The following is a 72089-nucleotide window of genomic DNA, read 5'->3' as shown; positions in this document are numbered from 1 at the left end:
AAAAGATGATTAATGGGGCTTTGTGTTAAAAATTGAAACCTGGATTTTATTGGATGCTCAACAAAATGATCTTTACTTGCAATATTGATGGTCATAGATGGAGCATTCCTCTAATTTGATGGCCAAGAGAGATGATTTTCTTCTTTGATTTAATTTATTTTCATTGATTAAGAAAGCTTCTATTCTTCTAATTGTTTTCCAGTTGTTTGCATTCTTGAGGGTTTCCCTTCTACTTGTTGGGTGCTTTACTATTTCTGGATAACATGAGAATTAAAGAACTGCAATTATGTGCGTGCCTGTGTTTGTACGTCTGTGCATATAGGCATTATCAGAGATGGCATTATCAGAGAAATATCATCTAATGCCAAGAAAGGGTTATCTATTTTTGCTTCTTTTAACTTTCATCATTTTCAAAACCTGGTTTTTAAACCATTCATGTATGTCATATGTTAGATTGTTATCTGGTTTCAGTACTACTGGTTAATAGCAAGTTCAATTTATAATGTACATCTGGATCATATGTATTTGAGCACATCCTTCGTATTTCAACTTTGCCTGCTTGTAGTCCTTACTGTTTGTTTTTTATTTATTGGTATATTTTCTTTTCTTTATGTATAGCAGATGGAGTCACTTCAGCTGGATCATGATGGTAACTGCTTCGAAGAAGCATCAGATAAGCAGTTACTTCCTCCAGGATCTCCAGAGGAAAGGGATATATTTGGAGATCCACAGGTGAATACCAGAGTTGGCGATGATTATCAAGTGGAAATACCTTCCTTAATGACAAATTTGAGCATGCTCAGCTTCTAATGAACCCTATTGATTCGGAGTTACAGTTGATGTTTCCCACTCCTTTTTGATGGGTTTACCCATCCCAATCATGTGGGTTCAGGAAGTGAATAAAATTGAAGATGGAACGTGGGAATTTGTTAGTAATCATGATGAGTCAGGTAACCCAAATGTGCAAGTCAAAGCAAGAAACAGAAAAAAGATTCATCTTAAGTTGAAGAAGAGATGTACTGTAAATAGTCTGAACCCTCAAATGTTCTTGGATTGGACCATGACAAGGAATCAAGAACTGCAGGTGTTGGAAACATGGTGGCAGGGAAAACAAGCTTGGTTGGAGTGCATAAAAGCAAAAGATATTACCCAGTTCCAGGTTCAAAATCTGACCCCTGGAGTGAGCTGAAGTAATGGTTTCCTCCTTGGTTTATATATATTTGGGAAGAATTTTATATCGATCAAGAGATTTATACAGAACAAAGAGATGGGGGAAATGCTTTCATTCTACTATGGGGAATTTTATAGGTCTGATCGCTACCGTAGATGGTCAGACTCCCGGAAGGTTAGAAATAGGAAATGTATAACCGGACGGAAAATATTTACAGGATGGAGGCTACAGGAATTGTTATCTCGCTTGCTTCCTCAAGTCCCAGAGGAATTTCAAAGTACTTTGGTGGAGGTACTTCAAGTTCTCTTCTATGTTTGTCATAAATCCTTTATGTTTTGAGTCATAATGACATACAATTTAAAATATGGTTAGTAACTTAGTAATCTTATTGGAACTGAACTCACATCCTTTTTTTTTTGCATTGGGCAATGAGTTTAAAAGCATCACTCCCTCTGCAATATATGAAGAAAAAAAAAAGTCTTTGTTTTCATTTAGTACTAAGTGTGCATAATACCATCTTGTACTCATCTGTTTCACTTTCATTCAATAGATTTACATACTGGTTTCTTTATTTATTCTTCTGCAAATGACAATGCTGTGGATAACTTAGTGCAATTGTTTTTCATTGGAAGTTTGTTTCACCAGTCCAATTACTTTTAATACATAATTGAACAAGGCGAAATAAATAAGAGCAATGCAAAAGTATGACAAGTTCAAAATTTTAAAATAAATAAGATAAAAGCAAATATAGATGAATACATATACTAATTAGCAATTAGTTTCTCTTCTTCTAATCTTTGGCTATAACTTTTATGTTTCACCAGTCCAAAAATTATAAGCTTTCTGCATAAAATCTTATTTTCTTATAATTAGATATAGAAGTTGTGTAAGAAAGTTTTGGGTCACTATTTTAGGGATCCAGATTGCAATGTGCCACAAAAGAGTCTCATGACTTGAATTGCCTTTCAAAAGAGGTCTAGATTAAGATAATAGTTACCCTTAAGTCAAAATATCTTCTTGCTATGGGACTAAAGGAAGGCTTACATACTCAACCTTTGCACAGAAATATCATCTTGCTATGGGAGGAACAAGAAGATGGGTGTACTCACTGACAGCTGAACAATTGTACTAAACCAGTTCCATCTAAATCTAGTAAATTAATGAGGATAAAATGCTGCCAGCATTTATCATTATTTGATGAATTACTAAGGAAAGAGTTCTATAAGTTGGAATTAAGAATAGAAGACAAGTCAACCATCAAGAGTTGGTGAGCCAATGATGGTTTATAAACTAATGAATTAAGTTTGAGAATTAAAGGAAGATTGTTATGGCTAGAATCAAGATTTTAAGAATAGAGTTTTCAGAATGAGGTAAAATACTTAAAGGAAGCCTTGGTTCTTTAAAAATTGTTCTTGCTTTGATAGCTTAGTCTTAGATTTGGAAAGTGTTCTGTAATATTTTTAAATATAGTGAGGGTTTCAAATATATCAGTTGATATAGGACAGCATTGATTTTAGACTCTTCAACAATTGTTTAAGAATTAAGGGGTGTCTAAAATCCACAACTTGTGGGACAACCTTTATGTAGAAGGATTATTGCCCTTTAGAATTCTATATATGTGAAGTTAGGGAAGGATTCCACGAAACGATGATATAGCATTCTCATGATATGTGTCAGATATTAATCACATCTTAATAATCCGTGGTTTGGGTCTGAAGTGGTGATTCACCTTTTCTGTACCTAATGGTTCCTAGAAAATAAAAGCTCCCCTAAATGTTCATTTAGGAATCCTCTTCTATAACCATTATAGGCTGCTTATGTCCACTTCTTTAAATATTATGAGGCCATCTTAATCATCTGTGGTTTGGGTCTGAAGTGGTGATTCACCTTTTCTGTAACTAATGGTTCCTAGAAAATAAAAGCTCCCCCTAAATGTTCATTTAGGAATCCTCTTCTATAACCATTATAGACTGCTTATGTCCGCTTCTTTAAATATTATGAGGCCATCTTAATCATCCGTGGTTTGGGTCCGAAGTGGTGATTCACCTTTTCTGTACCTAATGGTTCCTAGAAAATAAAAGCTCCCCCTAAATGTTCATTTAGGAATCCTCTTCTATAACCATTATAGGCTGTTTATGTCCACTTCTATTAATATTATGAGCCATCCATTATATCTGTATCTGATCGGCTTTCATGAAAAGAATATTGTATCTTGTTGCAAAAGAATAATCCATTATGCTTGTGATCTGTAGGGCTCTAAGTCATTTGCAGAGGGAAGAACTTCCCTAGAAGAATTTGTCTGCTCTTTGAAGTCAACTGTTGGCATTCACATTCTTGTGGAAGCTATAGGCATTGGTAAGGGGAAGGAAGATCTCACGGGCCTTGCCATGGAGCCTGGAAAGACCAATCACATATTTCAAGTTTGTCCTAACCTACCAACTGGCAAAGCTTGCTCCTCTCTTTCATCCAGTGAAATACTGAAGTTCCTGACTGGAGGTTTCCGGTTGAGCAAAGCCCGGTGTAATGATATTTTCTGGGAAGCTGTTTGGCCCCGTTTGCTGGCTAAAGGATGGCATTCTGAGCAACCTAAGGATCAGGGTTATGTAACACTCAGACATTACCTGGTTTTTCTTATGCCTGGTGTGAAGAAGTTCTCGAGGAGGAAACTTGTGAAGGGAGACCACTACTTTGATTCTGTTAGTGATGTTTTGAGCAAAGTGGCATCTGAACCAAAACTTCTTGACTTTGAAGCTGAAGAAGCTACAGTCAGGAGCAGCACTGAGGATGGATGGGTTCCAGAAGTGACATCAGACCCAGATGATCCATCCAATTATCAGCGCCATTGTTACCTTAAACCCCGAGTTTCTATTTGCAATCAGAATGGTATGAAGTTCACTGTTGTTGATACCAGTTCAGTCCATGGAGGAAAATCATCCAATGTGAGAGAACTGAGATATTTACCAGTTGAATCCAAAAGGACTTCCAAGCTCTTCAATCATTTGAATGATAATGAAGGGAAATTCTTTGAGAATTCTATTGATGGATATGAGGTTTCTGCTACAGATATGCCATTGAACATTGAAATGAATATAAATAAGCCCAACCACACTGAGGGTACAATTGGTGAAAAACGTCCAAATGGCATGAAGTTCACTGTTGTTGATACTAGTTTGCTCCATGGAAAAAAATCATCCAAGGTGAGAGAACTTAGATATTCACCATTTGAACTCAAAAGTAATTCTGAGCTGACCACTTTTTTGAGAGAAACTGAAGGGACCTCAGAAGATTCACTGGATGGGCATGCGCTTGATGCTGCTAACATTCTGTTGAGCAGTGATAAGAATATTATATCCGATAGTGATAACACAAACCAAAAGGCAATCATTAATAACTCAGATACTACTGCAAACAAAATTATGGAGAGCCACCAGGATGAGAAGACCACTACATCCGATGACAGGCAACTGAAGAGGACTATCAAGCATCAATTTAGTCGGCGTGTAAAATCTGGCCATTCAAATTTTGTAGCACCTGTGATTAAAAGGCGGAAGTTAACTTCTTGTGCTAATGCCAAGAAAAACTGCATTGTTGAGGACTTATCAGAAGACTTGGGTTCAAAGAAAACAGGACTCTCTGTGGCATTGAACCCACCAGATGCAGGTAAGAATGTCAGTTCTCAAGTTGGTTCTCAAGAGAAAGTTCCCTCAATTATTTGTGCAGCTAAAAGCAGTCCAGAAGAGGAGAGTGGTGGAGGCATCCTTAGTGGAAATTTTACTGGCATGAAACCATCCTATCTGAAAAATGAGACACATCAATCCCTGCCATCATTTGACCTGAATCTACCCAGGGTTTACAAGAGTCTGAAAATGGCGAAGCAGTAGTAATGGAGGTCAAAGACAGGCAGCGTGTAAATGAAGATGTTTCATGCTTTCCATCTAAGAAAATTGAGCCAGTTCCTGACACATTGAAAACCTCTATTGATATGGGTACTGCAGAACAGCAGCCTGATATGAACACTAGGAGGCAAGGCACAAGAAACCGACCACCGACCATTAGAGTATTAGAAGCTCTTGCACATGGTTACTTAAATACCCCCAGGAAGCAAAAGAGTGGAGAAGTTCAGACACGAGAAAATCCATTCTCTAATCATACCCGCAAGGCCCGAAGCAGAGTCAAAGTAACTTCAACTCGTGGTAACACTAGTACGAAGACCATGCAAATGGAAGAAAAGGAGGTGAAAGAAGCCTGTAATATTAACAATGATGTGGTTAGCCAACCTCTTGATCAAATTGAGAGAAGTGGCTCACTAGCTACTAGGGATTTGACTGCCCGTTGTCCTGAAGTTTTGAGGACAATCAGGTGAGGTGGCGTGTTTCCTATTTTTACTTGAAAATGAGTTCTCAATTGCACTTAATTTCTTAAAGGAGCATTGGAGCAGTCAACCGTCTTTTGTGGAAGGACTTTTGCTAACAGGAGACTGGCACAATCTGGAGAAATTGGAGTCTATTGAATGCTGTGCCAACCATGCTAACAGGAGGGTGCATCTTCAACTGTTTAGTTGCCTCATTACATTCATATAAAACTAATCAGTCACTAATCATGGTGCACCAGATCACAGTGCAGACCACAATTTAATAAAAAATTCTGAGGGCTCTTATAGCTATTTGCTATGGCGACTATGAAGGTTAATATGTTATGCAGTGTATATGAAAATGTTTGGTAGGCTACCAATTGGTAGATATATTATTGGTGGTATTTTTTGGAATTCAAATAAGTTGTCTAAAGTTTAATGATAATTAGGGTGCTCTGGGGCAGGCTATTTAGATAAGATCAAGTTGCTTAGAAGTGTAATAATTGTAGTGGTACCCAAGGCAGCGGTTTAATGGCACCCTTCACAGTTGCTGTTAGTAGATACCTTTGCCAAAACAGAGAGTTACTGGGAAAAGCTGCTGAATCATCAAAATATCAATTTCTAATGTGCTATAGAAGGTTGTTTTAAGGGATCATCTTCCAATCTTAGTTCTTTTTGTCTGCTAAATTGAGCAAATTCCTGTGCACTAGAGTTTAGTGTTTCTTAAGATGTTCACTTTGTAATGAATCAAATTTTCTTTGCCATTTAGCTGTTTTTCCTGGACACATGCTGTCCGGTCTCATGCTATCTCGAAAGCAATGATTCAAGATATGTACTAAGAGTGCATGTGAATCTGCTCTATACTTCCTCATTTAGCAATGTTTTATACCATTAGTGAACTTTCAATATGTTTATACTAAGTTGAATAAGGTTTCCATGTTTAGAAAGAAGAAGAAAGAAAAAGGCCAACTGAAAGAATTTCTCTTTAGCACCATTCTTATGCTGCATCTGCACCAGTCCCCAGTCCTATAGCACTCATATGTTCACAACAATTTTTTTTTTTGCATAATATTACGGATCCCTTTCATGGAAAAACGTTGTTGTCCCACTTAGCCTTCTTCTCCTCTAGGGGTATTTTAGTTCTAGTCATGGACATGCGCACCTACATGATGTGAGATTCAATAATATGACAATTCCTGAAAAATGAAGACGCAATACAGTGGGGATGCATCAATTAACATATTAAGTTATAATTTACTTGTTTTGAGGCATATTTTATACTTCTTTTTAAGTTTTCAAAATAAATAATAACTATCAAAATCTATAAAAAAAAAAAAAAAAAAAAAAAAAGACTTAAAATTAAAGAATTTTACAAATGAAAATTTTCGTTTATTTTTTTCTACACAACATGTCAAAGGTTTGGGGATGTTCCTACTTTTTAGGTGTAATTAACTTCATTAGTATGCTTGCAAGTCTATTGGAAGTTTTATCCTTTGTATGTAATATAACATTATGTATTTTCTTAATGGCATAGCATGAAAAGCATGAATAAAATTTTAAGTAAATTATGTTTTACCCCCTCATGGTTTTGCCTATTACAATTTAGTCTACAAACTTTTAAGTATTATATTTGACTCACTAACAACTGGATTGAAATGAAACTATTAAAAATTTCATCCAAATTAACAGATTTTGCCTTTTTTTTATAGACAAATTACTTCATTGTTACATTTTAATTTCTTAAGTTTTGGATGAAAATGAAATTGTTAGATGTATTGTGAATGGAACTCTAAAATCTTATTAAGGGGGTCAAATAAAATCCTAGGGGGAGTCAAATATAACAATCGAAGATTTATATAGATTAAATTGTGATAATTTCTAAGCACAAGAAAGTAAATCATTACTTTCACTAAAAAAATATACCTTAGGAAAGCTGTTGCATGAGGCCTTTAAAAAAACATGGCATTGAGGAATATAAATTCTCTGTCCCATTTTTTTTTTTTTTTTTTTGTATCCCACTTCATACTCCACTAATCATGATATATCATGTAATTGATTTCTTTTTTTTTTTTCTTTTTTTTTTTTTCATTTTAAACTTTGGTTATATTATCAAATTATGATTAGTATAGTATAAAATAGAACACAACAAGTATGACAAGAAATTTGTATTCACGTATAAGGATGTTGGATTGCAAAAACCCATACCAATAATCATTCAGTTATTTCTTCATTTTTTTAATATGGAATTATCAATGTTCTTTTTTCACAAGCATCATTCAGTTTTTTTTTTTTTTTCAATGACACTTTTTCTTTCACGAGCTTTAGCAGCCTTTTTTGAATTTCCAGCTTTCATGGGCTGGAAAGCCAATTCAGGTTAGGCTACATCCACTTGTACCCACTATCTATACAATTCGGGTCAGACTTACTAACGTGGCCTTTCCTGGTTTTGCAATCCAATTGCGGTTGGCCCACTTACTAATGTGGCTTTGCCTACTTTTGCAGTCCTATTTGAGTTAGCCTACAAAGTCTACTTATATGCTCTCTCTACTTTGCTACATGAGAAAATATCTCTGTTAAAAATTACGCCAAATCATCCATATAACCTTTTCCTCAAAAAAAAAAAAATCAATCCATATAATCCTATTTTTTTTTTTTTTTTTGTAAAATGAAGTCACATATATATATATATATAGAGAGAGAGAGAGAGAGAGAGAGAGAGAGGGGTTTAAGTTTCATCTGATGTAATTCTAAACAATATTACACTATTCAATAACTTGTTATTTAATTCGTATTTTAAAAATCTTACTATTGGGTTATATATTTGTAGGGTCGCGATTTTCGGACTAGGCCCAAATGCGAACGGCATTTTGGCCTAATGGACCCATTACAATGAATTTTGTAGAGAGTGGGTCAAAGAGCTTGACTTTAGTGCATGGATAACAGTTCAAACGGATTTTTATGTTGATAAAACAGGAACGAGTTGAGTTCATCGAAGAAAGCTTGTCTTCGACCCAACCTGAGGAGCTCTCTCCCCCCTCCCGCCTGTACATATTGGATGACCATCCTTTTATATAGTCCTCTTTAAACAATCTTGATCATCCAAGCTTATACTTGAGTGTCTATCCCATCAGACACCCTCTCTAGCGTTCTATTATAGGATCGCGGTAACCGAGGTAGCACTGTTAAGAGTCATTTCCTCATTAATGCGCCCAGAGCATTAGTTGTGGGTATTTAATGTGGAGGTGATAGTTTCTCCTTGAATTGCTCCTCCATCATGCTTCTAGGGCTAACCCGTTATACTTGTTTTTTTCTTGGAATGCTTAGGAAGGCTGCCCTTGGTGGCGCGCTGCTCTTCTCCTTTATGATCTCGGCTGGCTGAGGACAGGATCGTCCTTGGCGATGTTCCCTAGCAACTTGAGCTTTCTACGTTGATCCTTAGACATTTCTCCCTCCTCGGCTTGGGCCTTGGACTTAATGTAAAGTGGGTTGGGGTCGCCAGATTCTTAGACCCCACAATTGCCCCTCAAAATCCTGTTGTCCGAACCCTCGAACGGATATGAGGATTTTGATGTCCTCGGATCCTTGTTACGGCTTGTCGAGCCTTGTCTTTTGTCAGCACCTGAGTCTCTTCACCTGCCCAAGGCACGTTCCTGACGGTTCGGAATACAGAGTGCCTCGATATATAGAGCGTGCCCTCATTAAACTCTGGTGGCTTTATGCCCCTACGTTCAACAGTATGATGGTAATCTAACGGTGGGGGCTTCTTCAGAAATTAGGCAGGAGTTATTTAGCTTGTAACTCTTTCTTTAGATTCCGTGCACATTAATTTCCGCTAGATTTCTCCTTGTATATAAGGCGCTTCGGCGGAATCATTATTTCATATTTACACATCTTTGAGTTCGTCAAGAACTTTAAGTTCTCAACCATCTGAGCATTTCCAAGGACCTTGCCAAGATCGTGATTAAGGCCTAGGGAATGAGATGGCCCTAGATTAAGGCAAGGGCAAGGAAGCCGAGTTCCTCGCAAGAACCAAGAATGCCACCCAGATCCTAGGCGACGCAGTTGATGCAAAGGAAGCAGAGGCCAAAGATGTTCCTACCTTTCAACCGAGCAAGAAAGGAGACCCTCCTCCTTCAGCCTAGAACTGAAGCGGGCGTAGATCGTATTATACTTTTGGTGCGACAAAGTCTGGGTCTCACCTTGATGGTAGGACATTGTGCGGTTAGGAGAAAGGTTCATAAGAAATATGATGTTTTTCTCCAGTATGCGTCTTTGCCTGCCCTTCAAGCTGGTAGTGATTCGCGTCCAGTTAGCTTACCAATGGAGGTTTGTAAGATTGCCGAACGGCTGATGCCCGAGAGTTGCCATCTCCAATGCTTAATGATCATGAAAATGGGAGAGAATTAAGGGAACGTCTTGGGATGGGGCCATCAAGCGCTTCCACTTCTTCTCCTTTCTCATCGCCAATACCATCCGCACTGGTTCGATTGCTGTTGGTAGCCTTAAAACAAGCTTGCCTTAGCCTCTTTTTTTATAGTTAGCTTTAAAACAAGCTTGCCTAAGCCATTAGATATATGATGTACCTTTCCTTTATTTAATAAAAAAGGTTGTACTTTTCACTTTATGAATTTTTTTTTTCTTTGCAATGATTATTTATTGTGTGTGTTGTCATTTTTCCCTTTCAATGGGACTCGGAACTAATGCCATTGGTGGTAACAAGAAAATCGTCACCTTGATTTTAACAAAGCCGACTATAGCTCTCGGCTGCCAATCTTAAATAAGTTAGCTATGTAGGAATAGTCAAGAACATAACCATGTGTTCTATACCGCAAATTGTATAACTATGAAAGGATATTGGATTTAAAGTAAGTCGTCCGAGGGGATCATCGTGCATCAAGGCTTTGCTCAGCATTTACAATAACGCCATGGCATTGGTTTTTCCCAAGCGTCTGACTCGAGGATCCAGGCATGCCTTAGGTTCTGTCTAACGCTTAGATAATTTGTCAAAAGTTGTTAGTTTCCCCATAAGTTTGAATCCGAGGACCATGCAAGACCTTGATTCTGTCTAACACTTAGATAAATACCAGTGTGTGTTAATTCTCCTAAAGCAGGAGGTCCTCGGACCCGTCATAGCCAAGGTTTCGTTTAACCACTTCAATAGATTATGAGATATCGGCGTATACTTTCCAGAACTAGCCCCGTCGCGGGGCCTTCTTAGATTGCTCTGTATTACTGCCACTTCCCCCGATGGAGGTCCAGCGAACTCGGCCGCCAGATATGCGAGGGCCTGACCCTGGACAGAGGTACAGGACATGTACTTGATGTTAGAAGTCCCCAGAACTATCCCTCATTCAGCGATCCTCCCCGTATAATCTGCACTTTGAATTATAAACCTAAGTAGGAGCTGAGCTGAGACAATAACTGTGTGTGTCTCATGTAGTGTCTTACTTGTGCAGTAGACTGGCCACCATAATGGCTTTCCCCGGGGACTTTGGCCGGTGAGGGCCTGATCCTATCTTAACTACCCATCACACTTACCATCACGCAAGCTCTTCCCACAAACGGTGCCAATTGTAGGGTCGCGATTTTCGGACTAGGCCCAAATGTGAACGGCATCTTGGCCCAGTGGACCCATTACAATGAATTTTGTAGAGAGTAGGCCAAAGAGCTAGGCTTTAGTGCATGGATAACAGTTAAAACAGATTTTTATGCTGATAAAACGGGAACGAGTTGAGTTCATTGAAGAAAGCTTGTCCTCGGCCCAACCCGAGGAGCTCTCTCCCCCCTCTCGCCTGTACATATTGGATGATCATTCTCTTATATAGTCCTCTTTAAACGATCTTGACCTTCCACTTGTTGATCATCCAAGCCTATACTTGAGTGCCTGTCCTATCAGACATCCTCTCTAGCATTCTATTGTAGGATCGCGGTAACCGAGATAGCACTGTTCAAAGTCATTTCCTCATTAATGCGCCTAGAACGTTAGTTGTGGGCATTTAATGCGGATGTGACAATTTCTCCTTGAATTACTCATCTACCATACTTCTAAGGCTAACTTGTTATACTTGGCTTTTTCTTGGAATTCTTAGGGAAGCTGCCATTGGTGGCGCACTGCTCTTCCCCTTTATGATCTCGGCAATGTTCCCTGGCAACTTGAGCTTTCTACGTTGATCTTCAGACGTTTCTCCCTCCTCAGCTTAGGCCTTGGGCTTAATGTAAAGTGGGTTGGGGTCGCCAGATTCTTAGGCCCCACAATATTCTTAATTAACATACATGCCAATTTTAATACTAATTGGATTTTATTTACCATTTGATTCATAAAATTACCTTTTATGTATTATTTTAAATTGCAAGAACTAAAATTTAAACTATTGATTGATGAGATGTCTATTGATATTTGATCATCTTGAAATTTTACAAGTATGGAGAATACACGAAAATAATGTAACCCAACAATGGATTTATCAAAATTCGCATTCAATTAAAAATATTGAGTGGTTAAATATTACTTAGAGTTACAACACGTGTAATTTGAACCCAATCCTCTATATATTTATTTATAATTTAAATGGTCTTGGCCCACAAATTGTTTTAGCTTGAAACCACAAAAAAAGAGTAGCTGAACACCTCCCCACCCTTCCCCCCAAAAGAAACCATAGAAAAAAAATTCAAAAGATGTAACAAGTGGGGAACTATGTTTTCTTGACTTGTTGCAACCATGCGTGACATGCTTGCTTTAATTTGGTATGAAACTAGGATAAATGTCTTAATTTGACACACCAAAAAAAAATTAACCCCCACCTTTCCCCATTTCCCTTCCAAGATTAAAAACAAAAAGTAAAATTAGAATAAATTAATAAATAACACTTCCATTGTGTTTGGGGAAGTCATTATCAGAATTTAGATTTTAAATTTGCTGGACATTCGGGAAATCTTCAGATTTCTTTTCAGTGTCAATCCACATCAAAAACCTCAAGAACTCTTATCCTTTTCCTTAAGAACAAATATTTCAACATTTCTACGAAATTTCAAAGAGGAAAAAGGCCTGTCACCCTTCAATTCTTTCTTTTTCTTTTTTTACCTATGCTTGTAAATCAGATGATTGACAATTTTGTCTTGCTCCATCAAGCAACTTCATTTGGGTCCCATTTTTCTCAATAATGACAATAAAAACAGCTTATGAACGATGGAGCCTCATGGCTCCATGTCCATATTGATAAATACTCAAGCTAGTCCTTTTGCAGGACATGATTATTACTTTGTGAAATATTTCTGCACCCTTTCCATTTTAGTTAGTGTTGTGGCTATATGGATGCTAGCTAATTAAATGAATTTGTACTAGGAAATTGTATTGTATTACAAATCTAAGAAATTTGTTGCATGAGTTAATGAAACTGCCAAAATAATTTCTCTATCTCCCTCTTTTTTTTCTTTTCTTTTTTCCTTTGAATCTACATTGCTCTATAGTTGGATGGAAAACATTTGCTCAAAATTGATGCTTTATAAACATTCTAGTTTTGGTTAATTTTTTTTTTTAGCCAAAAAAAAAAATGTTTTGGTTAATCCATCATTTGCTTTTTAGGTTTTTTCTTTATGAAGGAAACCCCATTTCCTTAGTCACCCCAATATGAGACAATAGAATCTAGGGATCTCTTTTGAAAGTAGCTTTCTTAATGTCTTGCAATGATCTTCATAAAAGAAAATCTTTTTTCACATGTGGAAAGAAGAGGCAATACAAAAAGTCCTTACCAACTTTCTAGGAAATGTATCAAGTCACTTAAAATAAAGTTCTCTTTCTTTTCTTTTATTTTATTTTATTTTTCCCCCCTTTTACTCCTTTTGTAAGGTGGATGGTAATACATTTGGAGGAAGACTATCTCATTTTGCCAATTTTTTTCACAACTTTTTACTTCTCTATTGATATCAGTGTACAATAAAAATGATGTCAATAATAATTTAATATAAAAATAATACTACACTTATAAACCATAAAATAGATTCTGGAAAAAATTGTGTCCCTCACATTCATTATTCACGATACTGGATGAGCTGACAAAAACCTATATTTATATGGTATACATTCCAGGTATGGATCAAATCCTATTTTTTGTTTACTTTTTTACACATTTTCTGTGTTCAGTACTATTCAACTATTTATGCAAGCTCCCCTAGACAGAGAACTCATGCATGGTGAATGATTTTTTTTACTTTTCGGCCAAAAGAAATAGTCCAGCTTTTAATAAAAAATATTTGAAACTTTTACCTAAATGATTGTCTTTGATAATGATGTTTCGTTTACTTTATGCTGAATATTGTGAGTGAAGTCTGATTATTCTGATAAAAATTTAAAAGAAAAGAAGAAGAAGAATAGTGTGTGTGTAGTGATATGATTAGTGAGAGAGAGAGAGAAGAATCAAGAAACAGTATAAACAAAAACTATTGGTTCTCTCTCTCTCTCTCTCTCTCTCTAGATCTCACTGTTTTTTTAGGGTAAGAGCAAAAGAATAGGGCCAAACAAAATCACCAACCACACGTTCTCTTTTTTATGATGGACAGTTTTAAGCATCCACTTGCTAGTTGATCACTATAGAGACAGCAATGTTGAGGAATTATCAATAAACTAATTTAGTTGTTAATTGAAAAGGTAACTATCATGATTGCCATGCAGAACAAGAAGAACACCAATCTGATCCACTCTCTAATCATAATTAAAAATGCCAACTTTATGTTTTCTAAGTTTAATGCATTTGGCAGTTGGCACCATTGATTGGAACTCATCCATATTCTTTTCTTATGCATACCTAAATAATATAATTGACTCTCTCTCTTTTTTCATTGATTACAAAATATTTATGCACGGACTGTTAATAATTTATTCCAATTTAATTTTCTGTTTAATACAGTAATATCTCGGATTATATAATTGGATTGATTACAAAAATTTTATGCATGGACTGTTATTTATTCCATTTTTCTGTTTAATACAGTAATATCTCGGATTATAGAAATTGGATTAGATAAATATGTATTAATTGAATTTTTATTAAATCCCAAAACATGTATTTACAACATCGGATTGGCCTTTATAAATGATTAGGAAGAGTTCCAATTGGCCTTTAATTAACTCTTTGGATGTAGCGCAAATATAGTTAACCATTCTCGGTGTCATGACAAATACAAATGGAGTCCAAATCTTTTGTTCCACTTTTCCTACTTCACTCTATACTCCATCAATAAATACTTGTTATGCGTTCACCTAATTAATTAAATACTATTATTATTGACTTATTAATACTATAATTATTAATTAATGGTAGTATTTAATTAATTAGGTGAATATGTGGTAAGTATTTATTGGTGGAGTATAGAGTGGAGCAGGAAAAATGAGACAAAAGATTTGGACTCATACAAATGAACATAAAAGTGAAATACAAAGAATTGTGAAAATATGATATCAGCAGGCTAGAAGAGAAAGAAAACAAACACTCAAATAATTTAAAGAAGGTGCCTATCAATCAATGGCTGTCTTTTGTGTCGTTAAGCAATTGGCTTGACTAATATATCAAATGGAGAAACATTATTGTTCTTAATTAGGCCATAGTTTTCCCATTCTTATAAAACTCCTTTCTTTAATGTGTCCATGGATGCTACTCCAAGCAACAAAGCTACAAAAATGTAAGTCTTTGTAATATCCTGACTATAACTTTAGAGCATACCCCATGTTTGATTATTCTAGTTTCTGTCCCCTTGTTGTTTCCCATTGATTGTCTTATTCTTCTATCTCTTAATTATTGTTTATACAAATATAGTTCATATATGTAGGGACAACTACGTCGGTCATAGATTCACAAATATTTATATATGAATTGCTGCAAGTGGACAATTTTTATCCATTTACATAATCAATTAGTTGATGGGGGCACGCAATGGCATCATCACTCGTACAATCTTTGATACATAACATAAGTAGAATGGAAACAGTTTCAAAGACTGCAAGTTGACCATTTAGAGGAAAAATTATAAATCTGCTGAGAGTTATGCGTAATTACCAAAATTTTGGCAAGGTAGCACATCTTTTCACTAAACCCACTTTTTCATTTTCAATTCTTTTTTTATACTTTTCATTTAACTCAATTCCAAATTAAAGATGAAGAAGACATTTTTCTTGGTAAGTAATGAAGAAAAAGACATAAAGAGAAAAGACAATATTGAAATAATATAGTGGACAAATTTGTCAACCAATCCTAGCTACAAACTAGGTAGCTATAATCACAGTCATTGATATTTTTGTACGGGAGAATTTCTCTTTTCCTACTTTAAGTATAGAGCAGTTATAATGTCTCTGTTTAATTTAAAATATGACAATGTCCCTCCTTACAGTTTTGTAATGAAAAATTTACCACCTTCATTATTATTTTCTATCAAATTAATAGAAAATTCAAATTTTGTGAAAAATGCGTCTGAAACTTTACGTTAATATCCTTAATACCCTTCAATAACATATACATTACATGCATATTTGAAGGGCTATTATTGTGCACATGATGTGTTTGCTATTTAATGGTTATAAGATTATTATTTTGCATGTGATCATATGTTTATTATAGAATATTAAGGTTAGTAACATGTGAGTCTAGCCCCGTACACATTTAAAAAGTAATAATTGATTTTTTCATTAATGTGACAGAAGTTATTAACAAATGTGGTGTTAGGTTTTATCTATAGGTTAGCAAATTATGAGCAATGGTGCTTTAAAAGTCCTTTGTATAGTAAAGATTGTTGCCTAGGTTTCGCAAGTTACTGTGCAAGTTTCGGCTTTCGATAGTTGTTTGATCAATTGAGCCTAGCTCTCAATAGATTGAAATTTAATTGGATCGATTGAACTGCGGAATTCCAAATTCAAGATTTTAGCCCGTTCAGCCCATCGGTTGCTTAGGGTTTCATGTATACAAGAAAAAGGTATCCTAATACACCTGAAAAATACTTTTAAAGCTCTATTGATTGTAAATTTGAAGGTATTGTGCCTCTTACTCTCAAAAGCCTTTTTCAGTGATCAAGTTAAAGCATATTCAAAACTGATGGTGTTAAAGTTTCTGTAATATATATAATTCAAATTTCTCAAAGTACTGGACCAAAATATTCAAGTGAGTACTTGAAGTCATGGACCAGATGTTGAAATGCAACATATCCTTAACTAAAGAAGTTCTTGGATATGAATTCGTGTTGTGCAACGTTAGTAATTTTTTACTAGAAATAGGGGTAATTCGGTTTGTAAAAATTTTATTCAGTCAGTAGATTTCTTTTTGCCTTGGCCGGGGTTGCTAGGTTAAAACCCTCCTCCAGTGGTTTTAACTATGAATTTTTTATACCATTGATTTTCTCTAGGTCACTATATTGTTGTGTTCTTGCTTCTGTATTTTCTATTGCACTTACTGTTTGAACATTAATATTGATGATTATTTGCATAACTAAGGACTACTCATAATCTGATTAAGTAAATACTTGGTTTTAAAACTTGGTTAAAAGGGGTCTAAAACCAACAAGGGTAAGGTGTTCATCACGAAAAAATAACAGGGGACATTGCAACGTTTTAAACTAAAGGGGAAACATTGGAAATTGTAATTGTTCTATAGGTACTTAAAGCAAGAAAGTGAAATTTACCCTTTTTGTATTGACTAAAAAAATTGATAGATTGTGTTTAAATAAATCTCTTCTTATTGCATGACCGACTTTGGATGGAACCTTGAGACAACGAGCAGAACCTTCATTTCCTTAAAAGGATTTAATTCTAAAGCAAGAGATAGAGACACCCGTCAATTGTGCTGTGAGCTATATATAACAAATGAAGTGCTGTACAACACAACGAGTTCAACTTCAATTTTAAATGGTTAACGACAAATTTGTAATGGATGTTTTTGTTAGCATGGCATGAAAAAACAACGCACTGATAGGGTGGTTGAAATGATGTTTTGAAGTTAAGAAACCCAAGGCTTAAGATAGAAATTATATAAAAGATTTTATGGGCACTAATGCCAACATCAAAAGGTTTTCAAGTGCTACATAGTTGGAATCAATATATGATCATGACATTTGTTTTTATATCATATCATGGTTAAACAACCTCTTACAACAATAATCAAAATTATGCGTATGTGAAGGTATATATAGTGCGAAGATGTATAACGTATATTTTGTCGGTTTAACACAAGTACTGCATATCAAAGCTAGAATTTCATTCATTTTATTACAAAACATAAAATAAAATACAAAAAATTTGGCTATGATTAAAAAAAAAAAATGATAATAATATGCCTTATATAAAGAATAGTGAAAATTTGGTTTCATTTGAAGATACATCATACCTTTTGACCATAAGAGGTGCTGATAGCAACAAGGAAACTAAAACAAGAAAAATTCCCACGAATTTGGGTGCATCAAAAGCCTATTGGAGACCAATTTTGCTAGAGGAAATTTTGAAAATCATAGAGAAATAAACTCTAACAAGGGCTTGTGTTGTGTTACGAGCTAAATCACCTAACAGTTGATTTCTGGTCAGAAATCCTAATGGAACCTAAGAACTAATTGTAAATTAAACATAAATGTACAACTAAAGTAATATTATTTTGCTAGAGAGAGTTTTATCTTAATTGCTAACCAAAAAGCTGCCACAGCCAAAAACCAATTACAATACAACAAATTAAGAATGAAACTACAAGCTAGTTAAAAAGCATGCCCTTTATTAAGTGATTCTTAATTAACATGGGAAGAAAAATGTTAATTAATTGGGTACAGGTATATAAGTTTTAATTATTTATTTTTTGGTGTAGACATCTTGCCTACTGAACTACAAAATATTCCTCAAAACGACAAGACTAACTGATTAAAAGATAGTTCATGGCCATATTGATTGGGCTATCCCAACGTAAGCTTTCATTTGAGAAGTTTAGAATCTCTATCTTCTCTCTCTCTCTCTCTCTCTCTCTCTCTCTCAACTGCCCATTTAAAAAAGAGTTCATGAAAAATGTTTCTTCAAGTAATCTTCACCTTGCATAATGAGTCTATTCTCTCTCTCTTTCTCTGTGTCTCTGTCACTCTCTCATGGACACACAACACGGTTGACAGTACTAACAGTAATTGATAACAAAAACAAAAGAATGGAAAGAAAAGTCAAGAGTATATTAATGTAAGTGGGGTTGAGCTGTATTGGCTGAGTCCATTAATTCCAGTCTTTCGAGTTCATGAATCCATGGTCCATTAATTTGGTGTGGCTAATGTTTGGTACAAAATTTTTTTTGACCACCTGTTTCATGAGTTTGTTAAGAATGTCAGTGACAATATTAAAACATTATTTTTCCATAAATTTCATCACTGGTATTACTTTTAACTTTTATTATTATATTTATACCAACGTCTTTAAAATCAAGAAGGCCCCAGAACAAGAAAATAGGAAAAAAAATAATATCAAATTTCTTTTTTGTGGAAAAGAAGAAAAAAACAAAATAGGTAGCAAGCAAAGCGTGGAATGAGTGGCTAGTGGGTACTAAAATTGCAGGGTTTAAATTCAAGCGTCGTACCCAAGTGGAAAAGAAATGAAAAGCAAGATTGCGATTTCTGTAAGCATATCGTGTACATAACAATACCAATAAAGACTTCACATGATTGCTGTTCCTAACATGTACCCATGCAAAGTCCCATCACCATGCACATTACGTACACTATAACTCGTCTGTGACTGATAGGGAGAGAGACAGAGAGAGAGAGAGAGGCGGCAATATGTACTAAGTGCATTAAATTGCCAATAAGTCTACACTCAATAATTTTTTTCATGAAGTTTTCCGCACAAGAAGTGAGTTGTCGAATTCTCAACGACAGGAAGTACCTACAAGGTAACAAGGTGGATCCGAATGAAAATTTAACAATTATAAAATTTGCAAGTTTCAGTTAGTTTAATTGATAAAATTTTTAATATACACTCGATAAAATAATTAAATATTTAAAAATGTCTAAATACCTATATTTGTTAAAAAAAAAATAGTAAAGTTTTTTGTTGTCGAATAAGAGATATAAGTTTTGATTCTCGCCTACACCAAAAACTAACTGAGTATTATTATATATGATGATAACAGGTAATCATCAAGACCTAGCAGACGCTATAGGTTGAAATCTCAAAATAAAAAACAATTAGAAAATTTTTTTTATAAAATTTATTATGCATATATCATTGCTTTTAATTAAATTAGTTTATTTGATATATATTTTTTAATATATATAGGTAGATAGTGGGAAAGGTGTTCAAACTACAAGCATAGAATAATACTACAAATAATATTGCAACGCATTTAAAATAAGGTCAGAACTTTTTTTCTTTTTTACAATTCTTCTAGCTTTTTTATTTTTTAAATCTAGTTTAAATAAGATTGTAGCTAATAATATTTTACAATTCTTTCCATAATTTGCGAGTTTGAGTGAATCACTTTTATATAAATCTATCACTAATACTAATTTTATTATACACTAATTACAATAAAACATGTTAGTAGATATAAAACGCTGTTAAAATTTTTGTATCATGAGATTTATTGTTTATGTTAATTAAAAGTACAGGTTATCTTCACATTCAATCCAAGTACAATCTTCTGAAATCACGTTTTTTCTCCATAAAGCACGGTCCTCAAGAAACTTTGAGTATAACACTTAATCCCCATGTGGTATTGTTTTATGTGTAAATAATTAATTGTGTCATACTTAGCTCCCTGAGGTCTTTAAGTGTAATACAAAATCCCCCTATTCGTTTGTTTTATGTAAAACTTAAAACTTCATTTTCACGTAAAAAAATATCACATGGGAGGCTTTGTTCTATACTCAAAAGCCCACAAACTCCCCATGGTACTTAAGGGTTACATAATTAATGATTTACATATAAAATAATAACACAAAGATCTAGAGGGATAGTAATGGTGCATGGTTGAGTCATGAGTGTCCCATCTGTGCATGCCGCGTGCCCTCTTCAAGGCAGGATGTAGGGTGGAGGCATTTTGCTAGGCATCCCTAATTAGGTGTCTTTGTCACTGATGAGTTACAAATGAGAAAGAAAAGAGAGGGGGTGGCAATAACAAGGTCAAGAGAGAAAATGACAAACGAGTAAAAACATGCCCCCACACCTCCTCTCTTGGGGCAAGGAAAACCGCAGAAAGCAGAGTAGGATGGGTTGAGCGAGATAGAAAATTTTTGCCATTTCCAACCACGTGGAGATTAGGTGCCAACACTCAAAACTTTAAGGAGATTCTATGTTAAAAAAAAAAATACTTATATTAACGAGTTCTTTTAAGTAATTGCTAATAAATTATTTTAAGAAAGTTTTGATATCAATTTTATGGAAAATAAAAAAAAAATCGTTAAAACAATTTTTTTTTTTTTTCACATAAAAATTTTCTACAAATATTTTCTAAAGCAATATTTTTAGGGTCTCCGTTAACATTTCTCTTAAAACAAATATGATTTTTTGTATTTTTTTTCTCTATTTTTTATATAGAATAAACCAATAAAAATAAATTGATCGGAAAACACTTTTGATTAAGTGTTCTATCAATATGTTGGATAAGCAATATTGCTAGACTTTTTTTTTTTTCTCCCTCTTGAAGCATTTGGATTGGAAAGCTAATAAAGTAGGTAGAAGATGAGAGAAGTGGATAACTTTTAATCATGTACGTACCCACGTAACAATGGCATGTTCGGTAGCAAACAAGAGCATGTTTCAGAGCAAAATGTGAGATGGCTAGCAATAAAACATTGCTGGAATCTTTTCTTTTTCTTTTTTCTTTTCTCTAATATATCCCTAGCATTGCTGGATTGGAAAGCTCAGAAAGTAAATAGGATAGAAGATAAGGACAACATTTAAGCATATTACACTTGTGACCTTGTCTATGTTAGGTATATCAAACAAGAGCATGTTTCAGGACAAGTTTTGGGATGACTTGTGCCTAAACTATTAATTTAATATTGTGCTGATTTAAAAAATATATTTTAATATCTTCATTAAACAAAATCCATAAATTCAAAATCTATTAATAATGACTGCATATCAACATGACATGAATTTAATTAATTACTGCAAAATTGATGAATATGCAGACACCTGTTGGTATCTGTTGCAACTTGCAAGCCAATTAAACCTATCAATCCCATTATAAAATGTTTATGTCTATCTCATTTTAAGAAAACGCATGTCTTTTCACTTGAGAAATGTTAGATGGTTAGCGATAAAAAATTGGCAAACATGCAATTTACATCCGTTAACTTTGGTCAGAATCATTTTAAGTTTGAAAGTGGTTATTTTAGCCCAATAACTTTGCCACAAAAATATAAATAAATAATATTCACTCCGAATGGGGTTTAGGTTTACAAATTTAAAGAATTAAAATAAAATTTGTTCAAAGTTAGCGGATTAAAATAATCAACTTCAAATTTAAAGGATTAAAATGATTTTTGATCCAAATTAGTGGGGTCTAAATTGCATTTTTTTACTAAAAGTTTCATAATTTTTTTTTCTAGAAAATATTGAGGTAGTAAGTTGTTAATTGATCAATATCATTTTCGCATGCACCATCTCCTCTACTCTACTTTTATTGTATATAAATCATAACTTTCTAGGTCAACAATTATTATAAAATGGTGAAATTTTTTATGAGATTAGACTATTGTCTTCAATTGATTATATTTTTATTTGTAATTTAATTTGTCCATCATTTTTTATAATAATCTCACGGTTAAATAAAAATGATACCAGTTGAATTATAAGGCTCATTTTTATCCGTCAAATTTTAAGCGGCCAGCATCATCCCATCATTCGTAAAGACCAAAATACCCCTAGTTTAAGCTCAAATGTTCAAAAACACCCCTACATAGTCTGACCGTCTAGGAAGTTACCCCTAGTTCACGTGAATGGGAGAATTTATGTATTATTGTCGGGTCTTTTTCGAGAATGATATGAGCAGTGCACACCCGTGATCTATAAGGGGTATTTTCGTCATTTAATTGTTCAAGGCGGCTGGCGATATGTAGCAGTGGCAGTTTTGGTGTTTTATGGGTTGTAGACAGTGGTTGTGTCCCATCTGTGCATGCCGCGTGCCCTCTTCAAGGCAGGATGTAGGGTGGAGGCATTTTGCTAGGCATCCCTAATTAGGTGTCTTTGTCACTGATGAGTTACAAATGAGAAAGAAAAGAGAGGGGGTGGCAATAACAAGGTCAAGAGAGAAAATGACAAACGAGTAAAAACATGCCCCCACACCTCCTCTCTTGGGGCAAGGAAAACCGCAGAAAGCAGAGTAGGATGGGTTGAGCGAGATAGAAAATTTTTGCCATTTCCAACCACGTGGAGATTAGGTGCCAACACTCAAAACTTTAAGGAGATTCTATGTTAAAAAAAAAAAAAAAAAAAGTACTTATGTTAACGAGTTTCCTTAAGTAATTGTTAATAAATTATTTTAAGAAAATTTTGATATCATTTTTATGAAAAATAAAAAAATCGTTAAAACAATTTTTTTTTTTTTTCACATAAAAATTTTCTATAAATATTTTCTAAAGCAATATTTTTAGGGTCTCCGTTAACATTTCTCTTAAAACAAATATGATTTTTTGTATTTTTTTTCTCTCTTTTTTATATAGAATAAACCAATAAAAATAAATTGATCGGAAAACACTTTTGATTAAGTGTTCTATCAATATGTTGGATAAGCAATATTGCTAGACTTTTTTTTTCTTTTTCTCCCTCTTGAAGCATTTGGATTGGAAAGCTAATAAAGTAGGTAGAAGATGAGAGAAGTTGATAACTTTTAATCATGTACGTACCCACGTAACCATGGCATGTTCGGTAGCAAACAAGAGCATGTTTCAGAGCAAAATGTGAGATGGCTAGCAATAAAACATTGCTGGAATCTTTTCTTTTTCTTTTTTCTTTTCTCTAATATATCCCTAGCATTGCTGGATTGGAAAGCTCAGAAAGTAAATAGGATAGAAGATAAGGACAACATTTAAGCATATTACACTTGTGACCTTGTCTATGTTAGGTATATCAAACAAGAGCATGTTTCAGGACAAATTTTGGGATGACTTGTGCCTAAACTATTAATTTAATATTGTGCTGATTTAAAAAATATATTTTAATATCTTCATTAAACAAAATCCATAAATTCAAAATCTATTAATAATGACTGCATATCAACATGACATGAATTTAATTAATTACTGCAAAATTGATGAATATGCAGACACCTGTTGGTATCTGTTGCAACTTGCAAGCCAATTAAACCTATCAATCTCATTATAAAATGTTTATGTCTATCTCATTTTAAGAAAACGCATGTCTTTTCACTTGAGAAATGTTAGATGGTTAGCGATAAAAAATTGGCAAACATGCAATTTACATCCGTTAACTTTGGTCAGAATCATTTTAAGTTTGAAAGTGGTTATTTTAGCCCAATAACTTTGCCACAAAAATATAAATAAATAATATTCACTCCGAATGGGGTTTAGGTTTACAAATTTAAAGAATTAAAATAAAATTTGTTCAAAGTTAGCGGATTAAAATAATCAACTTCAAATTTAAAGGATTAAAATGATTTTTGATCCAAATTAGTGGGGTCTAAATTGCATTTTTTTACTAAAAGTTTCATAATTTTTTTTTCTAGAAAATATTGAGGTAGTAAGTTGTTAATTGATCAATATCATTTTCGCATGCACCATCTCCTCTACTCTACTTTTATTGTATATAAATCATAACTTTCTAGGTCAACAATTATTATAAAATGGTGAAATTTTTTATGAGATTAGACTATTGTCTTCAATTGATTATATTTTTATTTGTAATTTAATTTGTCCATCATTTTTTATAATAATCTGACGGTTAAATAAAAATGATACCAGTTGAATTATAAGGCTCATTTTTATCCGTCAAATTTTAAGCGGCCAGCATCATCCCATCATTCGTAAAGACCAAAATACCCCTAGTTTAAGCTCAAATGTTCAAAAACACCCCTACATAGTCTGACCGTCTAGGAAGTTACCCCTAGTTCACGTGAATGGGAGAATTTATGTATTATTGTCGGGTCTTTTTCGAGAATGATATGAGCAGTGCACACCCGTGATCTATAAGGGGTATTTTCGTCATTTAATTGTTCAAGGCGGCTGGCGATATGTAGCAGTGGCAGTTTTGGTGTTTTATGGGTTGTAGACAGTGGTATTTTGGGAACAATATTTTTGCTTTTGTGAAAATATCACCAGATAAGGACAAATTTTCAACTTGAAGGTCCCGTCCGCCAGCAATGTTTAAAATAATTTAAATTGTGGGGCCATAAAATAGTGAGATACCTATTTTGCCCCTAGAGTTCTAAAGTATTACCAAATCGCCACTCTTTGTTTTCTCATTTTTCCTTGAGTAGAAAGAGGAAACTAGAAAGTTTGTGTTTGAAAAACTTAAAACAATATTTAAAAATTAATAAAACCATCATTAAGCAATAATTATGTGAAATAGTCAAATTTTTGGTATCAAGATAATTAGGGATAGGACATTGAATCCCTTGGTTTGAATGGTACATCCATGATCTCTCTTATTGGGAGTGAGAATTATTTATTGCAGCAAATATATAGATTACACCTCTCACATAATGTAGATCTCATAAATATATAGTAATTATGTTCTATGAGAAGGATGTTCGATTCAAATGATGAGTAAAATATCCTCTTCTTGGAAGAGTGTGAACTTGAAAATTTTGTGGACGAAAAAAAGGACTATTAATGTTAGGCAGATGGTGACATATTTTGCATTTTCTTTTTAGCAAAATCAAAGGCTTTTGTTTCGTACATCTTTTCATAACCCACAAGTTTGGGAATGTATGTAGTAGATTCTTTGGCATTTCTTTCAAGTAATATAGGAGTCAAGGACATGTAATTGAATTAGCATTTTTTTTATGTACAAAATGCTTTGGGGTTTAGGAAAAAAGTGTTTGAATTGCAGATTTAAAAACATATTGTTATCATCTCTTTAAAAGAAAAAGTAAATAAGAAGTCATACAATATAACCTAAAAGAATATCTATTTATACTTCTTAAAAAAAAAAGTAATATAGGAAGCCATGCGACATAAACGTAAAAGAATATACATTTATGCTTTGCTTCATTTGATTATAGATTTTTCTCATTCAAATGTGAATTGGACGCATATCTATTGTACTTCCAAGAAGTAAAGCCAATTTTCTTGAGGCTGAAAAACATATACAGCCAACATCTAGGAATATTTGATTTCTAGTCTCCATTCAGGAAAATCAGTGTAATTCCGATACCTACGAAGTCAATATTAAGAAATTGAGAAAAACAACATTATTTTAAATCCTTTAATTTAGGGGTATATCAAATTAAACTCTATAATTTCAAAAGTAACCAATTTAATTATGGAGTTTAAAAAATAACAAATTAAAAGCAAGAAATTGTGTTTGGGGTATAATATAGAATGTGGATTTAATTTGTTAATTTTAAACTTTCATGGTTTAATTTATTACTTTTGAAACTATATGAGTTTGATTTTTATTTTATTTTTTTAGATTGGTAGGTAGTGGGAGGGAAGAGGGAGGGGGATGTGAGATTTAAACCACAAACATTGACAACATAAATGATGCCATTACCACTAAACTATCACATGAATCTCTTAAAATTATATGATAAATTTGTTACTTTTTGAAATTTCATGATTTGAATTGTTACCTTTGAACTAAAAGTTTTAATTTGTTATACCCATAAAATGTTGGATTTAAAATGCAATTTTACTTGAAAAGAATTTATTTGATTGAAGTTATATGTTGCAGAGGTACAGAAAGAGCTAAGTTTCTACCATGCATTAGAGACAGGTGTCTATATAAATGGCAATGCTTTTATATTTCCTCCAAATATCAAATGACATTATTGTTCTCATTTTGCTTTTATTGCATTTTTTTTTTTTAACAAATTAGTTACTTATGGGATTCAAACTCCTAATTTTTAACTTTTTTTTCTTTGCAGTCAAATATTAGAGTATAAAAGCATCATAATAAGATCACACCGGAATATTTGACAATATGATAATGAAGTGATGGATTTAATGAGCAACATTTTCAAGGCTTGAAAAAGGATGTGTTCTTTAATTTGACGGTGGGTTTGTTATTGGTGATGTTATTTCATGAATGGACTTAAAGACAACCATGCTTAGTATACTTTGTAGCAATAAAAAATAGATAAATTAAATGAATCTATGATGACAGTGTTTGTTCCATTTAAAATGGATAATTATGGTCAATGTTTCTAACTTGAATAAATGAGGGTTATAGTTGCAGTATAACTTATAAGAGGAGTTGTAATGATATGCAAGCATAAAAATTACCTGAATATGTAATAAAGCTAAAGAAATATATGCAATACTACTCATACATACTGTGTTTGAATGATTTTTAATATTATTTTGTTTTGAAAGTGTAATGGTAAGCATGATTCTGTGTTAAGCATTGGGATGAACAAAACACCTTTTACCAAAAATATAGCCAAGTTAAAATTTAAACACAAGTCTTACATAAAAAAATTAAAAAGTATGTTTCAGGGGTTACCTGTGCTATTACAAAAGAACTTCATAAAAAATTCAAGACCAATGGATGTACTAGTATTGAGGAATAATCTTCTTCAAGCCTAACTCAAAGAACAGTGATTGAGGCTCTGAGTAAAAAGGAACTAAAGACAGTTGACATAGTAACAAAAAGTACATGACCCTATTGAGAGTTTTTTTTTTTTTTTTTTTTTTAAATTTATTTAATAGTTGAGAAATGAGGATTTGAACTCTGCACTCTTCTATTATTTTTTTTTTTTTTTTTTTTTTTAAATTTATTTAATAGTTGAGAAATGAGGATTTGAACTCTGCACTCTTCTATTAAAAACACCAAAAAATATCAATTGACCATAGTAAAAACTTGATTAAACAAAATTTGTACAACCAATGGAAGAGGTTATTAGATTTTAGCCAAGTTTTAGTGTAATAAAAGAAGTTAAATGTTTCAAAAAATTATTTTAAAACACACAAAGGTCCAACATCTCTCCTGTCCTCCAGTGGTAATTTTTAGTTTACTTTTTTTAGTTAAGAATAATTTTTTTTGGTTTACTTGAAACTTAGGCTACAATATCTTAAACATGTGAATGAAGAAAAAGAGCAGAAGGGCAATTCCATCAATACCCAACAAAGTTAGGGGCATATCTATTGTTACACCCAACAGTGCCTTAAAAAAAACATATTATATATTCATTACAATACAAAGCCAAAGAAGACCAGGTTCTTGTGTTCTTCTTGTGCCAACAAGAACTCTCTTCTCAACCAGAAATGAAGGAGAATTTCCTGGTTTTTGTCTTCCTCTAGTTGCAACAAATCCCATCTTTTCTGTCTCATTTTTTTATCAATTTTTTTTCCTATTTTTATAAACTATCTTCTTATAAAAGAGCACTAAGAACAAGGAAAAGAGAGAAAGAAACAAGCTAGCTAGTGTGGAAAGGAGAAAGAAAGAAAGAAAGACAAAAAGTTTCAATAATACCCCCTCTTTTTATCTTTTGTCTTTGTTCAATGTCAAATATCACAGGTGGTGAGGCTGGGAGCTTCTCTTCTGGCAACACTGGTGGAGAGGAAGTTCAGCAAAAAGATGAGCAACTCAATCACTATGACCCCAACAATGGTTCCACCACCCAACAACAACAGCAAGCTCCACCTGCTAAGAAGAAAAGAAACCTACCAGGAACTCCAGGTTGATTTCATTTATTTCATGAACTTTCATAACTCATATACCATATTGATTTTCAAAACTCTCTCTCTCTCTCTCTCTCGAGCTTTTTTGCTTCAACTATTGTTTGAATCATCACTTCTATTCGATTCAGATTAATAGTTTTTAAAGTTTTAAAGTTTTGGACATGTTGAATCAGATAGGCTTTTGAAATGGGAAATTATAAGAGAGATTTTTTGCTTTTAGATGCTTAGTCAAGCATGATAATAATAACTCAATATTTTTCAATATTTGTTTTGTCGCCTATCTTACTTTTTTGTATTTTTTTGGCTTGTGATTTAAGTACTTTTTTCTCTGTTCTTGAGCAACTTGATACAATAAATAAAAATTATAAAAAAAAAAAGTGTCAAAAAATGATGAAATGAGTCTTAGAATTCTATTTAGTTCTTAGACAGCATGTGCTTAGTATTTCATGGTCAAGCCCATAGGTTTTGAGATCAAAAATAAGGACCCAAAACAAAGTATTTGGAGATTGATATCATTATGTTCAAGATAGCCATGAAGAAAGATTTCTAATTTTATTTTTTCAGTGCCTTACAGAATGTTGAATTATTGATGTCTAAGTAGTTGAAGGGGGTTCAATTATTGGTTTGAGATTACAATCATTGTAGTGAACTGTAGACTAGACTTACCTTGGCCGCCCTTCTCCTTTTTCTCTATTTTTGTTTTTGACTGGTTGAGGTAAAGAATCACATAATCTTACTCTTACCCATTGAATATTTGCAGTTTCCCTCACTCTCCCTCTCTCTCTCTCTCTCTCTCTCTCTGACACATCAATGATCCACTTATTAATCCTTTTTCCCTTTTCTTTTTCTTTTTTGGCCAGTTTATTCAATCTCTAATGCTTTTGAGTTTTTTATCCTTCTTTTTCTTTTTTTCTTTTTGTTTTTTCTAACATGCATGTGCAGAGTTTTTGAATGTCTTATTTGGGATCGAAATGTGTTTTAAAAAGTCAATTGAGAAAAGTTGGAAAAATAATAACTTCAAAAAATAATTCTATTTATCATGAAACAAGCTACCAAGCATTCCAAAAGTTTTTCTTCCAAAAACAGAAAAACTTTATATTTTCCCATAAATATATATATATATATATATATAAACTTTATATTTCAAGTTTCGCATTGCATTTTCGAAATGTGTTTTAAAAAGTCAATTGAGAAAAGTTGGAAAAATAATAACTTCAAAAAATAATTCTATTTATCATGAAACAAGCTACCAAGCATTCCAAAAGTTTTTCTTCCAAAAACAGAAAAACTTTATATTTTCCCATAAAAAAAATATATATATATATATATATATTTATATATAAACTTTATATTTCAAGTTTCGCATTGCATTACTGAAATTGATTCCACTTCTTTTTGCATAATATCACCTTCTCTCCACTTCTCATAAACATCCACACCCACGCATAGATATTATTGAAAGGACTCACATTAATTATTAGGTTCTTTTTCTTTTGTCAACGAAAAAATTGAAGCCACAAGAATTATACTTGAAGAAGAATTTGATATATCATTTTGTATTAAAATCCATATGCAGACCCAAGTGCTGAAGTCATTGCTTTATCACCAACCACCCTGATGGCCACAAACCGATTTGTGTGTGAAATTTGCAACAAGGGGTTCCAAAGGGACCAAAACCTTCAATTACATCGTCGAGGCCATAATCTGCCATGGAAGCTTAAGCAAAGAACAACCACTGAAATCAGGAAGAGGGTCTATGTTTGTCCAGAATCTTCATGTGTCCATCACAACCCGACTCGAGCATTAGGCGATCTTACAGGCATTAAGAAACACTTTTGCAGAAAACATGGTGAGAAAAAATGGAAATGTGACAAATGTTCCAAGAAGTATGCAGTGCAGTCTGATTGGAAAGCTCATTCAAAGACATGTGGTACAAGGGAATATAAATGTGACTGTGGCACCATCTTCTCCAGGTTTGCTTCTCAATCTATATAACTAGTTTAAAAATCATCTCTTTAATTATTCTTTTATAGAATTGCGTGTGGATGATTCATGAACAACTCGAAGTTGAACCTTAAGAATACGAAATCTATGGTTTTGAATTGTTGTTTTGAAAATCTAGTTTTTGTTTTTGATAAGGGCTTTTCTTCTAGATAGTGCTACCTTTACTTAAAGTCTTAGTTTGACTAAACACCTAATAAAGTTGTTTTTTAGGCTAAAGTCCTAATCTAGTCCTAGTCTGCTTTTTATTTAATTGTCATAGATTATTATATGCCATAAGATAAATAACCTTAATTAATAAGAACTTGCATAGCTTTGATTAAAGCCTGTGTTCTACGAGCCCTGAACACCCTTGTCAGCCAAAAAACAATAATGTTCAGGCCTACACACAGAAAGTAAAAAATAAATTAAATAGAGTATTAATTATCATATCTCTCTCTCTCATTGGTGATCTCATCTTATTACTCATCCAACTTATTAGACTGTACACCTCTACTGTTATTCAGGAGAGATAGCTTCATCACACACAGAGCCTTTTGTGATGCCCTATCTGAAGAAAACAACAAAGCAAAGCAAGGACTATTGTCTAACATGGGACAAAACTTACCAGGCCAAGTTCATCCCCAGCTCATGTCCTCAATACCCATCAACAACAACAATAACTCCAACACAACGAGTGGAACATCCGGATTCAACCAATCTGATACTAAAGTACCAATATCTTTGCCCCAAGAAATCATGTCCTTCCCTCCAAATAAACCCTTGAACATGGCAGGAAGCCTCTTTAGCGGTCCAAGAAGCATTTCTTCTTCCTCTCCTTCTCTTCAACTCAACACAAATTCCTCGAGTTCCATTTTTGAAGGAAATGGACACCAATTGGCTAGCTTAGCTGCACACATGCCTGCCACAGCTTTGTTACAGAAAGCAGCACAAATGGGTGCAACTGTGAGTAATAGTGGCATGAACTGTCAAGTAATGCAGAATAATAGCTTTGTTACAAGCATGGCACCACCATCATTTAGTGCAATTCAGCCTCAAAATGATCAATCATTCATAAACCAGTTCATCCAAAAAGGCCAACATGGAAATTCATATGAGAATGGCATGCCTGATAACCTGGGAATGACCAACATGGGAATGTTGAATAGTCTACTTGATCAAAACAGTGCATTATTAAAGAACATAAAGCATGACAATAGCAACAGTAATAGTACTGTATTGCATGGTGGAGATTCAAAAGCAGGGTTAACTAGCTCCACAAAAGATTCTAATGGGAGTGAGGATATGATGACATTGGATTTCTTGGGGATAGGAGGAGGAGCAAGACATGGGAATTTTTATGAACTACAGCAACAAAAGCAACAAGAAATGGGGTTTGAAGGACTTGGTCAAAGAATTCAGGGATTGAGTCACTTTCAGCAACAAGCATCAATGGAAAAACCCATGTGGGAGGTTTAAGAATATATGACAATGTTTTTCCAAATTGCTTCAATACCTAGTTGCTAGAAAAATACTTCCTAGTCCTTGATGTAATGAATTTTTCCCGTATATTTTCTTTCCTTCATACTTTTTTGTGCCCAATGACGTTACCCATGAAAGAACCAAAATGTCTTGCCAAAGAGTGAGGCATATTGGACTTAAGCAGTGACAAAGTAATTTAGATTAATGTTACTCATCCAAAAAATAGAAAAAATAATTTATAACATTTTGAATTTATTAGGCTCCATTTGATCGACATAGAGATTCAAAAAACTAAAATAATAATTTAAATTAAATAAAATTAAAAATTAAAAAAAGAAAGAAACGTAGCTGCTTTCACTCATCTTTAAACAGAAAAATGTGAGAGGCCATTACAAACTTTGCACTAAAATAGCTTTCTTAAAAGCATATGGTAATATATTTTTTTAAATAATTCAGTTCTTCTACTATCACACCATTTGTCATAACTTTTTTCTATTTTTCATAACCCTTTTTTTAAGAGAATTGTCACAATTTGATAAAGTAATCAGTTGTTAGTAGTAGATGATTACTTTTATATTAACTCACCAATTCTTCCACACCACTTAAATAAACCAAGTGACAAAAACTATGGTACAAAAAATATATTTCTAGACTCTTTTTTAATAGATATTATAGTGTGATTGCCGTTTTACTTTAAAAACATTTGATTAAAAAAAAAACTACAATCCAATTTTTCTCTATTTTTTTTTCTTTCCTTTCTTATAATCCTTTTATTTATTAACTTTTTCATTAAGCTAATGGAAAATAAATTTTAATATTTTCTACCTTAAGGAAAAAGCCAAAATTCATTCATAAATGGTTTAGCCAATACTAAAATGAACTAGGATAAAACAAAATTGGTTGTAATATAAGGTTACAACCTTACTCAATATCTTTTTATTGGAAGTGAATTTTGACAAATCCATCATTGAATTACATTTTCTTCTTATATCCTCCATACTTGCAAAATTTCTAGAAAATTAAAAATTAATAACTACATCATCAATAAATTGTTTAAATTGCAAGTTTTTATAATTTAAAATTATGCATAAAATATAATCTTATAGATTATATAGTAAATAATATCTACTTAACACAAAATTTGATATGTGTATTAAGAACATAAATAACATGCAATCCAACTATTAGCTATGTCAATTTCTATAAATTTAAAAATCAATAGCTATTTCATTAATAATTTTTTTAATTGCAAGTTTTTGTAATATAATCTTATAGATCATATAGTAAATAATATCTAATTGACACAAAATTTGGCATGTATATTAAAAGCGTAAATTACATGCAATTCAATAGTTAGCTATGTCAATTTTTATAAAATTAAAAATCAATAACTATGCCATCAATAATTGTTTAAATTACAACTTTTTGTAGTTTAAAATTATACATAAAATATAATATTATAGATCATATAATAAATAATATCTTATTGATACAAAATTTGACATATTTATTAAAAGCCTAAAGAACACGCAATCTAACAATTAAATTTTTTACATATATAATAATGTTAATGATACTAAGTAAGGTTTGCTATAGTTAATTTTGTAGTTAAACTTTGTTCAATTAACTAAACTTATTTCATTTTAATTTATTTATTTAAAGGTGAAACAAAAGTAGTTTTAAGCAAATAAGCTCACTTTTTTTTTTTTTTTTAAAGTCAACTTATTCATTTAAAGTTAATTTTTATCTTACTTTAAAGAAAATAAGCTAATTAAACAAAGCTATGTTGTGTTCTTTTTTGGTTGGACACATGTCACGCCCGGATATGTTAACAATGATTTTTTGGTAGTAAAGTCCAAAACTTTCTCGTTGGTAGATTAAACCCAAGGAAGCTACCATTGTGTTTCCTTAGAAAATAAAATAGTGTGATGAGTAAAAGAATATGACGTAGGGTGAGAAAATAATTTTCCTTAGCCAATAGAATAGTGAGATGAGTAAGAGAATTAAATAAAATGCTACATAATATAGAAAAGAAAGTCAGTGATGTAGAGTTTTTTCTTATAAAAAAAAAAATAGACTATTAAATTAAGCATTTAAGAATATATAAAAGTTTGCAATTTTTTTTCCAACAAGGCCAAATAAATGTATTCAACTGTAATATATATAAATATATATATATATATATATATAATAATTAATTTAAGAATACTTGAAAAAAGTATTATATGTATTCAACTGTAATATATATAAATATATATATATATATATATATAATAATTAATTTAAGAATACTTGAAAAAAGTATTAGGAAATAAATAAAGAAAGAAAATTAGAAATGGAGAGAAAATTATCTTGTTGGTGGTACATTACATGCCAGCAATGACGCAAGTATCTCAATTTTCACGTTTTATCAAACATGAGACTTGGACTTTGTTGAATATGTCGGTGATGATTTGATAGCTATTTAATTAACAAAAGAAAAGTTTCAAAAAAAAAATTTAATAAGAGAAAAAATGAAAAGAATTTTTCTGAGTAAGGATTTGCGTCTAATAATTCTTATCAATAAATGTGAGTTTCATATTATTCAAGGGAGTCAAGCTTGGCACCAAAATATTCACTAAATAAAATTTATGGTAATAGAAATAATAATCTTTATGGTGGTACGTAGCAAACTATAACAAGAGAAAAGTTGTGAATTAAGCGAGAACAGAGAAAAGGGGCATCAAGATAATGCTGTTGCATTTATTTTATTTATTTTTTTATAGGGAAAAGTTAAAAAATATCTTAAGAATATTGGTTTAATAAATATTTTTAAAAAAAATTTTATGGCAAAAAAAAAAGTATTTTAAATTTTTTTTTAATGTCAAAAAATAGAAATCACCATGACCTGACTCTTGGTATTGAGTTTTATGAATACTGGGGATTAGGATTTGTGCAATACCCTAGTTATTGTATGGGATGCAATTACCCCTAGCTAATTTCTTACACAAAATTTTTTTTCTTTACCTTTTAATATTTTTTTTAACCTTTTTAAACCTTTTTTAATTAATAGATGAGATTTGAAAGTCTTTTTTTTTTTTTTGAAGTGATTGAAAGTCATTTTTTAAACTCTCATTGAGAGCAATTGCTAATCTCAAACTGAATACTCAGACTAAACACACACACATATTAATTACACTCTCTTATCAAGTTTAAACACATTACTTAACTCAAAATACTATTACAAAAGAGTTTATCTTTTGAAGTATTAGAGTGGAGATTTAAGCAATGGGAAAAAGTTACACTCACTTGAGTGTAACTTTAGCGATGTGGGACAAGACCCACTTTATTTCTTTTTGAGAAACAGACTAACTGTTTTTTTTTTTTTTTGAGAAACTGTTAAATACACACACTTTGATTAACTATAATTTGGTTTGATTTCATGATTTGTTTCCACAAAAATGAGAAAAGGACTTTAGGTTGCAAAGTGAGACTCAACGAGGGAGGCATTCAATGTTCACTAAATCAGCATTAAATAGTGACTTAAAGGCTTAATGCAACTTATTGTTCAAGCATTAAAGTCTCAGCTCATAATTGCATGGGGCCTAAAGCAAGTTTGCCTAAAAGCCTTTTTAAACCATTCAAACCACTATTCCCATCTTTGTCCTGATGGGTTGGCACATTCATTCGGCCGCTTCATCTAGACATTATTGTAATGGATCCAATGAGCTAAAAAAAAGGGATGGCCTCTATTTCATGTAAGGCCCGTGTGATGCTTCTCAAAGAAGAGTGAAACGCTGTCGTCCTAGTACGTAATACCCAAAATAAAATAAAATAAAAAATGAGAACCACCAAAACTAGATAAGCATTTATCATGTGAGTGAAACAACTTCACAAATCATTTGAACAACCAATAGAATTCCATCACTTCACAAATTTCTCTCAATTTCCTCAGACTGACTGAACCATTCAAATTGTGCAACATGGCACACTGCTTTTTCAAATTTCTTCAATACCTAGTTGCTAGAAAAATACTTCCTAGTCATTGATGTAATGAATTTTTTCCATATATTTCTTTCCTTCATACTTTTTTTGTGCCCGAATGACATTACCCATGAAAGAATCAAAGTCTCTTGCTAAGGAGTGAGACATGTTGGAGCCCTGGCAAAGCAATTTAGATTAATGTTACACATACGGCATACCCCAAAAAAAAAAAGTAATAATTTTTCCTTTGTAAGGCTCAATTTGATACGAAAAGTTTAAATGAATAAATAAATGTAGCTACTGTCACCCAATTTTGTGCCTAAAATGTGAGGTATACTTTTAACTTTGCACTAAAATAGCTTTCTTGAAATCATAAAAGTAATGTATTTTTAACTTTGCATTAGTCTTATTTAAATACTGAAAACTATTGCTTAAAGAACGGCAACAACAAAAACCCGGTTGTCCTTCGCTAGGTCAGTCTTCCTCTGGAAACTCCTCCCAGGTAGTGGCATTGTCGTCCCTTCCTGGCGAAGGTGAATTAGCCCCTTGTGATAACAAGGTTATCTCAAGGCTTGTGGGTCTTTTCTCAGGGGTCTGGGAAACACATAGGCTAGTCTCAAACTTTGTGACAACAATAATGGAAGACATTACAAAGCACTGGAACTCGCTTTCCCTTTTGGAAAAGGAAGGGACCAGTCTTCGTCTGATAAAAGAGCAAGCTTCAACGGAGTTTGCCATTGCAGCGAGATTCCTAACTAAATGCCCCCTCAACATTGAAGCTATCGCCAATACCTTTAATCCACTGTGGAAAGCAAAGACAGGTTTTAAAGTAAAAAACCTTGGCAACCATTTGATTCTATATTCCTTTGATAACTTAGGAGATGTTCAGAGATTCCTCAAATTGGAGCCTTGGTGCTTTGATAAGCACTTAATGGTGCTTACCCAGTATGATAAAGACACTTCCCTAAACCCACTAGATTTAACAAAGGTCTCCTTCTGGGTACAAGTTTATGATATCCCAGTCAGATTTAGGAATAGTGAAGTAGCAGAACAGATTTGCGAATCCATTGGAGCTATCATTCATCCTCCAGACGCCACCTGACAACGACAACGGCAGCTTCATCAGAGTTAGAGTTGTTGTTGATATCTCCTTACCACTTTGCAGGGGTAGACTCATCTCGCTAGAAGATGGAAAAAAGCACTAGGTATCATTCAAATACGAGTGTCTACCTAATTTATGCTACTAGTGTGGGCTCCTCACACATGGAGATAGAGACTGTAATAAATGGATTGAAAGTGAAGATTCTTTGCAAAAGAAAGACCAACAATTTGGCCCCTGGCTCAGGGCCCCACCGTTCCAAGCTGCTCAAAAGAATGTAATAAATGTGCCGGGTTTTTTTGCAAAGAAAGATAAGGGAAACTCAGGTCATTACTCTCCAGGTATGCATCCTCAACCGCCCACGGTGTCCTCGGAAACAGCCTCGGTACCCACCCCTTCTCCTCTGTCAGCATTAAATGCGAAAGACCTCAGAAGGTTAAATCCCAAAAATTCAGGGGACTCTCAGGCCACATCAATTTCAAAACTTGACCCCACTAGGAATTTTCCCCCCAATAAGGATTTCAAGCATCTGATCCAAGAGATTGATCAAGGGATTTCATATTTTGATTACACTGGGGGCCTTCATATGGACAATAGTGGGCCTGCCAATAATTCGGACCCAAGCCCAGACTCAAACATTATAACCCCCACGCCCACAAAAACCACTCCCCTCCAAGACCAAACGAACCTGAATAGGGCCTCCCCTCAACCCCAAGCCTATGAAGAAAAGTAGTGGGTTCGAATCCAAAGGTCTACATTTCAAAATGAGGATCAAACGCTGGGTGTATCTCTGGGCAAACGTATTCATCCTTCAACTCATGAAGAACTTGCCCCTTCCAAACGCAGAGCTTCTCATGACGCAAAACAAAATGAGAACCTTTATTCAATGGCGGCGGCTGCACCCCAACCCCGCCGAACCAAATGAGTTGGCTTTGCTGGAACATGCGCGGGCTTGGGAACTGGCGCACCATTCGTGAACTCGGATCTCTGGTTCGAGCACAAGATCCCACTGCTCTTTTCTTGGCTGAGACTTGGGCAGGTAAAGATCTTTTGAAAAAGCTTTGTGGGGAACTTTTGTTTGATTGTTGTTGGATTGTCCCCCAAGTGAATAAAACAAGATGTTTAGCTCTCTTTTGGAAAAGATCACTGCACATTGAGGTAATCTCTTCCTCCCCCAATCATATTGACACCATTTTTGGTCGTAATCCAGAAACACAATAGCGTTTTACAGGTATTTATGGCTTTGCAGACGCAGCTCAGAAGCCTGAAACATGGTCCCGTATCAGGTCCTTCCACCATAGTGTTTCCCTCCTCTGGCTGTGTGTAGGGGACTTCAACAAAATTCTATGGTCTCATGAAAAGTTAGGTCTTAGTCCGAGACAGGAAGGGAGTATGAGGGCCTTTCGTAATGTCTTGGATGACTTAAAGACCTAGGTTATATTGGAGATAAGTTCACTTGGAAAGGTAAAAGACAGGGGGGTATGGTGTTTGAAAGGCTTGACAGAGCAGTAGCCAATAATCAGTGGTTCTTCCTCAATTCGGGCTCCTCCGTTCACCATCTCCAAACGCACGCATCGGATCATAAGCCTATTCTCATCAATCCGGAAGGTATAACTCTGAAACTGAATAGGCCCTTCAAGTTCGAAAAAATGTGGCTTAGTGATGGTGGTTGCAGCCAAACTCTGAATGATGCCTGGGGTCAGTCCTGTCCCGGTGCTTCAATGTCTTTGGTGGTTGGTAAACTCAAAAATTGCAGTGAAAAACTCCTTTCTTGGAGTCAGAAATCTTTTGGTAGCATCAAAAAATCAATTGATATGAAATAAAAAAGGCTTAACAAAGCTGAATTAGAAGCAGCAAGGGGTAAGGAAAATGTAGACTTAGTTCGGTTGCTGCAGTCTGAGCTCAATGCTCTGCTAGATAAAGAAAGCCAAATGTGGCACCAAAGGTCTAGAGCTCTCTTTTTAAAGGAGGGTGACCGAAACACGAGATACTTCCACAGTAAAGCCTCCCAGAGATTTCGAAGAAACAGGATTTTGGGCTTAAGAAATGAGTCAAATGTTTGGTGCTCGGATGACTCCCAGATTAGGGAGATTGCAACTCTATATTACCAAGCTTTGTTCTCTTCAACCACCCCCACAAAACTCGATGCTGTTTTGGAGGCAATCTAGCCAACAGTTACACAAGAAATGAATGACCTACTTCTTAGGCCTTTCTTGAGGGATGAAGTAGTGATAGCAATTCATCAAATGGAACCCATCACAGCGCCTAGCCTGGACGGTATGCCCCCCCTCTTCTATCAATCCTTCTGGTCTCTTGTTGGTGATGAGGTATGTTTTGCAGTCCTTGATTGTTTAAATAATTGCAAAATTCCTGAAAAGATTAATCATACCAATATTACCTTGATCCCAAAAGTTAAATCTCCAGAAAATATTACTGAATTTAGGCCAATTAGCCTGTGCAATGTGATCTACAAGCTAGTATCCAAAGTTCTTGCTAATAGACTCAAGGTTGTTCTGCCTGTTATGATTTCCGAGAACCAAAGTGCTTTCCAAGCGAGGCAGGTCATCACCGACAACGTTCTCATGGCCTTTGAAATCCTTCACTATATGAAAACCACCAATCTGGTAAATCGGGGTTCATGGCTTTGAAGTTGGACATGAGTAAGGCTTATGATCGCGTTGAATGGTCCTATCTTGAGAGGATTATGAGGAAAATGGGCTTTGATGACAAATGGGTGGCGTTGATGATGGAATGCATTACCTCGGTGAGCTACTCCATTCTTATAAACGGTGAGCCTACTAGTGTGTTCCACCTATCGAGAGGCATTAGACAGAGGGACCCGCTCTCCCCCTATCTGTTTCTCCTTTGCACAGAGGGTCTACATAGCCTACTGCACCAAGCTGATGTTACGGGTCTTATTCGTGGGGTCTCCATCTGCAAGAATGGTCCAAAGCTCACTCACTTGTTTTTCGCCGATGATAGCCTTATTTTCTGCCGAGCCTCCATGCAAGAATGCCAAAAAGTCCAATCTCTTCTTGCTTGCTATGAGAAAGCTTCAGGGCAGCTCCTAAATCTGCACAAAATGAGCCTCTTCTTTAGTAAATCTACCCACCCGGACACTCTTAATCAGATAAAAACCTCACTCGGTGTCCAAGAAGTGAAGAATTGTGAAAAACACTTAGGACTACCGACCTTAATTGGGAAAAACAAGAAAGCAAGCTTCAGGTACATCAAGGAACAAGTTTAGGCTAAACTTCAAGGGTGGAAAGAGCAGCTCCTCTACCAAGCAGGCCGGGAAGTGCTCCTTAAAGCGGTCATCCAAGCGATTCCAACTTATGCCATGAATTGCTTCAAACTACCAGTCACCCTTTGCAATGAGATAAAATCTTTGATTAAGAAATTCTGGTAGGGTCAGCGAGGTGAGCAAAGGAAAATCCACTGGTCCAAGTGGAGCACCCTTTGTAAACCAAAGATCTTAGGAGGCATGGGGTTTAGAGATCTCCAGAAGTTTAATGATGCGATACTAGCGAAACAAATTTGGCGCTTGCTGACAAATGAGGACTCCCTTTTTTATAGATTCTTCAAAACAAAATTTTTCCCAACGGGCAGCATTCTGGAAGCGAAAGAAGGGAATGGGTCTTTTGCATGGAAGAGCATCCTCAAAGGCAGATTGATTATCCAAAAGGGCATGTTATGGAGAGTGGGCAATGGTTCATCTTTACGCATTTACCATGATAATTGGCTGCCGGACCCTAGTTTCAAGAAAGTCCTTTCCACTCCAATCCTTTTGGACAGTAATGCAAAGGTTTCTGACCTTATTGATGGTGAAAGGCATAGCTGTTCCTTGGAGACAATTGATGCTAACTTCCTTTCCCATGATGCTTCTATAATCAAAGCCATCCCCCTCAATTTGGGCGATTGCATGGATATGATAACTTGGCCGCTGAATAGTGATGGGGTATACTCTGTACGATCAGGTTACCACTTCTTAATGGACTTGGAATTAAATGAGCTCCCTAGGCCCTCGGACCTCTCCAATACGAGAAGTTTTTGGAAGGGTATCTGGAAATTGAAAGTTCCTAATAGAGTGAAGAATCTAATCTGACTCACTTCCATCGAAATCAAATTTGAGCAAACGAAAAATCCCCGTCGATGCAACATGTTCATTGTGCGGTTTGGAACCAGAAACCACAGTTCATGCAATCCGGTCATGTCCTTCACCAATGCAGATTTGGAATGTTCACTTTGGCGGGCTGTTTAGTGAAGTGGGTAAGGCTTCAACTTTTCTGGATGTATTGCAGCGATGTGCAGAGAAGAACATTCAAATGGAGCTACTTGCCATGACAGTTCATCAAATTTGGACCAGGCGAAACAAACTCCGTGTGGGTGACGGTGCTGCTCCGCTGGGATTGATCAATCATTTGGCTTCGACTCGCCTTCAGGATTTCCAACAGTCCTTCCTTAACCCTCCTAAAGTTCCCTCTCATCCAAAAGCATCAAAATGGTTGCCTCCCCCCTCAAATTGGGTAAAAATCAACTTTGACGGTGCAACCTTCGATAACTCCAGCTCTGCAGGTTTGGGAGCGATAATTCGAAATGTGAATTACTGGAATGTGAGGAATCTCTGATAGGAGGAAGGAATATTCTGACGAGGGCAGCAGCGCCGACGAGAACTGGCATACTTCTCTCCGTTACCACCTCCGGCGAATCTTCCGATGGTACTTTTTTTTTTTGTAAAAATTAAATTCGTATCTTGATTATACATAACACAATTATAGTGATTGAATACTGTGTATTGCTCTGTGCCTTAGTCTTTGATTTATTGATTGACTATGGCAATTAGGGTTCGGTTTTGGTGTGTGATTTTAAACTTTAGTAGCTGAATATTTTTACATTTTAATGTTTCAACTGGCTATAGATGGAGTATTGTTGTTAGTTTTGCCTAAATCGTTTCATATAGGTTAGTAAAGATTCTAAGTCTTTTTGCAATTTTTTTATTATAAATAAGTCTTTTAGCTATTCTATATTCAATTAATTTAGCAGGCTGATGTGAAAGGAACTAATAAAATTGGCTTGGCCAAGCTAGGATTGATTTTGGTTTCATATTTGTGTTCAATCGGGCTCTCTAGTGGTTAGGATTGTATTGAGATTCATTCAATAGATATATAGTGTCCAAGGAAACTGCTAGGACTTGTTTCTTTTGGTTTATGTTGTATTTATTCATATTACATTGGTTGACTTCTTATGATATGATTGGCATCAAACTATGAAAAATTCCTGGAAAGTAATTATAATTGCAGCAGCTGAGAGATACTGTGTTCATGTTTAATTGAAACTTGGTTTTACATTTTGTTTTTTCTTGTGCATGTGTGCGTGTGTTTTTTGCTAAAATAGTATTGGTGAGCTTGATATTTGTGGAATGCAATGTGAATGCAGCTTTGGCCATGAACAGGCTGATTGCTGCAAAGCATCACGCGTCTATTCAGATCAATGTTGGGCATTTGATTGAGAATGGGTTTGTGATGTTACTTGTTATAACCATCATTTGTGATGTAGTTTGTATCAAACAGGTAAGTTACAATCCCGGTGGGTCTTGAACCCATGACCTTGCCTTCCCCCTTAGTCTTACTAGGGAACGAAGTGCCATTTGAGCTAGAGCTCATTGACAGAGATTTGTTTCTATCTCTTATTTAGTTGTTAAATTGTCTTGTCAATGCTGATTGGGAGAATGAAATAGAGAGGGTGGGGGAATAATTTCTGTTATAGATTTATAGTATGTCTTATTTATCAAAAAAAAAAAAAAAAAGATTTATATTATGTCTTAACATGTCTGCACACACACACACAGAGGCTTATAAAAAGGACTTTATCCATGCATTTAACTTCCTCCTTTCTGCTTTAACAGGGGCTGTTGCTATTCTACTTCTTCTGGCTGTCTCCTAGCTACTCTGTGCATATGAACTTTGTGTTGTGTATGTTACAGCTAGTTCAAGTGCATCTGAGTGATATTCACCTTCTGGCTTCTTCTTTGATGTATCAGCAATTGCCTTGGCAATCAACATGCTCTTTATTTGAGAATGGTATTTAATGGTAAGCCTTGTAATTTTCTCATCCTGATGTTTGTTTCTTCACTTACCTGATTACAGGGGTATAATTGCACTGTGGTACTTTGAATTACTCAAGGAATGAATCTTGTAGTTACTGCTGTTATTTTTCTTAACAACTTTCTTCCCTATCAATCTATACAGGAAATAGCTTAGATGTGGACAAGTATGTGCAGCGGGCATACAAATTTGTTTATTCTGATTTTATAGAAGTTGGTCCCGTGGCTTGTTTACCAGAACCACCAGACCCCAATGAATTGTATCCTCACCAATCTCGGAAGCAAGTCATTATTTTTGTGCTGAAGTTAAGGAATATGTAGGAGAGAAGCTGCTATGAGCCTACAAATATTTGGCATACTTAACATTACATTTCTCTTTAACCCATCTCTAATTTAAGGTGACTTTATAAATATGGTAGTTCAGTGGCAAATTCCTGTACCAAATAGTTTATCTTCATAATAAAAGTAATTATTACTTCTAAATCTAATACTTAAAAAAGCTATCTATTGCAATATGTAATTATGAAAGTGTTTAACTTTGTGAATTATTTTCCATTATAAGCTATTTCTAATAGCATTATTAGGTGTTTTATCTATATTATGCAATTTTTTGCAGTATGGCTTTATTTCTTGGCTACTCAGCACTTGCGTTGGACTGTTGCTTTCTTTCTTGAGGTATGGTCCATATGTTTCAATAGATCATTGTTGTCTTTTGACGTTCTTTCTACTGTGTTGATACTGTAAAGGCACCACATTCCTTAGTAGATGTTTCCATGGTTCTATTTCTTTACATGTTTTAGTGGTCTCAGTCTTTAGCCTAGGTCAACTAACAACAATACTTTTGGCTTGAGTTTGAACCGTGAGATTCTAATTTCCCAATCACCCCATTGTACTAGGCTACTAGCTATATGGTGCATGAGAGTTTTAGAATAATGGTTTAAGTGATTTATGTTTACCCTTTACTATTAGCTTAAGTTTTTGGATTGAAGGTAATTTGTCATGGTATTAAAGTAGGTGAAATTGAGTCTGAATCTTGTCTCCACTCTTCATTCCATGGTCAAAATTTCCACTTGTTGGGCACTAGTTATTGAGGGGGAAGTGTAAGAATAATGGTTAAGTGATCAAAATCATTAATTTTACCCTTTGATTATCAGCTTGAACTTTTGGGACTAGCATAGTTTATCAGTTGGTCAATGGTCACTTTATACTGTTAGTTTAAATATGTTTTTTTGTATTTAGGTCTTGAAGTGAAGAAACAGTGATCCATTTGTACCCAGATATCTAATATTTGTCTAGGAACTCAAACAACTAAACTATAATTAAATATGTTATTAAGTGATTGGGGTTGATCATAGGTTCAGACTTACAAACAAGCCAATACAGAAATGCAATATGATTACTAAGAAGATTTTCTTAAAAGATTCTTTCCCATCCTCCTTATATTCATGAATCAATTTTGATAAGTGATTTGAATTTAAAATCTGAAGTAAAAAACTTTTGTTTCTTTTTATTTGTGATGTGGCTGTTGCATTAGCGGAATACAATGTTATGATTGATGTCTGTGTTTGTGATGGGCTGATCTGTTTTCTGTTTCTCTGTTATTCTTGATATGATTGAGCAGAGAGAGTTGACCGTGGATCATAATTGTGCTTTGCAATATGCCATGATTGATCATATTAATTTTCCTAGGTATCATATTAATTTCTATATCATGAATTTGTCCTTTTTTTGTTGTTGTATGAACTCACAATACCTTTCTTGGTCTTTTGGCTAAGATAAAATAAAAAGATATATATGGTCTATAATTGCCAAAGTAGAAGTTGAATGAGTTTTTTTTTTTTTTTGGTAATGAGAATCAGATTGCAAGTTTGTACATGTCAATCTTACATAGATGTCACTTCTATGTAAATAATTCACACTTCTGAATGTGCTTCTGGTCGCCATATAAATTACTGGGATATTGATGCCAGTTTTGCCATGTTGCTTGTCATATCAAATGGATTTGACATGGCTCAGTCATCCATATAATTAGCTTACAGTTGCTTTACATGAGAATAATAATGGACCGGTTGAATAGTCTGATACTTGAAAAAAGGTTTGGCCCTTGTGTTGTATGATATTCATCTGATATACCAAGTTTTCTAGGGATGCATGCTTATCAATGTGTTGTCCTCTTGCCTTTCATGTTATACATTTTCTGACTGTTATTATTTATTCCCAAAACAGTGATAGCCTGATAGGAGATCAATATTTGTTTTTAAGTTTTAAGAGGGTGCCATGTCAATAAGTGTCATCAGCTCCTCATTTACACAAAACGATCCTGTATCTTCAGTCTTTTTTAATGAATTCCCATATGACATCGTTTTGTGCTCTGAACTTGTATCTTCATTTTCAACAGATACCAAGTCATTAATCTTCAACTTTTGTATTTTTCTTGAAAATATGTGCTCTGAACTTTATTTTATTTTATCTTTTCATTTTGATATCCAACTTTTTTTAAAAGGTTAGAATTAAAGATAAACCCTAGTCAATTAGTCATATTATTTGGAGAACATGCATATGGAGACAACATAAGTTTTTTACTGGATACTGAATATAGTCCTAGAGACGGACTATTCTTAGTTTGACAGAATCAACTAGTGGGGGTTTGGGTTAATCATGCAAGTACCCATGATTTTTACTTTTAGGACCTTATGGATAATAGAGAAACATCCAGGCAAGCAACCACGTTTAAATCCAGAGAATTGAAAACTCGGACTGTGCCAAGTTTGACAAAGATAAACTTGCGGTCCCTCTAGATTGTTAATAATGTAAGTGAAAAAAAAGAAAAAGAAAGATGTAAGTAGTAAATTTAAATGAAAACTAATAAAAGTATTAATTATTGTGAAAAGTATTGTAAATTTTTCTGTGTTGTATTATTGCTCTTTTTTTAAAATATTTTTTGATAATCCTCATGGAAAAGTATTTATTGAAAGCAAGAGAGAGATTACACAATAGCTAGCTGGGTCTGCTCCTTTACAACATCATCATCAAAAAGCATTCATCAAAATAACGTCAACAAAAACCTCTGTACCCAATACAAAATAACCAGAAAATCTATTACTGAGGACCAAGATGCGAAAACAAGAGTGTCCGCTTAAAATCTAGACTGCGACTTGAGGACTTTAGCCTGCAACAAGATTGACAAACTGCACGTGGTATGCTAGGAAGAATTATAAAATTAGAGAATAATGGAGAAATGTTACCTTGATAATACTTTAAAGTAATCTCATAATAAGAAGTAATTTACCGTCAATTTATATACATTTTTAGACTTTTAGAAGGGGGTTGAGGTGTAGATTATGTCATTATTTTGAGACGATACACACGTTTACGGGGTTTTTGGTATAGGAGACTAAGCATTGTACGTACCGCCTCCGAAATACGGCAACCCATCCACCTTCGCTGATTATCCTTCAAGCTTACATTGCTTGTGCGATAGGAAACTCTCAAGAGTACTTTTCTAATTCTTTTACCAAAAAATATAGTATATACAAGCATATATTATTTTCATAAAATATGAGAAAACTAACAAAGTAAATATAGGAATAGTTTTCTATTACATGAAAATATGTGTGTGTGTGTGTATATATATATGAGATGGGTTCAAATTACAAAAGAGTTACACTCTTTTTACATCGTTAGATTTAAGTAGATCTAACGATAAAAAATAACTTCCTCAAAAAAAAAAAAAAAAGGATAAAAAATATGAACCTATTAATATTGATTACCATATCATTTATTATCCCCTATTTTTTGAATTTTCATATATATCTCTATTCCCAAAATGTGCTTACATTCATCTCAACCAAAATACCTATAACTTTTTATTTTCATGTATTTGTCTCTATTTTCATTTTTTTTTTTAATTTTCATATCGTGACCCTTAGGAATAGTTTAAAAAAGAATTTTAAATCTTAAATAAAGACTTTAGTACTGGTCCCCTACAAATTTACATTAAAAAATTCAGCGTACATCCTCAGAGGAAAACACCACCTCTCTACTCCAAGTTATACAAAGACTTGATAATTCAAAGGCTTCTTTAGTGATCTCAAAGTCCTGGACAGCTGTACTTTAGCATTCAAAAATAAAATAAAATAAAAAGTCTTGGACTTTAAATTTATTTTGCCACTTATACAAACAAAACAAATCTTTATAAGTCAAACTATAAACTCAATTACATATTTTCGTGATGACTATATTGAATAGGACGATGAGAGAAGATGAGAGAAGAGATATAATGTGAAAACATTTTAGGAGTAAACATAGATATGAAAATTCAAAAAATAAGAGATAATAAATGATATGGTAATTAACATTAATAGGTTCATATTTTTGACCGATAAATCTACTTAAATCTAATGGTGAAGAAAATGTGCAACTCTCACCAAGTGTAACTTGAACTTATCTATATATATATATATATATATATATCACTGCCTTCTATATAAGTATCCTGGACGGACATGAAAAGCTTCTTATAATATAGTCTAGTAATCCATGCCATTAAAAACATATGTAAAGAGGCCATGAATGACTTTTCCGTTTATATATTAAAATCAAATAAGTACGATTACATTATACTTCAACGGTCATCCAATAAGCATAGAGCTGTATACGAAATCAATGCATTAAATTTACAGCTATAACTCATCATTATAACATTAAAAGTCGTTCTTATAACTTTTTGTAAGTTTCTAAAATAGGTTAGTAAAATAAAACTGAAACATTAAAAGATATTTTTTTTTTAGAAATAATTACAACATGCTGTTAACCTAGTAGCTCAAATCCTTTCTCCCCTAGACCCCCAAGCATTTTATGCATGAAGAAGTATCAATTCAATTACAAAGTCTTTGACAAACATTAAAAGATATTATATTTTGATTTGAAATATATAATTTTTTATAAAAATATCCAACGAAGTAGAAACAAAAGTGATGTGTCAAAGACAGGCTGGCTTGATTTAAGTCAAGCCACACATCCAGAAATGAGTCAATCTCAAGAATTAATTTGTTCCTCGGAAGCCAAAGTTCAAAGTTAGTAGGGTGGAAAAAGAAAGCAAAAGGGTAGGACTTTTTTTTTTTTTTTTTTTTTTAATTATTATTATTATTTTTTAAATCTAATGATGAAGAAAATGTGTAACTCTTACCAAGTGTAACTTGAACTCATTTATATATATATATATATATATATATATCATTACCTTCTATATAAGTATCCTGGACGGACATGAAAGGCTTCTTATCATATACTCGAGTAATCCATGCCATTAAAAACATATTTAAAGGGGCCATGAATGACTTTTCCGTTTATATATTAAAATCAAATAAGTACGATTACATTATACTTCAACGATCATCCAATAAGCATATAGCTGTATACGAAATCAATGCATTAAATTTACAGCTATAACCCATGACATTAGAACATTAAAAGTCGTTCTTATAACTTTTTGTAAGTTTCTGAAATAGGTTAGTAAAATAAAACTGAAACATTAAGAGATATTTTTTTTTTGAGAAATAATTACAATATACTGTCAACCTAATAGCTCAAATCCTTTCTCTCCTAGACTTCCAAGAATTTTATACATAAAGAGGTACCAATTCAGCTACAAAAAACTTTGTATAAACATTAAAAGATATTATATTTTGATTTGAAATATATAATTTTTTATAAAAATATCCAACAAGTAGAAACAAAAGTGATGTGTGTCAAAGACAGGCTGGCTTGATTTAAGTCAAGCCACACATCCAGAAATAAGCCAATCTCAAGAATTAATTTGTTCCTCGGAAGCCAAAGTTCAAAGTTAGTGGGGTGGAAAAAGAAAGCAAAAGGGTAGGACTTTTTTAATATACAAAGAAATTTTTTTTTATTTTTTTTTTAATGGTTTGAATAAAGAACTATTTAAACAGTAATCAATTTGATTGGGTTACAGAGTGCTTTGGCACATCCCAATTCCATTAGGGATGCATTTGACAAACCTAAAAGAATTAGTATTTTGGAATTTTTCAGATGATTTTAATAGGTTCCTAATTTAAAAAATAAATAATATAGATGAAGGCTCATCCAATTGCATTCTAAATATATGCTTTTTCCAAATTATATTCAATGCTCAACATATATGTGACAATAGAGCAATGTCATGGTTAAACATGTACCTTTCAAAAATGTTTAACTCCATTCGGGCCTATCATAAACATATTTATGGTTAATTTTGATAGCTATGCTGTAAAGTTTACTTTTCAAAGGTACCATGGAATGGATTATTTCTAAAACCGAGATATAAAGTTTGTTTGAATATCGTTTATTTTGCTGAAACTGAAAACTTATGGCTTAAAGTACTGTAGATAAAGGTAAAAATTAGTTGGAATAATATAGTGAGGCCCATGAATAGTACCAAAAAGTATAGTAGAACCTATAAATAGTAGCAAAAATAAACTAAATAGTGAAATAATTTTCATTTATAATCTGTATCTAAACAAAGGCATAATGTTGTAACTTGCTTTTCTATTGGGGATGAAACTAATTTGAAGGGGTGGATCAAGTCATTAAAGTAGTGTACGCCACTATTTTTTATTTCTAAATGAAATAGATGTCTGCACTTGGCATCTTGTAAGCCAAGCTCATTAAAGATCTTTATAAATCCACTAATTATAGGCTCATGCATTGCATGGTTTTATGAAAAAGCTTATAAAATAAATGTATAAGTAATTATATATTTTCATAGATTCAATAAAGATAAAAGAAAAAATTATCAAATGTAAATAATTATCTCACTAAAATAAGGGGTAAGATTTCTTCCTAAAACTAAATTAAATTGATAATTCCAAATTGAATTTTAAATTGATAATAATTTTTTTTTTAAAGTACTAAACAATTGATAAATCTAAAATTAATATAATCTTGATAATATTATAAATTAAAATTAAAGTTGATAATTCAAGAATACACGTGTAGAACATCTTGATAATTTGATGTAACATAAAAATCAAATAAGAAAATTGTTAAATTAATCTATTAATTCTAACCATATTTAATCATTAATTCTAAAAATATAAAAGAAGGATCAAGGATTCAAATGCATTCCTACACATGCTATAAAATGGAAAAATCGAAGTTTAATCTCTTAGGAAAGTAATGAAAAATAAAATCAGAAGTTTAAGTCACATCTTTCCATTCATAAAGATTGAAGTAAACCTTATTTTCTTAGCCCATGTATTGTCTATTTACCTTGGAAATTATACTAACAGTATCTGTGTTGCTACTCTGGTTGTTGCCAAAGCTATTGATCATTTGGCCAAACAATATTGTCATAATGGGCATGCCTAACCCACTTGCAATGGCTCCAACGGTGCCAACAATCATCGATGCAACATTAGTGGAATCTGCAAATGAGAAAAGCTTGAGAAGTGGAACTGTCTGGGGTTTCTCCTCCCCATTAATGTTGGAGTTTTTCTTTGCTTCTGCGTTTTGTTTTTTTTTGTTTTTTGTTTTTTTTTTAAAGAGAGAAAGATAATGTGGTTGATAGCTATAAGTTGAATATATATATATATATATATATATTAAATGTCATCAACGTAGAAATTATCAAATTATAGAGATATATACAGTTTTTTGAAATAATAGAGATTATCAAATTATTGGAGATGTATATGTTTCTTGGGATAGATTTATATTAATCGCCTCTTGAAGAATTTGGATTGTGCTTATCCCTTAATAATCAAGTTTTGTAGCTTGATATTCTGATAAAATAATATTAATTTAATAATATTAAATTTTTGAAAATTTAGATGATAAATATTATCTAAATTAAATTTTTGTATGTTAAATATTATCCCCTAATTTAAGAAATATATCATAACAAATAAAAAATAATGTTATTTAGATGATAAATATTATCTAAATTAAATTTTTGTATGTTAAATATTATCTCTTAATTTAAGAAATATATCCTAACAAATAAAAAAATAATGTTAATATAATTTTATTTAATGATAAGAATGAATTAGAGTCCTAATAGTATACTATTCCTTTTTAGTTCTTTAAAAATCTAAAAATTTAATAAAATTTCTGCAATTTGGTGAAGTTACGTGGCGCAACCACGGTATCTAACCCCAACTTTTATTATATATAATATGATATGATGTGGGCTGGACTTTAGGTGCCGTGGAACTCGGTACCTTCTGCCATTATTCCAGCCACTTTAGGTGCCATTTTTAAGTCTGTATTCATATGAGAGAGAGAGAGAGAGAGAGAGAGAGAGGTGATGGGTGCTTGAAGCCTTGAACTGCTTTTCAAGAGAAATTATACAGTCTTCTAATGGATAAGTGATGTGATCCACCAATCCGCTAAAAGACTCTTACTTGTTTAAAATTGCAGTGTCAGTAATAAGTTTTTGTTTAAAAAAAATTTCTAACTTAGCAATTTTAAACAAATGAGAATCTTTTAGTAAAATGGTAGACTACATCACTTGTCTATCACGAGTACTGACAAGTATCGGTAAAACGGTCATCTGGTTTAAGGACGACCATAAATCGCATCTAAGTCGGGATAACTCCCACAAGCAAATAATGAAAGGTCGTCCATATGAATAGACGAGCCTAAGCATATTAAAGTAAGAAGTTAACTCCATCAGGCTAGCTAACAACAAGTAAATGTGCCAAAACGGTTATAGAAGCTTTGATAAGCCAACAATCATGCATTATACATTAAAGAGAATCTTCATTGCCATTAAATGCTATAATTCATTTAGGTGAAAATGCCCAGAAGAGCATTAACGTGCATAAATGATTAACCAAAAAGCAAACTATAAAAGGCTAGCCAACCCAGGTGAGTTTTCTTCATAAAAAAACACAATATACTGCAACTATCCTATCAATTCAAAGCAATAATTTGACTTAGGCATCAGAGTGTCCATAGCTGGCACCACGCTGATGATCCTTCTTTTAATTTCTTGTCTTTTCAACAGGCATCGGGGGTCATCCATCAGTAACGACAAGGAGCATACTGACGAGGTCATATTTGAGCTTCATCAGTTTGGCACCGTCTGTGGGGAAATCGACAAGCCATTGTATTCCTATCGACAAAGCTCCTTACGACCAATGGAATCTGCTGCAATGGCACCCTCGGATCCAGTAGTAATGGCTCAACAGATCCAGGCTCTAATAGCCAATGTGTAAGAGCTAATGAAATAGAATGAAGAATTGAAGTATCGAGCTCGTCTTGAGGACAGCAACACTCCACTTCATCAATGTAGCCACAGCAGACACGACGAAGAAGTTAGCAACCCCGAGAACAACAAGGGAAAAGATGCTTCCGAATACACCAATCAATCCACACACGGTAATGATCATATGATGAAAAGCCTGCGGAGGGAGTTGGACGAGGTGAAAACTACCATGAAGGGGTAGACAGCGATGAATCTCGATGGTATGCTCAAGCGAACAGATCCACTATTCACCGCTAGTGTTCTAAAGTGCCCCTTACTTCTAAAGTTTCACCTTCCACAACTGGAGTTCTATGACAGCACGGAAGACCCTTTTGACCACATAGGGGCTTTCAAGACAATTCTAAACCTTCAGCAAACTCCGGATGAAGTCATATGTAGGTCCTTTCCCGCTAATCTCAAGGGAGCTACCAGCATGTGGTTTAGTAAATTGCCAGCATCTTTAATTGCCAACTTTGAACAGCTCAGTGACTCGTTTATCCGGCACTTCATTGGAGGGAAACGTCACAAGAGGCTAACCTTTTACTTGCTAACTCTAAGGTAGTCAGAAAGGGAAAGCTTGAGAGATTATGTAAAATGCTTCAACAAAGTTGTCCTTAAGATTGACGAAGCTGACAACCAGGTTATAATGACGACCTTTCAGGCTGGACTCAACAATCCCGATCTCGTCCTTTCGCTGGGAAAGGCGCCCCTAACCTTTATGACAAACCTCCTATTCAAAACTCAGAAGTACATGAATGGGGAGGATGCTTTCACTGCAAAAGGACTAAAGGGAAAATGGACGAAGGAAGCAACCAGTGATTCCCAGGGTAAGAAAAAGGACAGTAAAGACCATTCCTCATAAACCAAGGCTAGTAAGAGCAACTCAGAAGTTCCAAAGAAGAGGTTGAACTTCACCCCACTAGTGATGCCTGCGGACAAAATCCTAATGCAAATTAAGGATGAAACCGGCTTGAAATGGCCAAAGCCATTAAGCACGTCCTCTAGAAAGCGCGATCCGAAGAAATATTGCCTTTTCCATAAGGATCACGGGCTACTACACCGACAAATGTCATGATTTGAAGGAGCAGACTGAGGAGCTGATTCAGAGGGGGGAGCTGCAAAAGTTTGTCAAGAGTGATCATTAGTCTCGATCAAGGACAAAAGATAAGCCTCATGACAACAATAAGGATGATGGACGAAACCATCCAAAACAGGCCGTAAGGGAAATAAGGATGATAATAGGCGGACAAGTATTAGGAGGATCATGCAAGTCCCTAAGAAGGGCTTTTCAGAGACAAATTAACAGTGTCCACGTCAAGCATCCCTCAACAAAGTACCATCACTAAGAGAATGACGACATAACTTTCTCTGAATGAGACGCAAATGGGGTCAAACAGCCCCATGATGACCCTTGTCATCATGTTGGAAACCAAAGGCTTTAACATGAGAAAGGTATTAGTCGATAATGGGAGCTCGGCAGATATCATATATATTTGGCATACCAGCAGCTGAGGTTAGACCCTAAACGGCTCCGACCATTCAAGTCACCTTTAGTCAATTTCAGTGGAGACCGTATATATTCGAAGGGCATTATCACATTATCAGTCACGACAGGGATGCATCTAGCTCAGGTATCAAAATAGGTGAATTTTTTATCATCGATTTTCCATCGTCATACAATGTGATCCTTGGATGACCAACATTAAATCGACTCAAAACTGCAACCTCGACCTATTGCCTCAAGGTGAAATTCCCAACCCCATATGAGATTGGAGAAATACGCAGAAACCAACTTCTAGCCAGGGATTGCTATCAAGCAATATTAGCTTCTAAAGAAAATCATTCCTGGATGGTCGAGGAGGAGCCTGGAAAGCCTACCAAAGATCTGGAAGATGTGAAGCTGATAGAGGGAGATCCTTCCAAAGTCACTAAAGTCAAAGGAGGACTTAACCCACAATTGAAAGACAAAATAGTGGAGTTCATGAAGAAGAATCTAGATATTTTGGCCTGGGGCCATGAGGATATGTCAGGCATAGACAACAAGGTGATCGAGCACCAATTAAATGTCAACCCAACAAAAAAGCCCGTCCAACAAAAACGAAGGGTTTTCGCTCTTGAAATGAATAGGTCTGTCATGGAAGAGGTGGAGAAGCTCTTAACTACTAGTTTTATCAGAGAAGTCTTCTATCCTAAGTGGCTTACCAGTGTTGTCATGGTTAAGAAGTCCAACGAAAAATGGCGAATGTGCATTGATTTTACAGACCTCAACCACACCTGCTTGAAAGACAGCTTCCCACTCCCCAAAATTGACCAACTCATGGATTCTATAGCTGGTCATGAGTTGCTGACTTTCATGGATGCCTTTTCAGGCTATAACCAAATTCACATGAATGAGGAAGATCGGGAGAAAATAGCCTTCGTCACTAGCCAGAGGTTGTATTACTACAAAATCACGCTGTTTGGCTTGAAAAATGCAGGAGCTACCTACCAGAGGCTGGTGAATCACTTGTTCAACAAATAGATTGGGAAAAATATGGAGGTATATGTGGACGACATGCTCGTCAAGAGCAAAAAGGCAAAGTCACACTTAGGCGATCTCAAAGAAACTTTTAACACTCTACGAAAATATTAGATGAGACTAAACCTGGCAAAGTGTGTATTTGGGGTCTCATTAGGCAAGTTTTTGGGGTTCATGGTTTCCCAACGAGGAATTGAGGCCAACCCGAAGAAAGTTAAGGCCATACTTGACATGACCTCCCCCACGAAGCGTGAAGGAAGTATAGAGGTTGACTGGACGAACGCAGCCCTAAACAAATTCATCGCCAGGGCCACAGATAAGTGCCTTCCATTTTTTAAGACACTAAAGCAGGCTTTCCAGTGGATAGAAGAGTGTGAAGTAGCTTTCCAAGCCTTCAAGGAATATTTTTCCAAACTGCCACTCCTGAGTCCGTTTGTCGAAGCAGAAAACTTATTCCTTTACTTGGCTATATCACAAACAACCGTGAGCTTGGCACTAATCTGTGAGGAGCTCAAGATCTAGATGCCGGTTTATTATACAAGCCAGGTCTTCCAAGGCACAGAGGCCAGATACCTGAGGATAGAGAAGATGGCTTTTACTCTAATTGTCGCATCTGGGAAGCTTTGTCCATATTTCCAGGCTCATACCATCCTTGTCATGACGGATCAACTCATTCAGAAAGCCATGAGTAGACCAGATGCTGCAGGGAGAATGGTTTAATGGGCTATGGAGTTGAGTCAATTTGACATCTACTATAAAACACAGACAACAATTAAAGCTTAGGCATTAGTTGACTTCGTTGCTGAGTTCATCATGACGGACCAAGACCCAAAAGCAAATTACTGGATGGTATATACGGATGGGTCGTCAGCCGTAAGTACTGGAGGTGTAGGTGTGATCCTCCTATCTCTTGAGAAAGACATCCTTAAGTACAAGGTCCAGCTTCAATTTCCAACAACAAACAATGAAGCGGAGTATGAAGTAGTACTTACAGGTTTAAGGGTCGCAAAAGCCCTGGGGGTTAAAAACTTAAAGCTGAATTCAGACTTAAAGCTAGTAGTGGGCCAAATAACCAAAGAGTATGAAACAAAGGAAGACATGATGAAAAGGTACTTCAAACTGACCAGTTTGTTAGTTTCTAACTTTGATGATATCAAGATTACTTAGGTACCAAAGGAGGAGAATTTAGAAGTGGACGAAATGGCTAGACTTGCCTTGTCTAACAATGATATAGGACGACCCAGACTATACAAAGAGGTGCAAAGCATGCCAAGCATAAAAGGGTTGGATGTAATCTATGTTCAATCCAAAGGTAGCTAGATGGGTTCAATAATCACTTACATCAGAGATGACACGCTCCCACCAGACCCTTTAGAGGCCAGGAAGATCAGACTAAGGTCGTCCAGATTCACAATCCTGAATGACGAGCTATACAAAAGGGGGTTTTCCCAACCCTACTTGAAGTGCCTAGACTCCGACGATGCCACATACATGTTGAGTGAAATCCACGAAGGTGTTTATGGAAGTGTGACAAGTGCCAGTGGTTTGGAAAAGTGCAACACGTCCCAGCAGAGCACATGACAAACATTTCGTCACCATGGCCATTCTCAACTTGGGGAATTGACATTGTAGGTCCCCTACCACGAGGTAAAAAGCAAGTCAAATTTTTAGTCGTCGCTATTGATTATTTCATGAAGTTGGTGGAAGTAGAACCTTTGGCAGTAATCATAAAAGCCAAGATACATCATTTTGTCTGGAAAAACATCATCTATCGATTCAAGATTCTGAGGGTGATTATCTCTGACAACAAACGATAGTTTGACAGTAGCAAGTTCAGAGATTTCTATAAGGAGCTAGGGATCAGAAATCATTATTCTTCCCCTGGACACCCACAAGCCAATGGTCAAACCGAAGTCACAAATCAAACTTTACTTAAGCTAATCAAAGCTTGACTTGAGAAGGCAAAGGGAGCATGGCCTGAAGAACTTCTAGGAGTCCTATGGGCCTATAGGACGACTGTAAGAACACCGACAGGAGAAACGCCTTTCAAATTGGCATTTGGAACCAAAATAGTGATTCCTGTGGAAGTTGGGATGTCAAGCCTCAGACGAACATGTTATGACGAACACAACAACGACGAGGGACTAAAACTCGCTCTAGATTGCTTTCCCGAGGTCAGGGAGGATGCGGCTTAAAGGATGGCTTTATAACATAAGAGGATGACAAAGTACCACAATCAAAGGGTGAAGCTGAAACAATTCAATCCTAGAGATATGGTCCTACGGAAGGTTTCACAAGCCACCGAAGATTCAACCCAAGGAAAGCTAGGCCCCAATTGGCAAGATCCATACAAGGTCATCCATTATTCAAGAAGGCGGAGCTACTACTTAGAAGATATGAACAGAAAACTTTTACCTTGTCCTTGGAATGTAGAGCACCTCAAGAAGTACTATCAATGATGAAGCTAACACCCAGCATCAATAAGTTCTAGAATCTGGAATACCTTGTCTTATTCACCGACAGATAAACGAGCCTTTATTGTTTTCGTGCATAAGTTTTACTTTTAGCATTTTCCCTTTTTTGTTAAGTATAATCCTTATAATACCTTTTATGAGCAAGAATGAATGAAGCAAATAAGGCATCTCTAAAGCCATTTATTTCCAAACGACTAGATCTCAAACATTTTGTGATAAATAAATTAAAAAAAAAAATCCTTCGACCAAAGTGACAAGTTTAAAACACAACATCAATGATAAAAACTCTGTCAACCAAATGACGAGTTTAAATCATGACTTCCATGATAAAAACTTCTTCTACTAAGCGATGAGTTTAAATCATAACCTCCATGATAAAGACTCTGTCCATTAAGAGATGAGTTTAAATCATAGCCTCCATGATAAAAACTCTGTCAATAGAATGATGAGTATAAATCATGACATCCATTATAAAAACTCCGTCCACAAAGCGACGAGTTTAAATCATAACATCCATGATAAAAACTCCGTCCACCAAGCAACGAGTTTAAATCATAATTACACATGGTAAAAACTTTGTCTTCAAATGACAAGTTTAAATCATAATTATTCATGGTAGAAGCTCTATCTTTAATCGACAAGCTCAAATCATAATTACTCATGGTAAAGGCTCTATCTTCAAATGACGAGTTTAAATCATTTAACTTGTAATATAAAATCAGTCTACCAAAAGACGAGTTTAAGTTATAAACCCCATGGTAAAAGCCCAATCCAATAATGACAAGTTAAATCATGTAGGTCACAGCAAAAATCATGAAGCGAAGAATTATGAAATCACCACGATCAAAGGTGCAAGAACTCCTACAAAAAGGATCTTAATCATATGGAAAGGCACTAATAAACGAGAAAAGCTCAACTAATGTAAAGCATTTCAAAGAGTTAAAAGCATTATAAACCTCAAATAGACGAGGTAACCATTGTTCTTAAGCAAAAAAGGCCTCAAAACAAGGAGGCAACCGGTGTTCAAAAAAAAAAATACATACATATATATATATATTAAGAGGGGGGTATAATAGCTTAGTCCCCTTGGTCTCCGTCAGTGATAGTAGTGTCCTTCCCTCCAGCAGCATCCTTCTCTCCAGCAGCGTCAACTTCAGCTTCCTCCTATTCTTTGGCCTCATCGGCAAGAATTTCGGCATCTATCTTTTCAAAATCTAGATTGGAGAAATCCACAGCAAGGCTATGGTGCTTCATCGTCCACCTTCACAGGAGTTCAAAACCTTTGAAGTACTGGATAAACTGAAGGTCAAAAAATTGCTCAGACTGCATGAATTGCTGGATGAGCTTTTCTCTCTCAGCATTAGTTCTTAGGAAAGCAGCTTGGATTTCTTCGTCTTTCTGGACGACAAGCATCTTTTCCCCCCGCAAGGTTTCATTAAGCTCCTTAATTTTCTCTTTGGCCTTGTTAGTCTCATCCATAGCAGCAATTTAAGTCCTTCCTCAATTTTGAGCCCTCTGCCCCAACAAATTCCAGCTTGGAGTTGGCCACCACAACCTTCTCCTCGATATTGAGATAATATATGGTTAAGTGCAAAGATTCCCCAATGACCTATAAGAGGTAAGAAGAAAGTCTTTTTGAAAAAAAAAAAAGATATATGAAAGGATGCTACAGAAAGAAAGGAGTATACCTGCACCAACTTGTGAATGTGGCAACTAACCAGCTCATAGGAAGGAATAGATGTTTGACTCTTAAGCTCGTCGTCTGTAACTACATTATGGGCTCAACCAAGGGTAGTGGCCAAATCATCCAAGATGCTCTTCCCAACTTTGCCTTTCCCTTTAAAACAAGTGGTTAGGGGAGTGAAGGCTATGACCTCAAGAGACAAAGTGGGGGAAGACGGGGTAGTTTGGACAGACGGAGGCATCACGGTGTCACCCTTCTCATCACCTAATTTTTGCTTTTTTCAGTCCATGGCAAGGGAGGACAAAGGTTCGTTCTTCATCCCTTTGATATGAGCGTACTTCTCCTTACTATACCTGGTGGCCATCTCTGCTAACCAAAAAAGGTGAATAAGCAATCATACATAGTAGTGGCGAGGCCAACAAGGACAAGTTGATTATGAGAATTGCAAAGACAAACTTACTTTTCTCTTCACGGTGAATTTTTTCTAACATGTATTTCAAAGGTTCAGGTCCTAAATAGCAGTCAAACAAGTGACAAGGGTCAACTAAGTCGTCAAAATCTTCAATCTCCTTAGTGAAAGCAAAAGCTGAATGAGCTCGTTCACAATACCGGCTTTCCAACTTAGGACAATCAAAAACTGCAAAGATCGGAAGAAAAATAGGGTTATATAAACAAAAGTTTAAAAAAAATTATTATAAAATTATTATAAAAAAAATAAAAATAAAAATAAAAATAAAAAGAAGAAGAAGAAGAAGAAGAGTTAAGAAGAACGATAAAAAGTACGCACCAGGCACAGGGACTTCCCATTTCCACAGTAATCTCGGGACTTCCCCCCAGAAGTTGTCAAACACGGTTTCCCAACCCATTCCAGAAATGAAAAAGTATTGTGATTTCTACTCACGAAAACACGAGGGAAAGCCAAAGACGACCCTAGAGTTTCTATCCTAGGGTAAAAGCTCAAAATACCCATAATGGGTGGAGGTTTTCAAGCGGTATAAATGCAAAAACTCGTTTAACGTTATCATATCTCCATCATAAGCGGATACCCAGATGGACATACAACTTATAATCGTCCTCCAGGCGTTAAGGACGAGTTGACCAGGGGCAACTTGGAAATTATGTAGAAATTGCATAATAAACGAATGGACAGGGAAGCAAAGACCACATAGGAAGCCGCCTCGTAGAAGCACACTTTTCCATGGGCAAAGCTACAAGCTTTTTCACTAGGATGGGGCAATATAATGGAGGTACCCTTGGGAAACTAAATTCTTTTCCTAAACCCATTCAAATGCTTCTCTTTCAAAGAACAGATTTTAGAAAGGGCATGCAAAAGAGGCGAGGAAGAAGACGATGGCAGTTTTGACGCAGCGGTGCCAACCACCTTGCACAAGGACTCGGCATTTTAGGACAACCCTATCTCTAACTCACTTGACCTAACGTTATCTTCCCTATACTCTACAGTGGTCATCCCCAAATGGTGTTTTATCAAGGAATGGCAGATCAAAGGATAAAGGGAGAGTAAAACGGGCTTGAGTGTAGTAAAACATGACACAAACAAACCTACCTGAGGACGCCAACTAGAAGAATACTCGAGAAAAACCCTTAATCTAGCAAAGAAAAAGGAAATCAAGGGGCACTCTTGACTAAAGAAATCAAAACCAACCATTAAAACATAGAGAAAGGAGACCTTACCGGGAAAATTTGAAGTTTGGAAACTCCTTAGTACTGGAATTAAAGAGCGCCAAAATCTAGGCGGTTTCGCACACACCACGAATAAAGGAGAAACATGTGTCTCTTGCCTAGGGAAGTATTTGTTTCGCATATAAGATGGAAGAGAAATATCGAGAAATGAAAAGATATGAACAGTCACAACTAGTCACATTCCTATGCTCGTCCAAAACCTTGTTGATAAAGGAATGGGGGGGGCAACTGACGAGTATCGATAAAACGGTCGTCTGATTTAAGGACAACCATAAACCGCCTCTAAGTCGGGATAACTACCACAAGCAAATAATGAAAGGCCGTCCATATGAATAGACGAGCCTAAGCATATTAAAGTTAGAAGTTAACTCCATCAAGCTAACTGACAACAAGTAAATGCGCCGAAATGGTTATAGAAGCTTTGATGAGCCAACGGTCATGCGTTATACATTAAAGAGAATCTTCATTGCCATTAAATGCTATAATTCGTTCAGGTGGAAATGCCCAGAAGAGCATTAACATGCATAAATGATTAACCAAGAAGCAAACTATAAAAGGCTAGGCAACCCAAGTAAGTTTTCTTCATAAAAAAACACAATATACTACAACTATCCTATCAATTCAAAGCGATAATTTGATTTAGGCATTGGAGTGTCCATAGCTGGCACCACGCCGTTGATCCTTCTTTTTATTTTTGTCTTTTCAACAGGCATCGCGAGTCGTCCATCGGTAACAACGAGGAGCATACTGATGAGGTCATATTTGAGCTTCATCAAGGACCTTATAATTTCTCACTTTTATGGGTCTTTGAATGATCACGTTAAGACAAAAATGAAAAATAAAATGTGAAAACAGTAGCTTAGATCGAGTATGTTGGGCACATGTCAAAAATCACCTTAGATATATCTTTTACCAAACCTTATCTTCAGACTTCATCTCTAGACATAGACGACAAGATAAAATGCTCAGCAAAATCGAGCTTGCTGCTAGGACCAACTCCAAAGCATGCAATTAGATTCTCTCCATTAAATTCCCACAGCAGCTTGTTTGTTAAGGAAAGGTCATGGCTATTATAAAAGGGCAACATTTAGGTTGCGTCTAGATGGATGATAAGATTTTGATTTTGATTTTTAAATTAATGGATTTGAAATGGCTTGATTCTAAATTTATTTGTTTTAAAATTCCATGCTTGGATTTATTTTATATGTTGAAGGATTTGAAATTTAGATTTTTAAATCTCTTGTTGGGATATATACTTGGATTTGGATCAATAGAATGTTTTTGTTTTTATTTTAACCTTTTGCATTTGACCTAATTGAACAAGTTAGAGTCATGGTTTCAACTACCAAAGGGCCACCTCTATGCTATAGGCAAAAGAGTAGGTCGCCCAAGGCCACAAATAAAAAATAGCTTTGAAATTTTAACCAATAAAGTTTTTTTTTTTTTTTTTGCTATAATAGTATTAATTTAACTCAAATACTAGCCAATAAATAAAATAATATTTTTTATCAAATGAAAAACAAGAAAATAAAAGAGAGAAATTCTACAGCCACAAAATTTTTCACTACAAATCTTAAGTGTTAGGTTGTTATTGGCTGTTATTGGTTAGACAAAAAATTAATTTCAATTATGAGTTCAAATTAAAACTTGCAATAACTTAACACCTAGGATTTATTGTGAAAATGCTATAGATATAACACTTATCCAAAAAAAAAAAAAAAAAGTGCAACACACAAAAAGTTTCAAAATATTTTTTACAACAGTTGAGTTGACAAACTTTTACTAATTCTCATTTTAGTTCATTACTAATATCACATTTTTACTTACCATTATCAAGCTGCCACATCAACTAGTGTGAAAAGTTTATCAAATTTTTTATGTCTTGAAGCTTTCTTTAAAAAAAAAATCTATGTGGTTAATTAGTAATTTTTCATCTAAAATAAGATAATAAAACTTAAATAATATTTAATATTTTAAAAAAATTATATTTAAATATATAAAGTGACTCAATTTAATTTTCGTCTAATGAGCCGCCTTCTTGACTACCATGATCCAACAAACTTAAACAATTAATAGATGGGTTATTGGATTGATATCAGGTGCTTTTGTGGACTTTTTATACCACAAATAGACAAGATGGCTGCATATTTTCCAACACATAGCACACTAAAAAACTCTAATTGGGGGCCCAAAGGGAAACTTCAAGTGCTCATTATATTTTACATTCTATGAGAGAGAGAGAGAGAGAGAGAGAGAGAGAGAGAGAGAGAGAGAGCTCTTTTTGGGGGAGGGGAACAAAAAAAAATTATTATTGATGCACACATACATAAAATTCTTGAAATGAACACTTGGCAATTCTATAAATTAGCATGACATAAGTTTTGCCCACCAAATATCATGTACTCCAAAGAAAAAACATAAATAAATCATATATAGTAGCTTATACACAACACACACTCTTAAGCAATATAGAACAATAACTCTTCTATTTTTATTAGAGTTGGTAATATGCTTTTATGTTAGAACTTCATTTACTCTTTCTTGTGTGTGTTTGTTTCTCAAAACAATATACATAGTACCTTACACATTATACACAAAGTTAGGTCATGTTTAATGATCCATATGATTCAAATAGGATTAGTCATTATCAATAATATCATAATTAATTGTTTTATAAATGATGGATTCTATGAAGTCTTATTCTAAATATTTAAAGCGAAAAGGGAAATGTCAACTAATTGTAAACAATAACAAATACAAGCATTCTTATTCTTAAATTTGTAACAAAGGCAATTGAGGGCAATGATCTAATTCTGAGGTATTGAGGTTGACAAAGTGATTATGCACCAAATCTTTAATCATTCAAATACAATACAACTAATTCAATGTCTCTAATGTGGATGGCAGTCCCATTATGGTGGTGACCACAGACGACATAACAAAGTCTATAGAGAGAAAATTATATGTCCAAATGAATGCCCAAGGCATTTATAGGCAAGCATATGTTAGAGACAAAGATTGAATAACAGAGACAAGTCATATAGAAGCTGCCACTGTTACAGCAAACTTTCTTGTGTAGATTCCAACTCACAAGTTGACTACTCCTACAAAGGCACACTACAAAAAAACTGGACTATTGCGGTGGGCCAAAAATGCCGCAAACCCAAAAAGCCACTACTAAAGGTCCTTTTGGCCTATTGTGGTGATAACAAAAAATGCCGCAATAGACTGACTATTTAGTGGCGCTTTTGGCCTATTGTGGCAGGCAGAAAAATGCTGCCATATAAGGTTACCATTCAGGTCAGTTGACCTTTTAGTGGTGGGATTGACCCATCGCTATATGTGACAACCTTTAGCGGTGAGCAGTAAGCACCACTACAGGGTTTATTAAACAACAGACTCTACGCACCTTTTAGCGGTGGTTACGCCTATGCACTATATGAGACTTTAGCAGCAGGCCAAAAATGCTGTTATAGGCCTCCAATTATTTCATAATTTTAGTCCTTCAGTAGTGGTTTTTGCCGCCACTATAGGTTTTTTTTTTCCCCCTCCTGGGTTCTAAAACCACATTTCTATTACAAATAACCTGTAACAATTTTAGCTCTACTAAGACAATACCACAAATGTAACTAGATAACACCACAAATGTCTCCAAACTAACATTATATTAACGTAGAAATATTTATCAAATACATAACTTTGTCTATAACCATCATCATAAAATTAACAAAAGAAAGATGTGGTCCTTTGTACACTTGCAAAATATTTTTCAACACTTGGAAAAAATGTGTTTAAAGTTCAAATGTGGTTCTTTGTACAAAAAATGTCCTCAACATAAAATTTATGAACTACCTGGTTGATGGGATGCGGTTGATGATTTTTGGAGGGCTGGGGATTATAGAAGAGCTGGAGATTGTAGGATCGAAGGAACATCCTACATACAAAAGAAAAAAAAAAAGAAAAAAAAAAAAGGCAATAATTAGGTCACAACATTGAAACCAATGCAATCAAAGTGATTACATAAAAAATAAAATAAAAACTAAGACAAAGAACTATACCGGCACAAACAGTACTACAAAAGTATCTAATACAAGTGCCATGACTATGAAATGTGATAGAGCAAGTCCTTCAAATACAAGTGAAAGAACCCAGGCATGTGCAAGTGCAGTGCAGTTCAACCAAGTACTTAATGCCATCAGCAGTTAATTAAAAGTAATTTTAACTTAATTAAAAGTAATTTTATTCCTAATGGAATTAACTGAATCAAAGCTCTTGGTAGGAATTCGGGTTTATGGTTGCCAAAAACACAGATTAAGCACATCTTAAAAAAAAAAAAAATACCACTACATCCTCAATATACCAATGGTCAACAAGAATACCCCAATCTTCTGGTATGCATCCCTTAGGTCCGTTGCTCTTCACCTGTACTTTGTTTCTTGGATGCGGTATGTAATGAGCCATTTTCAGCCTACACTTGTGATCCCTCCAAGCCTTCCCAATTTTTTGTAAGGTAAATGTCTTCAAACCCGCATATGCAATAGGATTAGTAGGGATGGTGTATTTTCGCTACAATCAAATAGTTGAGTTAGCAAATTACAATCAAATAATTGAGTTAGAATTAGAACTGCAACAATCATGCTAAAATGTCATAATTACAAGTATTATAAGTTCGTGGTTTACCTCTACAAGATGCCAACACTCTTCTTTAAGTTCTTCTGGCATGTCCTTCCAACTCAGATATCTAATCGAGCACATGTGGGGTTTTCGCGCAATCGTCCTCAAGAAACCAGTGAAAGCCCTCGCCCCCTCATCAATCGGTTGATGCATACTATTTACCGGCAAGTCAATTACTTGGTCGTCAGGAAGATCCCAAACATCCAAGTACTTGCTTGGCCTGCAAGTGGCATGTACAGGTGGCTGCACATCTGAAATTTAAATTATGCATTACTAGAAAAAATTGGCACAGATTTTAACATAGACACTCATCAAATGTTAAAATTTTAACCATTATCACTTCCTAAACAACAAAAACAAGCAAAATGTTTACTCTCTTTTTTCCAGTTCAATCAGTTCCTCATAATCACTTTATGGATAAGATAAGACCACAAACAAAGAAAAAAGTAACCATTTTCTTAATTTATAATGAGTATTTCACACACAATAAGCTAATTCCACTAACTGCAGACAAATACCTATCTAAACAATCAGGAACCAACAAAGATCAAAATAAAAACTAAAAATAAAGGCACACAAATATAAAGATAAACAATGAAAACCCAATAAAAATAAAAGGCACCCAAATAAGCATTATCAAAATATTTTATGGGTTAAATTGCTTGGAAATGATACAATGATAATTTCACATACAATATAAACTAGCTGCAAATAAATATCTCTCTAAACAATCAGAACCCAACAAAGATTAAGTAAAAGCAAACCAACCCAGAAAGACCCTCATATTTGCTATATACGGAGGATTTCTCATTAAAGATGGCTAATTTATCTAAATACACACAAATACAAAGATAAACAATGAGAACCCAACAAAAATAAAAAACAAATCGTAAACAAAGGTCTTTTCTTTCTCTATCTTCGTGTTTACTAGTTAGTAGATGGTGGGGCATAATATTAGAAAATTCAACTTAAGAAATTAGCATCAGTTTAAATAAAGTGGAATCGAATTTTCAATTTAAATTCAACTTAAGAATTTTTAAATAAAATTCAACTATCTAGGTGGATTAGAGAGAAGGCATGGATACGTGTGTTGCTTATTAAATTTGCAACTATGATTGATATTATTATTGTTTGAATAACATACTTGAGCATGATTGTATTGATTAGCAATTAAATGATTAACATTACCTAACCATAGAACTTGAGAGTTTCAACATGCATACAGGCATAACAAATAAAACTGTCACGTTTAAAAATTATATAAAAATAGACAACAGCCATCATGAGACATATAGGGCAGGGGCTGAGACATAGAGGCTGCTCCTTTATTTATTTATTTTTTTAATAGAATTTTTAAGCAAACTAATAGAAAATTTGATATCAAGTTGTAAGCACCTACCTTGCGTAGAAGCTTCATGCATTTCTTGGTTCATTTCTTCATCCACATCTTCCGTAAAAGCTCCTTCCACGGTTACGCTCTTGGAACGCGTGTGCAAATTTTATTTTCGCCTTGCCATTTCAACTGTCAAAGTGTAAAATAAAAACAAGCATATAAGCACAACAACAAGTAAAAAACAAGTTGATATGAATGAAATATATTGCTGGACACATTACATAACATAACAAAAAAGAAACAAAAACAAAAACAAAAGCAGAAAAATTTAATATGATTGAAATATAATGCTGCATGTAACTAATTATTATTAACAACAACAATACTTGTAAAAAAAAAAAAAAAAGAAAAGGGAAACAACAACAAAAATAGCCCTCCACTAGTAATTCATTTGACTGTTAGGGTAAAACCTAGAACCGCTAATTCATCTAAAATCTTACTTCTTTGAATCTTCTTTTGAATCCAAAATGCATTTCCTCCCTTTTCTGGTAAGCATCAATGAGTAAATAGAGTATAAATCCTTAATCATCACCAATCCAGCAGATAAAAAAAAAAACATAATTGGATACTTAGGCTTCACCAGGGTGGTATTACACAACTGTCTTATTCTCTTATTTCATTATTTTTTTTCCCTTTTCTAGGAGAATCCATGAGACAATTTCAGACCAAAGGTACATTGTATCTAAATACCAATAACTAGCAAGAACTACATTATAAAAACTTTCTATTTAATTAGTAAGCATATCAACCACACTAAATTAAAACATAGTTCAGCTTTAAAGAAACCCAAATACAATCTTGCATTTGCAACCAAAAATAAAAATAAAAATAAAAATAAAAATAAAATAAAACACACAAACAAACAACAACTGAACAGTTACTATTAAACTCCAAACTTCCAAATCAGCCCAACCAAACCTTAATCCAACAACATTATCTTACATGCCTAAAACCCCATATTAAAAAAATACAATAAAGCCCGATTTGTGAAAATTAACCAAGAAGGAACTGGCTTTTATAAAGCAATCTAGAACCTTAAAAACTCCAAAACTAAGACACAGAGAAACAAATCAACCCCACAAGATGAGAGTGTAGACAAATTATCTTAAACAGTGCATGCATGCAAAGAAATTTGAACTGGGCTAATTTCCCTCTAATTTTCCTTTCCTTTCTACCATTTTCTTAGCAATCAAACACAAACCAAGACCCAAAAAAAAAAAAAAAAAATCAATTTCAAGCTCTCTATTTTCTTTATTTTCCACTACATTGTCAGCAATGAGACACAAAAGACAGCAATAATAATGCATTTGGACACATCTAACAACTCAAACCAAAAATAAAAAATAATCATTAACAATCAAACAAGAGTAGTAAAATACCCTAATCACATTAACAAACCAATGCACATTTGAAAATAATAAACCAACGCACAGATAAAAAAAATTAAAAAAAAAAAAAACAGAAAGAGTGTTCGAGACAACTTACAGAGAGAGCATTTGGTTTTTGGGAGTGAAATGAGGTGGCAGCACAGGGTGGATTGGGTTCCTAGGTGGCGGCCACTAAGCGTTTGGTGGTGGTGGTGGGGTTATTGTGAAGGCGGTGGCGGTGGTGGGATTTGTGGTCTGTGATTTAGAGAGAGAGAGAGAGAGAGAGAGGAGAGAGAGAGAGAGAGAGAGTTTAAAAGATAAATAGTGTTTGAGCTGGGTGTTTGGGTGGGATTTTGGGTCTCTAAGAGCATCTCCAATGGTTGGGATACTGTTCATTCTTCAAATGTTTTTTTCTATTATAATAATCAGGTGTGGAATAAAAAAAATGTTGAAAATGTGTAGTTGTTAAAAAAAGAATAATAATAAATGAAGAAATAATATTTAAATGAGATAGAGAATGTGATAGAGAATCTGTTGAAAAGTGTATTTGAAAACGTTGATAGATAAAAGTAAAAGTCACCGTTCATTCTCCAAACAGTACAAAAATTTGATGAATTTGCTGGAGATGCTCTAAAGAGTTAGAGAGAGATACATTGAATAGTGTGTTTTGGGTCTCTAAAGAGTTAGAGAGCTAGAGTGAAATGAGACAGAGAGATACAGTGTTTTTTACAAAAATGAAAAGGTGCAAAAATTGAAAAGCCAAAAAAAAAAAAAAAAAAAAATAGAGGGAAGATTTGGGGAGAGGCGGGGAGTTAGAAGGTTTATAGCGACGGTCTATCATACCACTATAACTAAGGAAAAACGCCGCAAAAAGGAGTCCCTATTGCGGCGTTTTTCTCTACCGTTGCTATAGCATCTGCACAAAATGATGTATTTATTGCGGTGAGTTTCAGGAGTGCCGCTATATCTACATTACCACCGCTAAAACATATATATGGCAGCGGTTTTATATCCCGTCACTGTAGGACGCCACAAAAGACTAACCTGTAGTGGCGGTGCCAAAAAAATGCCGCAATAGACCCTATGTATAGCGACAGTCCCAAAAAATGCCGCAATAGGTGACATATAGTGACATTTTTTGCACCTCAACAAAAAAAAAAAAAAAAAAAAAAAAAAAAAAAAAAATGCTACAATAGTACAAATTTCTTGTTGGGCAACAATAGGTCAGCCACCAATCTCTTCAGTCATTGAATCATTCACAAGTTGACTATTTTTATTTGAAGATGTATGAAACTGTATACATAAAAAATTTATGTCATACAAAGTTAATCTAATTTTTATACGAATTTTGATACCTATTAGCTAAAGCCAATATTCAATCATTAAATATTTTTAAGAATGATAACGAATATCATCATCTCCCACAATAAGTAACTGAGCTTTGCTAAAACCTTGTCAAAATATTTAAATTTTTGCAATGAATGAGTTATATGCTACAATTGAAACTCTTCATCAAATACTTTCAACCATACACAATGAAATTTTGTCATTCTTACTTTATTTTTATTATTTTACATTGAGTCTAACTGCAATTTTTAGCTTAATTAGTTTTTATGAAGACCCATTTTAGGCAAGAAAAAAAAAAAAAAAAAAAAAAAAAAAAAAAAAAGAGAGAACACATGTCAACGAATTTTTCATTAGATAAGTTATAAGTTTTGAAGATTTAAAACTAGAAAATCAATGTCTTCTAGGTAACAATTAAAACACCTTATCTTACAATTCTAACTTTCTAAGCATTACTATCATCTAAAACTCAAAATACGTAAAGAAAATTTTTGGGATGTTAAAATTTGGCGAGAGTATTTTAGCCACTACATAATGGAATATTTTAAGAACCATAAGCTTTTATTAAGGTTTAATTGAGAGAATAATAATATGATATATTTGCTATTTTTCAAAATATTAAGGGGGAAATTGCTTGATTTTAAAGTTTAAGGAGGAATTCTGAACTACCCCAAACATAAAGGATGAAGAGTATTTTAATCCTAAGTTTTGTGTGTGTGTGTACGCGCGCACGCGCGTGCGTGCGTGTAAAACTAGGTGTTTTTACTTAAAATGGTGCCTAAAGAAAAAAAAATACAAAAATTCAATCCAAGAAAACTATACGTGAAATGGTGAATTTTGGCTCAACAAAAGTTGACTAATAAAAAAAATTTCTAGAAATACAAAGAATGACACAACATTTTCATAATACTTTTACAACTTTGTTATATTGTACTTTGACTTGTAAAGAATTGACACCCTTAGTAGTTATGAAAATATTGTGACGATAACAAGATGTCTTAATCTTTTTTACAAGAGAAATGTTATATTCATAACATTTTCATTACAAATTATAAGTAGTAGGTTATTATAGGTTGTTGTTGATGGGCCAAAAAGTAATTTCATTGATAAGTTTAAATTAGAATAACAATTTACCACTTAAAATTTGTTATAAAAATGTTGTGAATGTAGCACTTTTTTTTTCTTTACAATACCTTTATTTTTAATTGTGGTTGGTTCTAGTATGAAATTTTATTATTTTATGGAAATTTACACCTTAACAATTGTGAAAATATTGTGGCAATTTCTTACGTTAATATTTTTTTATTATTATATAAGCAAGTTCAACGGAGGCAAGTGTAACAAATCATAGTATTGTGGAGCAAGTACCGTTAAAAAACAAAAAAAGAATTGAACAAACCAAAGATTTTAACGGTAGTACTGAAGCACTAACTCATTGGCTCTTTTTATATATACTAGTTAGGGTGGCACATGCAATGCACGTACTGCCTCTTGAGTGAGAAAATTAAGATAAAATTTCTATTTGAAGAAGTATAAAACTATATACATAAAAAAATGTATGGCAGACAAAGTTAATCTCATTCATATAAGAATTTTTATCACACACAAAGTTATGGTAGCTATTTAACATATGAATATCTATTTTACTATAATAGTTTCTTAGTACTTATTTGTTAAAGACAATATCCACTCACTAAAAACTTCTAAGAATGTTTATAAATATTATTATTTTCCAACAATAAGCAACTAATTGTTGCTAAAACAAGTCACAAAATTTAAATTTTTGTAATGAATGATGTCATATGCTACAATTGAAGGTCTTCATCAAATACCTTCAACCATATACAATGAAAATTTTGTTGTTCATACTTTCTTCTTTATCATTTTACATGAGTCTAGGAGAAATTTTTAGTTTACTTAGTTTTTAATGACACCCATTTCAGGTAAGAAAATATATATATTGTAGGGACTGGATTTGGGACACTTCTACAGGTTGAGAGAATGGACCCAAGCCCAGCTTGCCCTTCAATGAATTTGTAGAGTGTGGGCTCAAGAACTAGGCCCTAGTAAGGGGTACAGCTGCCCTGCATGGTTGCATGTGAATTTATCAACTTAAATATGGATTAGGATGCACAATGATGGTCCTCGGACTGATCTTCCGAAGCTTAATGTTCTTATTATTTCTTTCAAGGTTGATTACAAAGGTCCAGAGGGCACGAGTCATTACAGAACTCCTTAATGCTCCTTTTTCCCCCCCTCCTCCTTTTTCAGGAGAGACTCCCTACGTTATATACCTCTCTAAACTGATCCTGACCCTCCATTTGTCGATCAGTCAGGCCACCACTTGAGAGCATGTCCCATCAGCCGCATCCCTACTCCTCTAGTGGGTTGCAGCACCCAAGGCGGCACTATTCAAGAGTCCTGTCCTCATTAATGCGGCCAGGACGTTAGTTGAGAGCATTCAATGCAGAGGTGACAGCTCGCCTAAGGCTTGCTCCTTCGCCGTGCTCCCGTTGTCGACGCGTGGCACTGGACCCTCTCCTCCTCGGATATTCAAGAAGTCCCCTTTGGTGTGGTGTTGCTTGTGTTCTTCCGAGGTCTCGGACGCCCGAGGACGGGGCCATCCTCGGATATGTTCCTCGGGGGTCGGTCCTCGCGCTTTCATCCTCGAATCCCTCATGCATCCTCGGCGTGGGCCCTTGGGCCTAGCTTAGAGTGGGCCAAGGCTACCTGAT

General features: G+C 34.3%; 2 protein-coding genes and 1 long non-coding RNA gene across 4 annotated transcripts in view; all 3 read left to right on the top strand.

Moving 5' to 3' along the window:
- LOC111995679 (uncharacterized) overlaps nt 1-6442 on the top strand; it is a 7394-nt gene extending 952 nt beyond the window's left edge. The window contains exons 3-6 of the mRNA XM_065765568.1: nt 619-807; nt 893-1098; nt 1192-1462; nt 3424-6442. Of these exons, the coding sequence (XP_065621640.1) occupies nt 619-807; nt 893-1098; nt 1192-1462; nt 3424-5052 (2295 nt within the window). The 3' untranslated portion in view covers nt 5053-6442. The remainder of the gene's footprint in view (nt 1-618; nt 808-892; nt 1099-1191; nt 1463-3423) is intronic.
- Nucleotides 6443-27843: 21401 nt separating this feature from the next.
- LOC111995671 (zinc finger protein GAI-ASSOCIATED FACTOR 1) lies at nt 27844-31892 on the top strand. The gene is made up of 3 exons (XM_024027592.2): nt 27844-28323; nt 29902-30298; nt 30833-31892. Exons 1-3 carry the CDS (start codon nt 28146-28148, stop codon nt 31782-31784), a joined length of 1527 nt encoding a protein of 508 aa, XP_023883360.2. The 5' UTR covers nt 27844-28145; the 3' UTR covers nt 31785-31892.
- A 7782-nt stretch (nt 31893-39674) lies between these two features.
- Nucleotides 39675-45034, top strand: LOC136064167 (uncharacterized). Of its 2 annotated transcripts, none has more exons than XR_010625846.1 (3): nt 39675-41118; nt 42755-42939; nt 43098-45034. It is a non-coding gene; the product is annotated as an uncharacterized LOC136064167 (long non-coding RNA). The 2 variants fall into 2 exon arrangements; XR_010625845.1 differs by having other exon boundaries at nt 39676-41567.
- Nucleotides 45035-72089: the final 27055 nt, after the last annotated feature.

The sequence above is a fragment of the Quercus suber genome, unplaced genomic scaffold, assembly GCF_002906115.3.
Source record: "Quercus suber isolate HL8 unplaced genomic scaffold, Cork oak 2.0 scaffold_640, whole genome shotgun sequence".
Taxonomy (NCBI): domain Eukaryota; kingdom Viridiplantae; phylum Streptophyta; class Magnoliopsida; order Fagales; family Fagaceae; genus Quercus; species Quercus suber.
This window is presented reverse-complemented; position numbering and strand designations above follow the sequence as displayed.

Coding starts and splice junctions, on each gene's coding strand:
- LOC111995671 (XM_024027592.2), top strand. CDS start 28,146: ATGTCAAATATCACAGGTGGTGAGGCTGGGAGCTTCTCTTCTGGCAAC. Junction 28,324..29,901: donor AAACCTACCAGGAACTCCAG/GTTGATTTCATT, acceptor ATCCATATGCAG/ACCCAAGTGCTGAAGTCATT. Junction 30,299..30,832: donor TGTGGCACCATCTTCTCCAG/GTTTGCTTCTCA, acceptor ACTGTTATTCAG/GAGAGATAGCTTCATCACAC.